At 36.3% G+C, this 72089-nt stretch overlaps 1 protein-coding gene, 2 long non-coding RNA genes and 1 pseudogene across 4 annotated transcripts; 1 reads left to right on the forward strand and 3 right to left on the reverse strand.

Moving 5' to 3' along the window:
• Positions 1–22528: 22528 nt before the first annotated feature.
• Positions 22529–23873, reverse strand: LOC127103077 (protein OCTOPUS-like; annotated as a pseudogene).
• Positions 22529–25603, reverse strand: LOC127105461 (heat stress transcription factor A-8). 2 transcript variants are annotated; one of them, XM_051042651.1, is made up of 4 exons: positions 25236–25603; positions 23913–24989; positions 22979–23819; positions 22529–22896 (listed from the first exon to the last, which is right to left on the reverse strand). In XM_051042651.1, exons 1-2 carry the CDS (start codon positions 25455–25457, stop codon positions 24132–24134), a joined length of 1080 nt encoding a protein of 359 aa, XP_050898608.1. In that variant the 5' UTR covers positions 25458–25603; the 3' UTR covers positions 22529–22896; positions 22979–23819; positions 23913–24131. The 2 variants fall into 2 exon arrangements, with proteins under 2 accessions (XP_050898608.1, XP_050898607.1); XM_051042650.1 differs by having other exon boundaries at positions 22979–23822.
• A 33472-nt stretch (positions 25604–59075) lies between these two features.
• On the reverse strand, positions 59076–60517 carry LOC127105462 (uncharacterized). The gene is made up of 2 exons (XR_007795010.1): positions 59844–60517; positions 59076–59281 (listed from the first exon to the last, which is right to left on the reverse strand). It is a non-coding gene; the product is annotated as an uncharacterized LOC127105462 (long non-coding RNA).
• Positions 60518–64168: 3651 nt separating this feature from the next.
• Positions 64169–70483, forward strand: LOC127105463 (uncharacterized). The gene is made up of 3 exons (XR_007795011.1): positions 64169–64507; positions 69112–69237; positions 69932–70483. It is a non-coding gene; the product is annotated as an uncharacterized LOC127105463 (long non-coding RNA).
• The last annotated feature ends 1606 nt before the right edge of the window (positions 70484–72089 follow it).

Genomic DNA, 72089 nt, shown 5'->3' on the forward strand with positions numbered 1-72089 from the left:
GCTTTGCATTGGTGTTAATCTCATTCATTTCTCTTCTGTTTTCAAATTGATATGATTTTTTGAAGTTGACCCATGCTTGTTGACTTTCATCATGCTTACTTGAATTTGGTTTGACTTCATGATTTTACTTGACTGCCTTCCTCTCATCCAAATGCCATGAAATTTTACATGTATACCATGCTAGATGTTAGGATTGAGTGTGATTTATTTCATGATTTTTGAAATTGTTTGGGTTGACTTTTGAATGAAGTCTTGCTGTTGACCTATTTGTGCTTCTTATTGCCATGCTTTGCATTCACTTGTGTATGAAATGACATTGATGTATGATTTAGTGGTGAATCCAATTGAGATTGCTTCTTAAATGTTTGAACATGAATTGGGTTGACTTTCCTTTGCTGTTTGACTTTTTTCTTTCACCTTTGACCCTAGGCTAGTCCTAGTGGTCTTGTAAGCTTACAATTGAGCTATTTGTTTCAGGTTAAGCCCCAATGCCTCAAAGACCATTCAAATTTGTTTGAGTTGAATTGTATATTGTGCTAACCTTTGTTTTGTAGGTGACTCATATGCTTGAGTCTTTGTGCCTTGCACAATTGATCCCTCTGTGGTTGACTTTTGTTTATCCATTTGCCTTTGATTTTGACTGTTGAACTGTTTGCTAATAAGTTTGACTTTTTCAGGTACTTTAGTTGCCTAAGTTCTTTGAACTTGCTTGCTTTGCTATTTAGCATTTGCTTTGAGGTATAACCTTTCTTCTTCATGTAGTCTGGAGACCCGGTCTGTTATTTGACCGGGCAAACTGTCTGAAGTCCTCCTTAAGAGGCAATGCCTGTGTTTGTTTAAATTTGTCCCAAGCAGGAAAAGTCCTTCAAGTAAGGCAATTGGTGGAAGGTAGGGATAAGCAATCTATCCCCCACTATTCAGTGTGTCCTCTCTTTGCTCCCATTACATGGTTGAAGCATTGAGATAAATACCCAAGATCTAATCGAGTCAATAAAGGGGAAAGAGTTCCATCTTTCTGAACTCCCCCACTTTCTATTATCTGATGCTCTCTCTGATCTGAGATAGAAGCAATGAGGCACACCCCTCATCTCCTTTTCATCTGCTTCACCTTAGCCTCTCAATGGCAAGGTTAAGAGCGACCTTTACCCATTACAGTGGACTTTCATAGTCAAACCCTCTTGTGTGAGCCCCCCATTGTTTGGCTATAGAGTGTGCTGTTTGATATTCATTGCTTGATTGATTGCTTCATGTGCACTTGTTTGCCTGTATGTTATGCATTTATCATCATCATCAATTGCCATTAGTGCATGATCATATCATTTGTCTGTGTGACTTTTATTGTGGTTTACCCATTGAGGACAATTGTAAGTCCATTGCTTTGGCATTTGCTCCTATGATATGGAAGGATAGAGTGTAAGACCTCATTGGTCACTCATATCTTCTGTTGCTTTGTTTGTATGTGAGGATACAGTTATAAGTCCCTGTAAGTTGGCATCTGTTGTCCTGTGATCATAATTTGATCTGTTTGGTTTGTATGTGAGGTTGCAGTTATAAGTCCCTGTAAGTTGGCATCTGCTTTCCTGTGATCATAGTTTGTTTATCTGTTTGTTTGTGAGGATACAGTTATAAGTCCCTGTAAGTTGGCATCTGTTGTCCTGTGATCATAATTTGTTCTGTCTGTTTATGTGAGGTTGCAATTATAAGTCCCTGTAAGTTGGCATTTGCATTCCTGTGATCATATTGTTGCTTTTGTTCTTGTATGTGAGGATCCATTATAAGTCCCAGTAATGTGGCATTGGATTTCCTAGGACCATACTGTGGAGTTAACCTAAGTCCAGATAGATTGGCAGTTGACTTCCATATTTCATCTTTGTTTTCTTTTGAGGAGATTAGTGTAAGACCATTGAGTGGCTTCTGATATCCTGTTCTGTTTTAGGAGACTGGTGTAAATCCATCTATTGGTATCCGGTATCCGCTTTTTATTTCTTTGCCTGTGGAGATTAGTGTAAGACCATTGAGTGGCCTCTGATATCCCATTTTGTTTTAGGAGATTGGTATAAGACCAGTGATTGGCATCCGATATCCGCTTTTGCTTGCTTTGCTTGTTTGTTATTATCCATTGCTATTCCAAAGGACACACTTGAATCATCCCCTATATGATTTCAAGAAGTGAACCTTCTAAGAAGTTTTACTTTCCATCCTCATCCATTCATCATCCATTATGTCCTAAACCTTTTCACACTTTACCTTTCAAACTTGACATAGATATTGTGCAAACATCTTCATGCTTTTCAAACTAAAAACCTGGACCCAAGTCCTTGACTTTTTTCAAAACTCCATTTCATAATACTTCTTTGAATCAATCTTAATCATACTTTGACTTCACTTTCATAATCACAATCAATTAACTTCACTCATTCACTTGTTTTGGCTTTGTCCATTAATCTTTTCACATTAGCCATAGGTTCCAATTATCTTTGTGGTTGATGTAAATCTTGCCTATCCTTAGTGAGTTGACAGTAAGACTTCCGTACTTAAAACAGGGCTAACCCCTCTAGTACGTCGAAGCTATCCTCGCATGGTGGATGTTGGTCTTGGTCGAGTGTTCTCCCATTGATAATGAAAAGCCTCAGTGCTTGTGTTTAAAACTGAATCCACCAACTTTTGGAAATCTTTTAGCTGAACTACGGCGTTTTGATCCTTACCTTTGATGGAAGGTACGTAGGCAGCGGGTTCATCCGTTCGAACACAAAAATAAATAAAACCCAATAACACAAAAATAACTAACTTGTATATTCTTTTCTCATCATCCCAATCATGTTTGCACAATATTTTTGTCATAACAAATAACAATTTAGCATAACAAGTGTGAAAAGGGCTCCCTAGGAGTACCTAGGACGTGGTGGGTGCCTAACACCTTCCCATTGCGTAATTTACCCCTTACCCAGAATCTCTGATCTTTTTATTAGTTTTCTACGTGTAAAACTTCTTAGGCTTTTGTTCGCTTTTTAGCCAATCCTTTGGATAAATAAAAGTGCGGTGGCGACTCGAAAATTTCAATGTATCTCATAGCTTATGATTTAATCGATAGATCATATAGCGACGAATACACCGCTACAGAAAAGTGGCGACTCTGCTGGGGAGATCTCACCAGAATCCTTGGTGGTATTGCCTACTTTTCACCCTTGTTGTGCTATATTATTATTCTTTATCTGACATATTTTTGTACAATTTGGGATGACTGTATTGATTGTAATGTGTGAATTGCTTGATATACATTTGCTGTTTGCTTTGGTGATCTGTGAGATGAGTTCTATACCCGAACTCGAGTGCACTCTAGGATAGGAGAATGGCATAGTCTTGTTGACTGGTGTGGAGTATTCCTTAGCCAGTTGACTTGCGAGCCCATTCACTTGGTGGAGGTCATGTTGAACTAATAATGTCACACAAGTTATTTGTGGTTAGGCATTATTCTTTCAATCATGTTCCGCAGAAGCCAAGGACCTTAGTTTACCAAACCCATCTTGGCCTATTTTTAGGACTGTAGTGCGGAGGTCGTTCAGATGTCAGTTCTGATACGATTGTCATGCGATACTACACTCATAAGAGTTTCTCTTGAGAATATTCTTGGAATACGAGTATTCGTTCCTCCGATAATATTCGAAAGATGGAACGATGACTATGGGAACCTCTGATAGAACATGTTCGGCAGGTTTAAACCCTAGTACACTCCCTTTGGGTGGTTCTTAACCGAGACTCCATGCTCGTGACTCTCAACAAACCCGTGATTCGTGGTTGAGTCGTTCAAACATTGTTAATATCAATGGATCCCGGATCAGGTGTAAAACCTAAGATCCATCAAAGCGGCTGGTTGATATTAAGAATGTTCGAACCGGTTCATGTACCGTTAATATCAATGGAACTTGGGTGTCGATAAGGTGAAAACCTAAATCCACCAAAATGGATGATTGATATTAGGGATACATAGAGCTTTCCCACGACCTTTGTTTGGTGTGCTTTGCCTGATCCTTGAGTGTGCTTGTTGCATTCATGCATTCATGCATTCATCCGCATTCATATCATCAAAAAAAAAAAAAAAATTTCAAGGAACTCAAAGGAGTTTATTTGCAAAAAATTTCAAAACATGAAAAAACCGGGAAATTTTTTTTTTCACCTGATATATCTGATGAGATATTCTCATATATGATCAAAATGCTTAAATCTTTCAAAGTTTGCAAATAAAACCTTCGAGTTTCTTTGAAATAAAAAACAAGCATATGCATAAACACTTCATGCATCACTTGCATAAGCAGGTGTTTTGTTCCGGTCTCCCGTCCTGTGGTCTGACCTTGCGATCTTCATTTATTTTGAGACGCACTTCGCCGGTATTATACAAGGGCCATCTCTGCCAGATTTATGGATCATCCTGAGCAAGAGAGCTGTGAATTCAGAGAGGATTTTGCCAGCCTTAGTGCTGTTGATGGATTTATTCCTGTTGATGGATTTATTCCTGGTTAATCGATCCCGGGCTAGCATTCGCTACTGTTCTGGGGCACTTAATGAGCAAGGTCTGTTCACCAGTGGAGGATTCATTCACGCCGATCAACCTGTAGAAGAGGAAGCTGCTGCTATCATTGAAGAAGAAGATGCAGAAGATTTGAACAATTTTGTCATTCCTGGTGGCGTCTGCCACAATTGGGTCGCTGTGGATGTTCCTACAGTTATCCATAGATCAGAGTAAATTGTTCACTTTTGTTTAAAACCCTTCTCCCATGCCAAAAGGAGAAGTGATGACATTGTTGGCAGCATTTAATACAATGATGTTTTCATTCAATTAATGCATTGTCAAACATTTGTTTTTCCATTTGTTTTCACTTTTTGCTTTTCTTTATGAAATCAGTGATCACAAAAAACCATGAAAAGCATTCAAAAACAGCTTTTTCATCTGCATAAATGATTTGCTTGTTTAAAATTCAAAAGCTTTTCATTATCCAGAATCATTATGCAGGGATTTCTAAACCCATTGAACATAATGATCCAACGCCATCTCCCAATCTTGAAGTCCTTGTATCTGAGGCAGAGGAAGATGATGTTGAAGGGGATTCCTGATAAGATTACCCGCCTTCTTGAGCACCAAAGAAGCTCATTCAGCTGTATCACGAGAATCAGCAAACTAGTCAAACTGGGGATTACAAAAAAAAAAAACAAAAAAAAACAAAAAAAAAAATCAAAAAAAATCAATCAAAAAGAAAAAGAGAAAGAAGAGGGTGAAAAAAGAATGAAAAATCAAAAACCAGGAAAATTTTTTCAAAATTTTTCCAAGGGGAAAAAAGAAAAATTATACCCTCAAGTCCCTAGTTGACTGATGCTGAATGGATTCAGAGTCGTTATGACCAGTTGAATTTAATTGAAGAGAAGCGTTTAACTGCCATGTGCCATGGTCAGTTATATCAGCAAAGAATGAAGAAAGCATTCGACAAGAAGGTCAAGCCCCGTGTGTTCCGAGAAGGTGACCTTGTGCTCAAGAAAGTTCTGTCTTTCGCGCCCGATTCTAGGGGCAAGTGGACTCCAAACTACGAGGGTCCATATGTTGTTAAGAGAGCCTTTTCAGGCGGTGCTTTGTTGCTTACAACAATGGATGGGGAGGATTTCACTCGTCCTGTGAATTCAGATGCAGTTAAGAGATACTTTGCCTAGAAAAAAAGTATATGCAAATGAAAAAAAAGAATGGAAAAAAACAGAATAGCTCGCTAAGTTGAAAACCCGAAAGGGCGGCTTAGGCAAAAATGAGCGTCTCGGTGGAGAACCCGCAAGGGTAATCCAGGCAAAAATTAGAGACTTGAAAAAAGGAATACATTTGCATCCCGCTAGATTGAGTACCTCACTCTGGGGCAATCTAGGCAAAAATTAGGGATTTGGCAAAGTAACTGCATCCTGACAAGACTTTCTGGGTCATCAGTCGTCATTCGTCAGAAGATTCTCGATTCGTCGTCAACTGAAGCTTCGGATACATCGAGATTCAAATTGGTAGAGAAAGGATCATTATGTTCAATGTAGCCCTCTTCCAATATATATCACTGATTTCAAATTTGTACAGATCTATGGAGTCTCGCCATTTGCAGACTACCATTCTATCAAATCAATTTGAGCTTTTTATCCATTTATTTGCACTCTTATTTGTTTCAATTCAACAAATGTTTTGCATGTTTTAAATTGATAAAATGTCATTGTTTTAAACAATCAAATTTTTCAAAATTTTTGTTTTAAACAAAGTGAACATTCACAAGATTGAAAGGATACTCAAGAACATCTCAGTGCTCTCCCGAGGGCGACATGATTCCCAACAGGTAAGACATTTGTTCATATTCCTGGTTTGGTGGTATCTTCTTTCTTCAGATCTTTGTTGAGGCTGTTCCTCAGACAGAGTTGTTGTTGGGGTTGTTCCCCAGTACAGTCGCAAGCAGAGCGTTGTTGAAGACTTCGTGCTCTCCAGCAGCAAGTTTCCCCTAGCATGGGTGTTTTCTTGTAGAAGTTTCGGCGGTTGATGTTTTGTCATCTTGGTGCCCCGTTATTTTCTCCAGTGGGTCGCATACCCCTAGACTTTATTTGTCTCCTCAGCACAGTCATGAGTATAACTGATTGATTGGTACTCCCCTCGGAGTCGCGAGTAGAGTTGTTATTGATATCCCCGCCAGGGTCGCGAGTAGAGATGTTTGTTAACATCCCCACCAGAGTTGCAAGTGGAGTTATTACCTCTTTTCCCCATGCAGTGTGCCAGCGGGATTTGTTTGTTTCCTCAGCATGATCTCTTTCTTTTTGAAGACTCGGTAAGTCAGTGGTTTGATACCCGGTACTTTACCTTCTCCCCGGCGAAGTCGTCTACGGAATTGTTGCTATCTCTCCACCAGAGTTTTTCTCTTCAGCAGAGCAGGATTTATTTTCCTATTCAGTTGGTTGATTTGGGTTGACATCCCAGTATTATAACCATCTTTTCCTCAGCATAGTCTGCAGAGTGTTTGTTGTGGCAGTTTCTCCTGTTGAATACCCCTTCAATCCCCGGTATGGTCGGATGATGGCTCTAGCCTCCAGTGAACGGATTTGATTTCCTGACTGTTTGTGATCCCTAGTAGAGTGGCTTGTATTGCAGAATCTACTTGTTGTGATCAGTTTGCTGTGTATTCTCCCCAAGTGGAGTGGTCCGTTGCAGAATATATTTGTTTGATCTGTCCTCCCTCAGTGGTTTGTGCCCAAGAGAGTAACCGACAATTTTCCCCAGTAGAGTTGCTTATACAGTTAGATTCTATCTGGACGATATCATTCTCCCTCAGCGGGTTGTTCCCCAGCGGAGTTATATGGATTTGCTTCTACAGCAGTTCGTGCTTATGCAACGCACTTTTTGTTTCTCAGTTGACAGTGGGATCCCCTGCAGATATCTTGGGTTTTCTCTTGTTCCCCTACAGATTCGTCTTGGTGGCTGTTGTGCCCGTTGTGACTTTCTGTACCCTGATTGGGTTGTTTCCTGATATTTCTGATTCTCTGTTTCTTCAGCAGTACCTGCAGATCTTTGCTTCTCAGCATGTAGATCTCCGCAGATTGGCTCTCCAGTTGGTTTTTCCCCTGGAAGTATAATACCGGACGCTTTGTTCCTGAACCTGTTTGTGTTAGAATTGTCTGTTTTGTCAGCATTCATCAAACATAGATCACGCATATTCATGCATATTCATGAAACATTCAGATATTCATGTCGCATTTCTTGCCATATATCTTTTGTTTGTCGTGTCTCCTGCTATGGTGATATAGATCTCTTTACAGATCTCCCTAAGCAGATGTCGGGTGTTATAAATCTCTCCATATAGAGTCAGCCCATAAGCAGAAAATGTTGTCTTTCCTTCTGCAGTTCCCCACTGAGATATATCCTCGTGGATGACGGTTTCTTCCGTTTCCTCCCAACACATATATTGGGATGGATTTTCCTATTTGAGTTATATCCTCATTAGGACGTGTCTTTATTCAGTCTGTCTCTTCGGATCATTCCCGAATCGACTATTTGTCAGATATCTTGTGCTTCCCAGTGGGTTGTTCCCCAGCGGAATATTTCGGGCCTCTACCCTCATAACCGGTAGTTATAAGTCCTACTTTTCCTGGCTTTCTTAACAGAATTTGTGGTTATACACCTTTTATTCTCCAGCCAGAGTTTTGGTTTTCTACCTAACACCCGGTAGTTGTAAATCCTATTTTCCTGCTCTTCAGCAGTTTGTGGTTTGTTATAAACCCTATTTTGGTTTCCCGTGCGGATTTGTGGTTTGTTCTATCCCCACGCGGAGTTTTTGGTCTTCTACCCCGTATTCGATAGATGTAAACCCTAATTTTGTGGTTATCTTCATCTAGTCTTTGATGTTGATTTTCCTTTGCTTGTATAAGTTGCTCAGATCAGCACTTATATCCCTAGCAAGTCTTTTGTGGATAATTGCCGTATGCTAGCAATTTTATCCCCAGTGGGTCTTTTCACCGTATGCTAGTGATTTGTTCCCCGGATCATTGGTTGTTTACCAGTGCATCCCCAGCTAGTCTTCTGTCGATAATTGCCGGATGCTTGCAACTTATCCTCAGCAGATCGCCTTTCATTTACCCTTTTGTTGGTAATGTCTGTTGCTCCCTTTTGATTGGTTATCATTATATACCTAGTTTGGTATCCCGATGCCTTTCTTTTCGGATTTTTATCCTTAAACAACCCAGTAACCGGTTGTGGATAATCTTCCATGCGAGTATATTATTCACGGTCTGCCGGTAATGAATGGTATATCTCATGCACTCTTCAGTCGAAGCCTTTTGTGTTTCCCCAGTCGAGTAAGATTCGTTTTTTCCCTTTGCGGAGTCGAATATTTCTTGTTGTTGGATAATTGTCGGATGCTTGCAATTTATCCCTTGAGTTGTCTTTCGTTTACCCGTATGCTTGGTATCGATTGTCTCTCTTTTTGGTTAGTCACCTATTATATACCCAGTAACCGGTATCTCTGGTGTCTTTTCCTTTCGAGTGTATTATTCACGGTCTGCCGGTAATGAATAATATATCTCATGCGCTCTTTAGTTGGAATCCTTGATTGATTTTCCCCAACTGAGCAAGATTCGTATTCTTTGTAGAATCGAATATCCATCCTTTAACCAGTTTGTGTTTTGGATGATGAGTGTTTTGGAAGTGAAAACCAATTCACGTTTTCGGTAGATCACCTATTATATACCCAGTAACCGGTATCCCTGGTGTTTCTTACCATGCGAGTATCTTATCCACGGTCTGCCGGTAATGGATATTATATCTCATGCACTCTTTGGGTTTGTGTCCCCAGTTGAGTAAGATTCGTTTTCCCGTTGTGGATTCGAATGCCCATCCTGTAAGTCGATTTGCTTTTTCAAGCCCTCCTTTCGGATGATGAGTGTTTTGGAAGTGAAATCCAATTCACGTTTTCGGTAGATCACCTATTATATACCCAGTAACCGGTATCTCTGGTGTTTCTTACCATGCGAGTTTTATTATCTACGTTCTGACGGTAATAGATAATATATCTCATGCGAGTATTCTTATCCACGGTCTGCCGGTAATGGATATTATATCTCATGCACTCTTTGGGTTTGTGTCCCCAGTCGAGTAAGATTCGCATTCCTTGTGGAATCGAATGTCCATCCTATAAACAAGTCTGCTGTTCTAGCTTTCTTCAGGGTGATGAGTGTTTTGGAAGTGAAAACCAATTCACGATTTCGGATCTTATCCTATAAACAACCCCGTAACCGGTTCAGGATAATTTTCCTTTCGAGTATATTATTCACGGTCTGCCGGTAATGAATAATATGTCTCATGCACTCTTGGATTAATCTTTTGATTGTTTTCCCCTCAGAGTAAGATTCGTATTCTTTGTAGAATCGAATATCCATCCTTTAAACAAGTTTGCTTTTCTAGCTCTCTTCAGGATGATGAGTGTTTTGGAAGTGAAATCCAATTCACGTCTTTGGTCGGTCACCTGTTACATACCTACAACCCGGTATCCTCGGTGTTCCCTCCTTTCTGCTCCCTGTTATGACCTCGGTCCCCCTGTGGAGTCAGATTTCCTGTTTTGTTACCCTTATGCCTGGTAACATCTCGTTTTCTTTGGTGCTTCCCCAGTGAAGTTTTCCTGTTGCTTCTCCCCAGGAGTCAGCTTGTATCTCTCCAATGGATTTATTTTCCATTTGGAATTCTTTTCCCAGTGTGAGTCCTTCACTCCCCAGTGAGTTTCTCCAGTCTGTTTTCTGTTTTTTCTAATCAGAGTCGTGTCTTGTCCACGTTATGTCAGTTTTATCTTCCCTAGTTTGGAGTCGTGTATTGTTCACACATTTCTTTTTCTTTTGTTTATCCCCATAGAGTCTTGTTAGAGTCTCTGTTCCTGGTGAGTGTACTACTCCGATGGATCGTCTTTTCTTCTGTGTGAATCATATTCCCCACAGAATTTGTGTCTTTTGCACGCATACATCTGCATCATGAGGTCTCTTAGGGACCAAAATTTGTCTCATTACTGTTATTTAAGCCCATTCTACCGCGTCGAGATGAAGATTTCTAAACTTCACTTCTCCGGCTAGAATGACCTTAAATAGGGGCATCTGTAAGACCCCAATTTTGGCCCTAAGATCCCTCATGGCCCATATCATTCATATCATAACCTCAAGGATCATTGCATGCCTTTGTCCCCTCCTAGTGGGTAGATTGCCTTGTGGGTTGATTTCTTGATCACCAAGCATATTTTGCATTTGTATATCTTTGCTCTTCATGTGTTTACTAACCAAAAAGTACAAAAATATTGTCATTCTAACCATGTTACTTGCAGATGAAGCAATTAGGTCAAAATCAGTCAAAGTCAGTCATTGCAGTGGATGGTGGCCATTCTTGCAGAATTTGGGCACCATGATCAATAATCAAGAGTTCATACATCTTGGGATATCATTTGAAGTCAAGTTCTCAAAGAATTAGGGTTTGGAATTCATCAGAAGTGGTCCAGTCACTCAAAACCCTAGAAAAGTCAAACTTGGTCAACTGTTGATTTAATCAAGGATTTGATGGATAGAATTGATTTGAAGGAGTTCATTCATGCTTATATAAGCCTCATCTATCATGTTCAACCTCATCATGGAAGAAAATCAAGTCAAACAGAAAATTTTCCAGAAATAGAAAGTGGACCTGTAATTTCAACTGCCAAAAATGGAAACTTCTTGATCTCAAACTTACATCATGATACAAGCTTCAAATGAATTTTTGCCCAACATGAAAGTTGAAGATCTTGTCTTCCCATTTTCAAAAAGTCCAAGAACTCTCAAATCCCATGTGTGGTTGTCAAGATATGATCAAATCATTTTCACCAATTTTTGAACTTCATAGAGCCATATCTCTCAAACCATAAGGCCAAATTTGGTGGGGTTTTTTCCTACAAACCACATTTTTCATCCTCTTTCCAAAAATATAAATTTCATTCATTAAAACCTTGCCAATCAAAATGGCATTTTTGGACCTATTCCTTTAAAAATCAAAGTTTGACTCACAGTTGACTTTTTGATTTATGGACTTTTTCTCATTTTTGCCAATTGGAAAATGTTTTAAATCACATTTGTGACTTGTCTCAAGCCTTAAATCATGTCCATACCATCATTCCACTACCATTTTGGATCAAAATGCAAATTTGGCAATTTTGCAAATGGGAGCATATAAGCAAAGCAAGGTACAGCCTTTCATGTACAACACAAAACAGCAATTGGAATAGTCTGTATGCAGCCTGTACCAGGCCCAGCTTGTGCAAACACACCTCCATTATCCACTTTGGTACAAATTAGCAAAGTTGCAAATCATGTCATAAAACAAAAACCAGCTTAACACATCATTAGCAGACCTTAAACAGCTGATATTTAAGTCTCATTTTCTGGATTGCAACCCTAGTTTTTCACAGCCACCAACCAGAAAACCTCTCACTCTCTCATTGTGCATTTTGCTAAAAAGTGAATTTCTGCATAAGCCACCAAAAACCCTCGAGTAACATTCATTCCTCCATCATCCAACCAACTTTTGGAAGCTTTTTGAACCTCCATTCCCCTACTGTAAAGCTTGTCTTCATTCTGTTTTCTCCAAAGCTACAGTCATGGCATTTCTTGCTTCAAGTGAAAATCGACTTGCTCAAGCTGCTTTTCATCACGTATATATCATCACCAACTAAGGGCCTGCATCTGTTTGCGCTTGTAACCATCAAAGCCGCCCTGTTTTCAATTTTCTTCAAAAACAAGTAAGTGATTCGATCTCTTCATTCTATATGCCATGCCTTGTTTTAGCTAGTTTGTGTTGTACTGATTCTCATGAACTTCAAATGGTTTGAAATGGTTGAATATGCTGTGAGAAAATCGAACTTCTTTGTTTATGCTCAAATGAGTTTTAGTTCGATTTGATTTGTTTAAGTTGATTTCATGAAATCCATTACTGAAATGTTGATGTACCTGACTTGATGATTCTATTGGTGTACTTGTTTGGGTGTTCTGGGCATTTCGAAATTTTGAACTTGTTGAAGATGATGAATGCTGTTGTGTTTAAACCCTAAACTCATGTCCAGAAAAATTCCCTTGGTTATGTTTGTTTTGCTGTTAGTTGATGAGGTTTCATGGCCACGATTATGTGTTAAATGTTGTTGTTCATGTTGATGATTGACTGATGAATGTTGGAGGATGATATGCTGCTGTTTAAACCCTAGTCTTCCAGAAGTTTACATGAATATAGTGGCTTACTATTGTTTTAGTTGTGTGAGAGCCAATACCATGCTGTGGTGTGATTTGCTGTTGTTCTTGTTGTTCGAAACTGGTTTTATGATGTTTAAACCCTGCTGCAGTTTTGAAACCTTATGAGCATTGTCCTGAAATCCATGTGAAACATTGTTGTATGCTGTTGTTTGGTTGCAGTAGGAACATTACCAATACCATGATGTTGTTTGTTTTGATTAGTTTGATGATGATAAACATTGAGTGATGAATGATGCTTGCTGTTATGATGAGTATGCACAGAATTTTCTCATGAATGTTTGGTCTATTGCTGTTGTGATAACAATGATGAATATACTCTGCTGCTGTTTTAAACTTGCTCATAAAATCCACATGTTGATGTTTGTTGTATTTGGTCATGGATGCTGGATTGTTGTATGATCGTTGTTACATGTTGCTGTTCATTTGTTGTTGGTTTTGATCGATTGATGAAGCTGAACCATGAACCTTGCTGTGTTAGAAACCCCTAGGGTTTTAGAAACTCAGAAAATTTAAGTTGGTTGGCTCATTACTGTTTTATTGGCTGAGAGCCAATCAAAACATTTCGTTTTGCAGGGCCAAAACGCACAGTTTGGTTTAGTGAGCCCAGAATTACACTTATGCCATCGGTTGACCACATGTTGACCATCTTGCCATGCTATTTTGTTCATCTTGCTTCAATTATTCACTCCATTTCCAAATTAATTTCTCTTTCAATTTTCATCCAAAAATCATGAAACTTTTTGCATCATGTCCATGAAGATGTCTAGTATTTTATTGTGATTTTTAATTAATTTTCCATTGGCTGGATTTTAATTGATAATTATTTTCTTGACATGTATGCATAAATGATACATTGTGCCATTCTCTTTGTGAAATTCTCATGTTGTATCCAATGAGCTTGAAATTTTTTGTGGTGAAACTAGACACATTGACCTTCATTTCCATATAAAGTTTGTGCATTTATCATTTGTGGATTGAGAGTTATGATTTTCTGAAGTTATGTGTTACATTTGGTGCTATATGAATGATATGCTTTTTCCCAATTTTTGTTCACATGCTTCCTTACATCCAAATGACCCCAAATTTTGCATGAATGATCTCTTACATGTCTAGTGTGTGTATGAATTTTCTTGGAATTAATCTTGCTGTTTTCCATTTGATTGAGAATTTTCTTCCATGCTTAGTCATTTGTTGACTTTTTGTGCTATACATTGCCAAATCTTTTGTGAAATTCTCAAATCTTATTGTATGACCATGAAATTTCATATGTGATGACTAGACATCTTGAGCTTTGCATTGGTGTTAATTTCATTCATTTCTCTTCTGTTTTCAAATTGATATGATTTTTTGAAGTTGACCCATGCTTGTTGACTTTCATCATGCTTACTTGAATTTGGTTTGACTTCATGATTTTACTTGACTGCCTTCCTCTCATCCAAATGCCATGAAATTTTACATGTATACCATGCTAGATGTTAGGATTGAGTGTGATTTATTTCATGATTTTTGAAATTGTTTGGGTTGACTTTTGAATGAAGTCTTGCTGTTGACCTATTTGTGCTTCTTATTGCCATGCTTTGCATTCACTTGTGTATGAAATGACATTGATGTATGATTTAGTGGTGAATCCAATTGAGATTGCTTCTTAAATGTTTGAACATGAATTGGGTTGACTTTCCTTTGCTGTTTGACTTTTTTCTTTCACCTTTGACCCTAGGCTAGTCCTAGTGGTCTTGTAAGCTTACAATTGAGCTGTTTGTTTCAGGTTAAGCCCCAATGCCTCAAAGACCATTCAAATTTGTTTGAGTTGAATTGTATATTGTGCTAACCTTTGTTTTGTAGGTGACTCATATGCTTGAGTCTTTGTGCCTTGCACAATTGATCCCTCTGTGGTTGACTTTTGTTTATCCATTTGCCTTTGATTTTGACTGTTGAACTGTTTGCTAATAAGTTTGACTTTTTCAGGTACTTTAGTTGCCTAAGTTCTTTGAACTTGCTTGCTTTGCTATTTAGCATTTGCTTTGAGGTATAACCTTTCTTCTTCATGTAGTCTGGAGACCCGGTCTGTTATTTGACCGGGCAAACTGTCTGAAGTCCTCCTTAAGAGGCAATGCCTGTGTTTGTTTAAATTTGTCCCAAGCAGGAAAAGTCCTTCAAGTAAGGCAATTGGTGGAAGGTAGGGATAAGCAATCTATCCCCCACTATTCAGTGTGTCCTCTCTTTGCTCCCATTACATGGTTGAAGCATTGAGATAAATACCCAAGATCTAATCGAGTCAATAAAGGGGAAAGAGTTCCATCTTTCTGAACTCCCCCACTTTCTATTATCTGATGCTCTCTCTGATCTGAGATAGAAGCAATGAGGCACACCCCTCATCTCCTTTTCATCTGCTTCACCTTAGCCTCTCAATGGCAAGGTTAAGAGCGACCTTTACCCATTACAGTGGACTTTCATAGTCAAACCCTCTTGTGTGAGCCCCCCATTGTTTGGCTATAGAGTGTGCTGTTTGATATTCATTGCTTGATTGATTGCTTCATGTGCACTTGTTTGCCTGTATGTTATGCATTTATCATCATCATCAATTGCCATTAGTGCATGATCATATCATTTGTCTGTGTGACTTTTATTGTGGTTTACCCATTGAGGACAATTGTAAGTCCATTGCTTTGGCATTTGCTCCTATGATATGGAAGGATAGAGTGTAAGACCTCATTGGTCACTCATATCTTCTGTTGCTTTGTTTGTATGTGAGGATACAGTTATAAGTCCCTGTAAGTTGGCATCTGTTGTCCTGTGATCATAATTTGATCTGTTTGGTTTGTATGTGAGGTTGCAGTTATAAGTCCCTGTAAGTTGGCATCTGCTTTCCTGTGATCATAGTTTGTTTATCTGTTTGTTTGTGAGGATACAGTTATAAGTCCCTGTAAGTTGGCATCTGTTGTCCTGTGATCATAATTTGTTCTGTCTGTTTATGTGAGGTTGCAATTATAAGTCCCTGTAAGTTGGCATTTGCATTCCTGTGATCATATTGTTGCTTTTGTTCTTGTATGTGAGGATCCATTATAAGTCCCAGTAATGTGGCATTGGATTTCCTAGGACCATACTGTGGAGTTAACCTAAGTCCAGATAGATTGGCAGTTGACTTCCATATTTCATCTTTGTTTTCTTTTGAGGAGATTAGTGTAAGACCATTGAGTGGCTTCTGATATCCTGTTCTGTTTTAGGAGACTGGTGTAAATCCATCTATTGGTATCCGGTATCCGCTTTTTATTTCTTTGCCTGTGGAGATTAGTGTAAGACCATTGAGTGGCCTCTGATATCCCATTTTGTTTTAGGAGATTGGTATAAGACCAGTGATTGGCATCCGATATCCGCTTTTGCTTGCTTTGCTTGTTTGTTATTATCCATTGCTATTCCAAAGGACACACTTGAATCATCCCCTATATGATTTCAAGAAGTGAACCTTCTAAGAAGTTTTACTTTCCATCCTCATCCATTCATCATCCATTATGTCCTAAACCTTTTCACACTTTACCTTTCAAACTTGACATAGATATTGTGCAAACATCTTCATGCTTTTCAAACTAAAAACCTGGACCCAAGTCCTTGACTTTTTTCAAAACTCCATTTCATAATACTTCTTTGAATCAATCTTAATCATACTTTGACTTCACTTTCATAATCACAATCAATTAACTTCACTCATTCACTTGTTTTGGCTTTGTCCATTAATCTTTTCACATTAGCCATAGGTTTCAATTATCTTTGTGGTTGATGTAAATCTTGCCTATCCTTAGTGAGTTGACAGTAAGACTTCCGTACTTAAAACAGGGCTAACCCCTCTAGTACGTCGAAGCTATCCTCGCATGGTGGATGTTGGTCTTGGTCGAGTGTTCTCCCATTGATAATGAAAAGCCTCAGTGCTTGTGTTTAAAACTGAATCCACCAACTTTTGGAAATCTTTTAGCCGAACTACGGCGTTTTGATCCTTACCTTTGATGGAAGGTACGTAGGCAGCGGGTTCATCCGTTCGAACACAAAAATAAATAAAACCCAATAACACAAAAATAACTAACTTGTATATTCTTTTCTCATCATCCCAATCATGTTTGCACAATATTTTTGTCATAACAAATAACAATTTAGCATAACAAGTGTGAAAAGGGCTCCCTAGGAGTACCTAGGACGTGGTGGGTGCCTAACACCTTCCCATTGCGTAATTTACCCCTTACCCAGAATCTCTGATCTTTTTATTAGTTTTCTACGTGTAAAACTTCTTAGGCTTTTGTTCGCTTTTTAGCCAATCCTTTGGATAAATAAAAGTGCGGTGGCGACTCGAAAATTTCAATGTATCTCATAGCTTATGATTTAATCGATAGATCATATAGCGACGAATACACCGCTACAACCATGTTCTTCATTGAGGGCTTTATGTTGACAAACCAATCTTTCCTTCCAGACATGTGTGATGAGCATCCTGAGTCCAAGTACCACTGGTCCTTGAATCTCTCTTCATCTCTTATTGTAACCATCAGCAACGTCTCTTCTTCTTCATGTTTCGACAGCTTTGCATAAGTTTCTTGATTCTTCTACTTTTCTGGACAATCACTAGAATAGTGACCATACTTTTGACAATTGTAACACTGAATGTGACTATTGTCTGGCTATTGACCACCACCTTTTCCTCTACCTGCAACACCACCTCTTTGGTTGCCTTGGTTCCAAGGTTTTCTCTGATTCGACCAGTTTCCTTCTTGCTAATTTTGACTGGTCGAACTGTTGTAGCCTCATCTACCTTTGTTTCCATTCCATCTTCCTTTGCCTTTTCTTTCTTTTGCTGATTATGCCTGCAAAACCATATCACTATTCAACTTTCCTGCATCTCTTTCAGTCATTCTTTGTTCATGAGATTCAAGCGTCCCTTGAAGCTCTTCCTTTGTCAGTTTTGACAAATCTTTCGACTCTTCTATGACTACTACCACGTGGTCAAACTTTGGAGCCAACGACCTCAAGATCTTTCCAACAACAGATCTTGATGTCAACACTTCTCCACATACCTTCATTTGATTCACCAGTTTCGTAACCTTGGTGAAGAAATCATTTATGCTTTCATTGTCTTCCATCTGAAGCAATTCATATGTTCTTTTGTGAGTTTGTAACCTCACCTCTTTCACCTTCTCTGCGCCTCTAAACGATTTCTCCATAATTTCCCATGCTTCTTTCGCTGACTCTGCATCACTAATATTTTCAAAGTTATCTGCATCAACACATTGATGGATTATAATGAGAGCTTTATAATCTTTCTTCTTCAATTCTTTATGTGCATCATTTTCTTGATCTTTCGCTTCTTCTACAAGCGTTGCTACTCCTTCCTTCACAAGATCCCAAAGATCTTGATAACAAAATACAATTTTTATCTGCTTGCACCAATTCTCATAATTGTTGTTCTTGAGAATCAGAAGATTTGCTGGAAAATGTACGTTTAGATGATTCGTTGCCATGGTGATTTTCTTCCCACTAATCGATTAAACTGGAGCTCTTGATACCAGATGTTAGAAATCCCCCAAAATCTATGGGGAATTTCAATCAATCTTGATGAACAAGATTGTTATCACCCACACAATGACAATAACAAAAAAGAACAATGGAGAAAGAAAGAAAGTAAAGAACGATGAAGGAGAAGAAAAATTCAATTTTGCAAAGTTTCTCTCTACCCACAAACTGTGAAAAACTTCTTATTCATTTTGCAACTGCAAAATACTATGAATTACAATGTTATGAATACTCTATTCACTTCATTATAAAAATAAGGGTTACTCCCTCTATTTATAGATTTAGGTTAACTTGGACCCTAAGCCAAAACCCAAAACTATAAAAGCCCAAAATAGCTAACACTACTAAAATAGGCCTAAGTTGAAATCATGTGTGAAGCAACATGCTTCAACACACTAACACAACTCAACATATTAGGTGGTTCGACATTTCCTTGTTCTGTCAAACAACCTGCTTCGACACAAGGAATTACAATTCAACAATTAGAAGATTTTTTTTGTAGTTTTTCTAAAACTGCTTCTTTCTGCTTCACTCAACTCTAACTCTGTAAGTATTACTACTCTTTTGTTTTTATTAGTTGAGAATGGAACTTCATTATCTCATCATCACGTGGTGGGGGAAACTTAACAACAACAAAAAAAATTCCATTATTTAAAAAGTGGGTTGAATCATGACATTTTTTTATTTTTTTATTGATTCACATGATACTTTATTTAATATTGGTTTTCAAAGAGTTGAAAATACATGACTTTGGTTAATGGCAGAAAAGATAAAGAGAATCAGAAAAATAACAAAGCAATGTTTCTACTCAAACGTTGAGACTTGAGTTTGTTATAGTAAGACAGAGAGTGGGGGTAAATATGATAATGCATGCTCCACATTTTCTAGTTACCAATTCTATCAAATTATAAAATAATATTTATTTTAAAATTTAATTAGTGTGAGATAAACTTATGGTGAAAAAAATTAATTTGGAATGAGTTGATTCTAACTAAAAAAGAGTTGAAGATAAAGTAATTTATTTTTAGAATAAATTCTTTCAAAAGTGAGTTTAACCGTAAATTTTAGTGTAAGAATCACTTTTAAATTCAAAAGCAATCAAACATGTGAGAACCATTTCTACATGTCTAAAATAATTTCTGAATGTTTCAAACACGAAGTCAAACATTCACTTAGCCTATGTTTGACTTTTGAGAAAAACCACGACGTTATCACACGTTTCTTAGAAGCTACATATAGTTGTTTCTCTAAATCACTATGGAAACGGACGTGGACATTACAAAGAAAAATAATTTTGTTAAAATTGATTATCACTAAAAGTGAAATGAAGATGAAGTAATTTTTGTTTGAATAATTTTTTATTGTAAATTTCAATGTAAAAATCATATTTAACTTCAAAATCTATATATCTTAACTTCAAGTATAATCAATTTTACGAAACAATCGATCTTAACATCTTTATTTATTTAGTCATTATAAATTTTTAATTTTCAACATTATCGTTCGACTCATTGCATTAATTTTGCTTAAAATTTTATACTACTAAAAATACATAGGTAAAACCGCAGGTAAGGATCTAGGTAAATCCGCATGAAAAGCTAATACGTAGATAAATCCGCGGTATCTTCGCAACTAATATATTATAAAATTAAAATAAATTATATTTATTTGTTTCAATAAATCAACAAATTACACATAAAACATATTCCTACAATAGACAAGTCATCCAAATCTAGAGGAGCCTTAAATTACAGTAGCAAAGCCTAATCAGTATAATCAGCTTTCAGAAAGGTACAAGATGAACATGATATAAAGAACAGTACATAAATTTTGTCCCTTATAGATATCCTCATAGAAGTTTACAAGTCATGTTAAAGCTAACAACATTTTCCTTTTCTTATTTTCGTTGTGCTTCAAGTCAAAATACTATCATCTACATCATAAACACTAACACAAACTTAACTTGTACACTCACATATTCTCATATAAGCCACTGGACAACACCCTAGTCCCACTACAACATTTTATGAACTCTCATAATGGTGCATATACCTCACATAGTTTGTACATGTATCTACTCAATTTTGCAATATCTTACTCAGGTTTCATTCGACTTGCAGTTCTTTGTTAGTTGTATAATACTTTTCCTAAAAGAAATATGGAAAATAGGAAAAGCTATCTCAAACGATTGAACATGTTAACTAACCCAAATTTAGGGGTAAGTGTACAAATATTCGTGTCTACTAGTTTTCAGTTTGATCCAAAGAAGTGAATTACTTCTACACAAGTTCTTGAATTTTGATTTAAGATGAACTTTGATTTATGTTGAATCTAAGTTCTAGTAATTTGTAGCTCAAAATGTGTCATTGAGCTAAAGAAAAAATCAGCCCAATAAGTCGATTAAACCGTTTGTATTAACCCGCGGCCCGTCATAACCCAACCGACTAAACCGATTAAAAAAATGGGCGGAAATGGGTTTATATTGTTCAACCGTGGGTTCAGTTGGGTGAGGTTTTTGGGCCCGAAACCGCCCAACCCGGCCTGTTGTCCAGCCCTACCTATAGTATCCCAATAGTATTGATAAAAGAACACCGGGATCCCATCAGGCTCGTGGCAGCATTACCTATTGAGAAATAGCTATTATGACCTCATTAGCTGTAAAATCCTTCTGAAAATCTTCTTTCATGTTGATATCAACTCTATTAGCCACTGAGTTGTGAATATCCTGATAGTTTTGGTCGTTGGTGATTCTAAATAACTTGGAGAAATGGTTTAGGAAGACCTTGAACATGTCCTTTCATTATTGTAGATGCATTCATCCTCATCCTGTATTTGACTAATGTGATTAATCTTTTTTCTTTGGTTTGCACTTTGGATGTGATTATTGTCTAGCTGATTGTTAGTCCACGTAAATATATTTCCAATGAAGCCAATATCATTGAGGTTGCAATAATTTATGGTATCATTAAACATGTTAATAATATTCATGTCAATAGGGTCTCCACCCTGTTTGTTAAAATCATCAAATAGAATACATTCATCAATGTTATTGATTTTATGAAGATCTTTAATAATAGAATAAGTAAGATGCGTATTTTTGTGATTAGGATAGCCATATATACAAGTAAACATGCACGTATCAGTTTGATCAAAATAGTAGATTCACACAATTGGTCCACATGAGGATAACACCTCCTGCTTTTCCTCCACCAGAGGTGGTACAGTCAATGACATAGTGATCAGATATGAAAATTTCAAAATTGTAGTAAACTTTTCTAAAATATATAGAGGAAAATGATATTCGACCGATGAGTAGTGATAATTTTTCAATGAGCACAAAGTGTTCGAGGGTTTTGACAATTCCAACTGATGATTTTCATGTCTCTGGGCTAGTACTTGGAGAGGTGTTCGGCATTTGTTTGATAATGATTATGGATGCTTCTGAGTTCTCTTTGATGTCTTTCCTTTTGTTTTCCTGAGTTTCTGATGTGTTTTTTCTTATCGGTTGTTGTTGGTTCCTAATACCTGGTTTGTTTTTGTTGCTTGCTGGTCTTGATCTTCTGAGATAGAGATTCAACCTATTTTTCTTAGGAGTGGGGTTACCGGTGTACCAAGATTGATATTATTGGGGACACCCCATAGTTGAACCAAGATTGAGACAGTGTGGAAAGACATGTCTTTGACAGCAGAATTCTGATCCCATGGTTTCAGAGACAGCCACATTTTTTTGAAAATCCATGGATTATCCTCATTTATTATAGTACCCGAAAGACTCTTCTATTAAGCAACAAAACCTCAATATCAGTCAATTTTTGGGCAGGATCCAATCACTTTATGATTCTAGTATGAAAACCAAACTGTTTTTCATTAAAACAAAACAGTGAGAAAATATGAAATGGTTCCAATCCGGTTCAATACGGTTTACACAAGTTACCAACAAAATCAGTGGACAATGAAGATATATCCAGAAGTAGCAGGGACATTACCAACAGAGATATAAAGAGTACATGACTAAATCCAAATATTCACTTTTTTAACTGTCAGAATATGTAAAATAACCCAGATTCAACAAATATAAGCGAAATTTTAGTCATTATTTGATGCTACCTGAACAAATTTTGAAAACCTAACCTGCATCTTGCCCAAATTAATAAGTATTCTGCATTAAAAACTAGCATTGTTGAAATCAGAAATTTATTATGCCAATAATATTGTGGTATCAATGTTCTATTCTGCTACAAACATATAGTGTGAACAATTGCAACCAAAATTTAACAGGGTGAAGAACTTTATCTAATGGAGAGAAACAACAACACTATATATAATTTTTCCTACCAAAAGTTACAGCTTTACAAGAAACTTCTAGCTGATGGATTCAAATCCTGCTACTCTTTCCTGACCTGCTTCGCCGATGGCTTTTCAATGGTGTCAAATAGAATCTTAATAGACCGATGTCAACATTACTCGACGAATACCTAACACTTCGATTCCTTTGAAGCGTAAGCTCTTGTCTTCCATTCAAAACATTGCCTTTGGTTTCAGGACCTGCAAGGTCATTGACAAAATCAGGCATTCTACTATGATTTCTACAACTAACACTATAGCTACGAATAAGCTTCTCACTAACCGATTCACTCCCTTGTCCATTAACAACCCTCCTAAGCTTCTGCCAAGACTCGGCAATCGGCTTATTAACAGCATTACCAGAAACACATTCTACCTCTCCCAACTTATCTTCCTTTCTCCTCTGTATTAATCCCAATTTATTCCACAACATGCCCCATTTGTGAAACTTGTTCGGCCCCTTTTGATCAACTCCAATTTCAACATCACAAGCCTCCTTAGAAGAAGACCCTGTAGTACAATCAGAATGAACAATACCATTGTTCTTAGGATTCAGATTAGCACCCCTCAAATCTTTCCTCAGTGATCAAGACTTTTGCACCATAGAATAACTCGGTTGTGGCCGGTGAAACCTTGGCATTAGATATCACTCTCAATTGATCAACATCTCCAATCACCATTGAATTCCTACGACAATTTGACCTATCAGAACTTCTCCTTCTCCGATCCGAATAATAATGCTTGGTCTGATCTGAACCACCAGGATAATGCTCTCCACCACCACCACTTTCCAAATTCACCACCTCTTCTTGTCCTTCTTCTTCTTCCTCAACCAAAACCCTATCACCATTAATAGCAACCATAGGGGAAAACCTCGGACACGCTTTTCCAATCAAATAACCATCCCAAGAAGCCTGAGGTGCATCGAATGAAAACCTCAAATCATCCACAGATAACCTAGGATCAGTATCACATGATCTTCTTCCCAATGATAAATCATACTCTCCAACCTCCGATTGCGTCTCTCTAAAATTCCTTGTCCTACGCTTCTCAACCTCCCTGCTCGTCAAACCAACACAATTGCCGATGACAGAACCGTTGCAAGCACCACCGCTTCTCTTCAACTTCTGTTTCCACAAGCATTCAAACAATGAACACAGAAAATAATGCGTATTCATTTTGCATGTAAACAGATGAAAAATAGAGAGAATACTTACACTGAATCGAGATGAGGATCAAACAACTGCTGGAGGAAGATGGAAGAAAAAATAGTTAAAAGGTGACTTGATAACGCTATGACTTAGCCGCAAGGAAAATTGCTTCCTTCTCTCTCTAAATTTTGCTACTTTTTAAAGCTGAAGTTCAATTTTCTCAGTTTGAGAATCCAAACCCTGTGACCGACCCAATATCCTCCCTCAGCAGCATATAATTCACACTCATGCTTGAGTTTTCTCCATTTCTACAATCATTGCTTCAAAAGCAGATCTTTCATTTGGAGTTTCCGTGATAGGTTCCATCTCCATTTCACTAACATTGTGCCTCTCATTTTCATGATCAGTATCTTCAACATTTTCGGGGAAAGGACAGCCCAAAAAAAGTTTTTCCCACGAACCATCATCAGGTAAATCCGGTACGAGAAACGGAGAATGGTTATCTAATGGAGATAACTTTTCATCTAAGAGCAATTTCAAGAACTCAGAACTGATGCACAAGTCTTTCATCCCGTCTGCAGAAAGTTCAGGTTCTGGTTCAAAGGCAGAAGATAGCGGAACTACAGGCTTTAGTGTTTCACTTACAGGTGGCTTATACTTCACAATGATTCCATCTGAAGGAACTGGTTCGTCATCTTGGCTACTGTGGTCCCACATATTCCCTTCTTCTGCAAAACGCCAGTTATTTTCCTTAGGGTGAAGCAGCTGAGCCAGGAATCCAGGGCATTGTACGACCATGACCAAGAACGATAGCATCTGCTGTTGATGCTTCTCCATTCCATCCAGACGATCACTCAATAGAAGCAACTTACTCTCAGAGGATTCAAGGTGCTGCTTATGTTTAACCAACTCCTGTGTCAGGGTTTTTCTATCCGATTTGAGATTCTCGACTTGTTTCCACAGGCTAGAATTAATTGCTTCTAGCGACGGTTCATCAGAATTGTTTTTCTGCGGCAATGCTTTTTGCTGATCTGTAACATGTGGATGTTTCCTTCTACGTATATTCTTCAACAAATGCTTTTGACCCCTAATGAAGTTTTCATTGGCAAATTCCCAATTATCCGTATCAATTTTCCTGAAACCCTGGTAAATTCAACCGTCATCAATTGCTTAATTTTAAAAGAGAATCACTTCAAACAAATAGAGGCAGGAAAAAACTGGACATAACCAAACCCTAAGTAATAACAGATTTTAACTCACAAACTATAACTAATCAAGAAATTATAATTATCCAAAATTGATAGAAAACATAAACACAATTCTACGATTAAAGTACAAGAATCAAGAAAATCATGACCTAAAAAACAGAGAGAGAAGGGAGTAACGTACATAGATATTGAGTTGTCTGACGAAGCTGGAGAAATTGTTGTGTTTGAAGTAATTAGGAAGAAGAGTGAGAGAGAATTGAGAGACGTTATCGATGATGAAACTGTTATCGGATTGAGACCAAAAGATGATGGAGTCGGTGGAAGGATCTTCAACCATATCGTAACATTTGGTCAAGAAAGGTGCCACGGAACAAGAGCCATTCTCGCTCGCTGCTTTCACCATAATCGGATACAACGCAAAACAGAGGAATCAAGAAATGAATGACTTCTAACAGAGTCGAACCAGAAACAAAGACTTATGAACCTTCGTTTCACCTTCCCCCTGGACGCGTTCTTCTACCAAAACTTTTCGTGTGAAGGGGTTTTCGAACCCCCTTGTATATACTTTTCTTTTATACTAACTCCACTATTATATTATAATATTTTGAAATATTAAAATAATATATATCTTAAATATTAAGTTTTAGTATTCTTTTAAAATTTTAAAAGAAATAATGAATTATAAGTTTCATGTCGAACATGTTTCATAGAAAGTATGTGAAGAAGTTTTTGTTGTTGTTTCTCTAATGAGGTGGCAATCGAGTTCAATATATTTTGTGTGTTCGTAGAAAGAGAAATTGATATCAATATGTTTTGTGGACTAGTTATCCAAATATAGCCTTGTTGTTTGTGAATAAATAGTTTAAAGCCAATAATAAAATAGATAAGTCATCGAAGCTCACATGCACTTGATGTCATTGTTTTGTATTCAAAACGACGATGATGAGCTTCTCAATATAGTGTTGAAGAGTAATTCAGTATTTTAGTATTAGTTTTTGTTAAGCTTGATCTAGCTAATATAGGTTAGCATTTTTGCCTACGTGGCATTATTGTTTGCATATATAAATAGTGTAACTATCCACAGTTAGTAGTACAAAACTGAGTGTGTGTGTTGTATACCGTGTGTGTGCAACCATTTATTGTAATCATTTTGTAAGAGTAGTGAAAGTTTGTTATTCTCTCTCTTTTTTCTCTTTTTTTCCATCTCCGTCTTTTTTACCTTGTGCACCAACAATTGGTTTATAGAGCTCTAGTTCAGATCCACATGGAAACGCAGGTAAACACGGGTGAACGATGAGGAGTTGTGTGATTGATTTCGTTTCTCGAATTCGTGTTGAATTTCTGATCGGCATCGTAACAAAATCATATTCTTGATTCTACGGGATTGGGAAACTCTAGTGTTTGGTGAGATCTGAGTGATTTGCACAAGATCGAAGATGAACATAAATAAGAAATGGATGGTTGATTTTGATCCTAGAAAGATGACAAAAATCAGATGTGCTGATGATAAATACCTCAATGTTGAAGGTATGGGGAATGTCAGAGTAGTTCTAAATAATGGTAAAAAAAAATATTGATTCAGAATGTGCGGTATGTTCCTGGCATGAAAAGCATTTTGATGAGTGTAGGTCAATTAATTGAGAAAGGTTTTCCAGTTATCATGAAGGATAATCTTTTGAAGTTGTATGATTGCAATCAAAAGCTGATTATGAAGTCAAAACATGGAAGGAATAGAACATTCAAAGAGAATATTAAAACTGCAGACTCTGAATGCCTTAGTGCAACAAGTGTTGTGAAGGAAAATGAGTTGTGGCACAAAAGATTTGGTCATCTGAATTTCAGAAGCTTAGGGCATCTGAATTCAAAGAAGTTAGTACATAGAATTCCTGCAATTAAGAAGGAAGAGAAGTCATGCAATGTGTGCATGAGAGGGAAGCAATCAAGACTGCCAATTGAATATGAAAATGCCTCAAAGAGCAAAGCATGCTCTGGGTGTGGTGCATTCTAATGTGTGTGGACCATTTCCAGTACCTTCACTTGGAAGGAATAAACATTTTGTGTCATTTGATGAGTTCACAAGAATGACATGTGTATCTCTTATAAAGTTCAAACACAAGGTGATTACTGAATTTAATTAAGGTTGAGAATCAGAGTGATCAGAACTTGAAAATTCTTAGAACCAATGGTGGAGGTGAGTATAACTCTACAGAGTTCAAGAATTTATGTGAGGAGAATGAAATTGAGGATGAGGTGATTGCTCCATACATTCCTCAACATAATGGTCTTGATGAAAGAAGAAACCGAACTTTGCATGATATGACAAGGAGCATGCTAAAGGAGAAGAAGCCACCTCACATCTTGTGGAGACAAATTATTGCCACTGCAGCATATGTGCTCAGCAGGTGTCCAACCAAGAAGATGAAGGAAATTATTCCTTTAGAGAAATGGACTGGAGATAAGCAAAGTGTGAGTCATCTGAAGGTGTTTGATTCTGTTTGTTACAAACATGTACTAGATGCTAAGAGAAGGAAGTTGGGTGATAGAAGCAGAGTTATGTTGCGTGTAGGGTACCACAGTACAAGTGCTTATAAGCTCTATTGTCCTATAACTAACAAGGTTGAATTTAGCAGAGATATCATTGTGAAGGAATTAGAAGCGTGGGATTGGAGTAAATCTCAACCCAACTCCGGTGTAGAGTTAACCTTTGAAGATGCTTTAGAATATGAAGGTTCTAAATATGAGTCAAAATCAGAAAATGATTCTGAAGGTGACTCTAAAGGTGAGTTTGACTCTAAAGGCGAGTCTGACTCTGGAGGTGAATCTGATTCTGATCTAGATTTTGATGGTGATTCATTTACTGGTGGAGATCCAAACTCTAGGAATATTCTAGACTCTAAAGGTGATGCCTATGAATGTGGTACTTCTGAGGTTCCAGCATCTGATACTATTCCAACATCCGAAGGAGATTCTGAACAACTTCAGAGGCCACAAAGAATCAGAATCATACTAATAAGGTTTGCAGAGTTTGACATGTTGCAAGATACTTAAGTAGACTCTAAAGAAGAAGTCATTCAGTGTGACATGTTAGTAGACTCTGAACTAGTGAGTACTGAAGAAACACTCAAGAAGAAAGTGTGGCTGAAGGCCATGAAAGAAGAACTTAAGATTATAGAAAGAAATACGACTTGGAAGTTGGCTGAGCTTCCAAAGAACAAGAAAGCCATCAATGTCAGATGTGTTTTTAAGGTGAAACTAAAGCCAAATAGATCAATTGGCAAACATAAAGCAAGGTTAGTAGCAAGAGGTTTCCTATAGAAACTTGAGTTAAATTACTTTGAAGTGTTTTCTCCTGTAGCGAGACATGAGAGTTAGACTAGTAATTGCGATAACTGCTAACAGGAATTGGCCTCTGATGCATCTGGATGTGAAATCTGCATTTTTGAATGGTCCATTGCAAGAAGATGTATATGTGTCACAACCTTCTGGATTTGTGAAAAAGAATCGAGAAGGGATGGTGTACAGGCTACATAAATCATTGTATAGACTGAAATAAGCTCATAGAACTTGGAATCTGAAAATTGATTCATTTTTCAAGCTCCAAGCATTCATAAAGTGTGAGATGGAGTATGGTGTCTATGTTTAGCATACTTCTGAAGGCAATATTATTCTGGTATGCCTATATGTTGATGACATATTGCTAACATGAAGTCGTGAACATGAGATAACTAAGTTCAAGAACGTGCTGATGAATGAGTTTGAAATAATTGATCTAGGAAATATGATATATTTTATAGGGATGGAGACTATGTACTCTGAGAAGGGTATCATCTTGCATCACCTGATGTATGAACTTGAGCTTCTGAAGAGATTTAATTTATTGAATTTTAAGGCTATAGTCCCACCTTCAAAAATAAATCATAAATTGGATTATGATCCTAAAGGTGATGATGTAGATGCTACAACTTTCAAGTAGTTGGTTGGCTCTATGAGGTATTTGTGTAATATCAGACATGTCATTTGCTATGTAGTTGGAATGGTTAGTAGGTTCATGAGTAAACCGAAGTGGTCTTATTACCAAGTTGCTGTCAGGATTCTGAGGTATATTAAGGAGACTATGAAGTATGGAGTTTTGTTCCCTTCTGGATAAAAGGCTAGTTCAAAGCTGATGTACTACTCAGACTCTGATTGGTGTGGAAATAGAGTTGACAGAAGAAGTACTTATGGATATTCATTTAAGTATATGGGAAGTCCTATTTCTTGGTGTTCTAAGAAGCAACCACTTGTTGCTTTGTCAACCTGTGAAGTTGAATATATTGCAGGTGTTGTGGTTGCATGTCAAGTTATTTAGCTTCTGAATTTACTACAGGATCTAAAGATCAAGGTAAACAAGCCTCTGAAGCTGATGATTGATAACAAGTCTGCAATCAATCTTGCCAAGAAGCCAGTGTTGCATGGGAGAACCAAACACATTGAGACTAAGTATCATTTTCTGAGAAGACAAATTCAGAATAGAGCGCTAGAAGTTAAGCACTGTAGCACCGAGAAGCAGCTGACATATGTTCTGACAAAAGCAATCAGGACTGATCAATTTCTCCATTTGAGGGATGGAATTTGTGTTATTAGTTTTGATTAGTTAAATCCAGAATTAAGGGATAGTGTTAAAGGGTAATTCAGTATTTTAGTATTAGTTTATTTTAAGCTTAACCTAGCTAGTGTAGGTTAGTACTTTTGCCTACGTGAGATTATTATTTTTATATATAAACAGTGTAGCTGTCAATAGTTAGTAATGCAATACTGAGTCTGTGTGTTGTATACACTATGTGTGCAACCATTTGTTGTAACCGTTTTGTAAGAGTAGTGGAAGTTTGTTATTTTCTCTCTCTTCTTCCATCTTCACCCTTTTCACCTTGTGCACCAACATATGAGTTTCTAGCTTTTGGATTTTTGAAAAATTAGTGAGTTGTCTAGAAAAATACAAATATTATTGCCATACTTTCTTGTGTTAGAGAAGGATGCCCAATCGTAATCACATAATGTCTTAAGATAAGTAGAAGAATGGAGGAAGAAACAATCGGTGTGCAAAAGAAGATTTTGAGTATCTAAGGACAAGGATATGAGCTTCAATATGAAGGTTGGTTGGTGAAATCATATGACGACTAAGTTGTTATACTGAGTAGGATATATCAGGTCGATAGTTAGTGAGATAAGTTTTCCAGTAAGTTTTACGTATAATGAAGGATCAGACAAAGGCATGTCTTAATTTTGGAGCACTTTTGTGCCTTTGATCATAGGAGTTGAGGCAATCTTCTAGTTCACTAAACCAGTTTCTAACAATAAGTCTGAAACACCTATTGTAGGTATAAGTACCAACCCTTTAAGGTGTGTGTGCAATCGATTAAAGGGTTTCCTAATCGATTTCTTAGTAAATTCGATCAAAAGGTCTAATTAATTAGACAACAATTTTAGCTTTCTTAGTTACTCATAATCGCTTCTTAATTGATTAAGTACTTGATAGAATTAGTTTAAAGAAGTTATGAGAAAAAAGAAGAGTTTGAAATAATTTTACAAGATAAAACACTAAGCACAATTAGTGGTGGAGCCAGGAACTTAGATCAGGGGATACAAGATTATTTTAACTTTTATATATATATATATATATATATATATATATATATATATATATATATATATATATATATATATATATATATATATATAATTTTCTACGATCTTTAAGCATTAAATTTCATTGATCAAAACACAAAAATTAAGAAAAATATTAACTTTATTACAAATAATGTTGTTTAATAAATTGACCTGCATATGAGTATCTTTTATCATATTTTAATGAAAAAAATATAGCATAATTAAGAGAGATGCATTGATAAAAAGAATATTAATGCTATTATTTTTTTAATTATAAATAAAATAAAATATAAATTATTAGAATTCTATAAGAAAATAATGTGCTTTAGATAAGACTTTCATAACTTTTGCTCATCTTCCGCCACACTTTTGAGGATATTTTCAATCCTATAATTTCTTTTCTCAATTTAGTTTATGTAGTATTTTGAATCGAATTCTAGTCTTGACAGAGATAGCTTCATATTTCGACATAAGTTGTGCATGTTTTAGTTAAAGTTTGTTTAAGCATGCAGGAGTCGAAGATGTGCGTGATGTAGTCGAAATATATTCTAGCATGCAGTTATATAAGTTAGTTTGGGGTTTAAGTTATCTTGTAGTCTATAAGTAGGTTTCTCTCTCAGGTAGTTGAGAGAGGATTCAGGTTGGTTGATATTTTCTTGTAAATAATTTGTTCTAATTGTGAAAGTAAATAGTAAAGTGATTTTAACTAATTATTGTTCTTTTTCTTCCCTTTTCTCTCTCTTGCGTAAATCTAAAAAGGTTTTTTGTGATTGTTCAAGAAACTCAATATTTCTCATATTTTTATTTGTTTCTAGTACGGTGATTGTCATAAGAAACTGGTAAGGTGAGCGTGGACAAGATGCCATCAATGAAGTATGAGATTGAAAAATTCACTAGTGTTAAAAATTTCGGTTTCTAGCGCTTGAAGATGCAAGCCATACTTGTTCAACAAGATTTGTTAGTGTATACGTGCGTTTTCGACGCCATGAGATTTGGTGTACAGAGTGACTGTTTCGACAAATGATGACATGGGATAAAACGATTTGGTTGATAAGTGTGGTTCGACACTTCGACAAAATGGAAGCTTTGATATTTCGACATGATATTTGCAGCTAGAAAAGTACTCTTGACAAGACATGGAAGATATTACAGTATATTGATAATTCGACAAAAAGCCTGAAGGAAGGTGTCATTTCGACTTAAAGTGTAAATTTGAATTTAAAGAGTTGTGACGTTTGACAGAAGACGCGTGGAAGCATCTGGCGAAAAGATGAAAGCCGTTCGTCACAGTTTTAGGATTTAACCGTTAGTAACAGTTATGTTATTTGTATATAAATAGGGTAGTTGTTATCAGAAAAGTGTGTGAAGAATTACTTATACAAAATTCCTGAAAACACTCAAAGTACCCGTGTGAGAGAAAAGAGTCATATTTGGAAAATGTATGTGTAAACAAACACCAATTCCTTCAAAGTTTATTTTATAAAGTTTAAAGTTCTTTACGAATCTCTTTTATGTTTTCCAGTAGTTTATCTTTCTGCACTTTCTCTTTTTCGACACTTTACATTTCGTCAGTTATTTTCCGCCATTTACTTTATCTTGTTAAATTTACATCCACTTAACGTTTTTATCAACATATTTCGACGTAAAACACTTAGAGAACAAAAATGAAATATATGAAAGTGATTCTAGACATCTTCAAGACCATCTAGATCTGCACATGTCCTAGGATTTGTGTGGTTGATCCTGCAAGTAACCCAATTCTACAAGTTTTGGTAAACCAGAGGTTGTTCGCCAAAATTCACAGCGAACAACCCTTTGGAATGCCAACTTCGGTGATGGCAAATTTACACAATTCCCCGTTAGTATATTCGGATTCAATGGCCAACGTATCTTCACCCTTACAAGGGTCAGGATATGGTTGAAACATGAGTTGACTGAATCAACAACCACTTTACGTGCCGCCGATAACAAATAATTCGGCGCAAGTAATTAGACAGCAGATGGACGAGAGTAATCATGATATGGTCCAAATGTTGACGCAACAAATGGGAGCGGTGTTTAACCCCCTAATACAAAACACCACCCAAACAAACCAATTGTTGGCGGCGCAGATGACGCGCCTTGCTGATTTCTTTGGAGTCCCTCAAACTTGACACAAAGAACGAATGGTTCATAACCCAGTGGTAGCAGTCCAGGAAGAGCCCACGATAAACCAGATGTCGTTGGATAATCCTCAAACAGACGTGAGAAACCAAGAGGATGTAGTCGAATAGCCTCGTGTCGAAACCCCTATTCCACAAGAGCCTAGAAGGATAGTAATCCAGAGAGGCCAAGACGCGGATGCTGTACTGCAACAACGGATACGGTATAATAATCCGCCTGTCGAAAACAATTTGGCAACCATGGTCGAAACGATAATGGCACAAAATGGGATGAACATGGGTTTACAAAGGCCTAGTTACGCATCCCCACTATCGGAATACATTCTGCAAGAAGAACTGCCACCAAGGTGGAAAGTCCCTAAGTTCACAAAGTTCTCAGGGGACACTAGCGAATCCACTATAGAACATGTGGCACGTTATCTGATCGAGGCAGGGGAAATAGCCCGTAATGAAAGTTTGAAAATAAAATACTTCCCTAGTTCCCTAACAAAAAACGCGTTTACTTGGTTTACATCTTTGCCTGCAAACTCAGTATACACGTGGACCCAATTAGAAAGGCTGTTCCATGAACAATTCTACATGGGACAAACAAAAATAAGTCTGAAAGAATTAGCCAGTGTCAAGAGAAAACACTCCGAACCAATAGATGATTATTTAAATAGGTTCAGATTGCTAAAGGCTAGATGTTTCACCCCAGTGCCAGAACATGAGTTGGTCGAAATGGCCGCAGGGGGACTAGACTATTCTATAAGGAAGAAACTAGATACCCAGTATTTGAGGGATATGGCACAATTAGCGGATAGAGTGAGACAGGTCGAAAGGTTAAGGGACGAAAAATTCAGGGCAAATAAGAATAAAAAAGAGAGGGTAGCCTACGTAGGGGTTCGCCAAGATGATGAGTTCGACGAAAACGAACCAAGTAGCTTCGACGAACAAGAGATTGACCTAGCAGAACTAAAGCAAGGGCCACCGTATTCGTGCAAAGTACTGACTCCGTCGAACGGAAACCCAGTCGAAACCAACGATAAGTTCCCCAAAAGGACTTATACGTTCGACATCACCAAATGTGACGAAATCTTCGATCTGTTGGTTAAAGATGGCCAATTAATAAAACCACCAGGCGCTAAAGAACCGCCTATGGAACAACAGAAAAAGAGAGGTTTTTGTAAATACCATAATTTTCTGGGCCATAAGACGTCTCGTTGTTTCCTTTTCAGGGATCTCGTTCAAAATGCTATCTGTGACGGAAGGCTGAAGTTTGGTGACAAACCAAAACAACAAATGAAGATCGATTCGAATCCTATGCAAGCAGTCGAAGCCCACTACGCTGAACCATCCGTCGTGAACATGGTGGAGGCCGAAGTTGCCCCTGATGGCAATTTGGAAATGGTGGAAGCCCCTGGAAGTTTCGACGCAAAGGTCAACATGGTCGAGATTGCTGATGATCTCGCAAGCCAGAAAAGGATAGAAACTACTGAAGGTTTCGACAAGAAGAACGGTGACGATGCTGTCGAGAATGTGGAGTTTCGACAAGAGGAGAATTGGGACCGCTTGGGTCAGCCAAGTGGGAAATACGATTATCTTGTGAAGTACGACGCGCCGGCAAGCTCCCAGATCGACATCAACACAATCCGACCAAGCGGTTGGGGAGATGCTTCTTCAGACAACGATGAAGAAACAGTCGACGAAATTAAGCATTCCCCTAATACGAAAGAGAGGGTTACTGAAGACCTCGTGATTGAAAACAAGGCTGCTGGAGGCCTTGATTCTAACAAAAAGAAGAAAGGTGATATCGCCACCTGCGTCAACACTATGGGGCCTTTCAGTAAAGAAGTCACAAAAATCAAAGCGGAAGCCGCTAACGGTCCTTCGAAGCCCGTGATCAGTGGGATTCTGCGTAGGACAATGGAAGACCCCAGAAGAAATTGGAACAAATGCTGTTGCAAACTGTAGCACCTCAAATTTGCACCTACCATTGTACATACATTTTCATATTAGGACATAGCATATCATGGTCCATTGCATAGCATTGCGTTGCCTCTTTTGCCTCAAGTGCAAGCCAATCAAGAAATTAGGTCAAACTGATCAGGAGATCAGTCAACCAATCAAGCAAGGGTGATTTTCAAGGAGCCAAAGCCTTGGGGTTGGTCCAACAAGTTCACATGACTTGGAGGTCCATTTGAAGTGTTCAGGTCAAGGGTTGAAGGCTTGGAGATCATCAGTTCATACACAGACAGTCAAAAGTCAAAGAAAGTCAACTGTCAGTCAAAGCAGTGGATGGTGGCCATTCTTGTGGAATTTGGGCACCATGATCAATAATCAAGAGTTCATACAACTTGGGACATCATTTGAAGTCAAGTCCTCAAGGAATTAGGGTTTGGAAGTCATCAGTCAATGCATAATCAGTCAGAAACCCTAAAAGTCAACTGTTGGTCAACTGTCCATTTAATCAGTGATTGGATGATTGGAATTGGTTTGTGAGAGTTCATTCATGTCCAAATAGTCATCATACATCATGCCAAACACCATCATGGAAGAATTTGAAGCCAGATCAAAATTTCCCAAAATGGAAACTGGGCCTGTAACTGAAACCTGCCATAAATGGAAAGTCTTGATCCTCAAACTTACATCATGATACAAGCCTCAAATGAATTTTTGCCCAACATGAAAGTTGAAGATCTTGTTCTCCCATTTCCAAAAAGTCCTAGAACTCTCAATTCCCATGTGTGGTTGGCAAGTTATGATCGAATCGATTTCAGAAAATCTTGAACTTCAAAGGGCCATATCTCCCAAACCGTTTGGCCAATTTTGGTGGGGTTTTTTCCTACAAGTCACATTTGATCCCCCCTTTCCAAAAATATAAATTTCATGAGCCAAAACTTCACCAATCAAAATGGCATATTTTGACTTTTCTCATTTAAACGCAAGTTTGACCAAGGGTTGACTTTTTGATATAAACATTTTTCTAACATTTGGCCAATTGGAACAGCTCAAAAATATCATTTTAAGTGTGTTTGCAAGCTCAAATTATGCAGTACATGAGGCCATTGCTTGATTGCTTGAATTGTAAGAAAAGGACAATTTCACTCATTCTATCCATACTCTCTACCATGCCATGCTTTGTACTTCATCAAGACAGAACTTTAGAAGTACATTTGCTGTCATTTTGAACACATTTTAGCAGCCTAAACCAACAGAAGAGCCATCCCTTGCTTGCTTGGATTGAGGGAAGGAGGTACATGTTCTCACCAAATGCATCTCATGAACCATACTTGTACTGTCCCATAGCAGAATTTTTTCCATCATTTTCTGTCTTGGACAACCACATTGGACAGCACAAAAACCAATAGAGAATCACTCATCAAAAATTCATTCACCTTGCTTTGGCCATTTTGCCAAAAAGCTGTCAAGACTCCAACAGAATAGCCATGCCTTGTACTGTCCAGTAGACATTATGCATCATTCTTCTGTCCTTTTGAAATTCAATGGCAGCCACACAAACCTTTTTTTTGGGGGCCAAGGCAGAAGGAGGATGGGGCACTCTTTCTGAAAACTGACTTTGCTTTGCATTTTTCTAAGAAAAGTTGTCCAAAACACTAAGGAACCAAACCTGGCCCTGCTTGAGACACCATGTTCTCCATCATTTTTCTGTCACTATGAACCAGTTTTTGCAGCCATCACACAGCAACAAGGCCTTGGCACTCACTCTCCAAAAGACTCCACTTTAGCATTTATTAAACTTTCTGTAAAACACCAAAGAACCAAGACATTGCCTGGCCACCAAAACAACACATCAGGACATGATTTCCTGCCACAGGAGTAACAGACCAACCAAAACCCCTCTCACTTGCATTTTCCAAAACTCACAATGAACCAAACCAAAGCCAACATCCAACAGCAGGGCATGGCATTTTTCTGTCATGAGTAGCAACAGCAGGTCCTTTTCATCACATTTTTTCTGCCACTTAGCATGATTATCTGCAACCAACATAACACAGCAGCAAAAGGCCATTGTTCACACTCTCTCAAACCTGACCCTGCTATTGGCATTTCATCTGTTCTGTCCAAAACACAAAAGCATATAACATTGCAACACAGAAAAAGATCACGAATCCTGACTGCATTCGTTTTGCTTTGCATTTCTAAATCCTGTCCAAAACATTAAAATGACCAAGCCTTGCACTGTACTTTCATGATCCATTCATCATATTGAAACATAACTGACAGCCAAACCAGTAGAACTTCATTGACTCACACTCACTCTAAAAATCCTTCTCACTTGCATTTACCAAACAAAAACTGTCAAAGCCCACAATGAATAAAACTTGAGCCTTGCATTGTGCTTTCAAACTCTGCCTTGCCAACCAACAGCAGCCACCATTTCATCATTTGGAAACCCTGCCACAAGCTACAAGAGACCACAAACCAACAGAAGTCCTTACTCCCTCTCATTAGGCACTCTTTTCTCCAAATGGCAAATGCTGTCCAAAAACAAAAAGAAACCAAACAGAAAATCAAAGCCTCATTTTCTGTTATGGAGTAGCAGTAGCAGCCCACACTGCAGACCAAAATCACTAGTTCACCTTGCTATTTGCATTTCAGACTTGCTGTCAAAACTCCAAAATCACCAAGCCTGGCCTTGCCCTGAAGACAATCCAAGCATCCTTTTGAACCACTAGAGGCAGCCACAAGCCAGCATAAACCATGGTGTTCCCAATCTCATTTTCACATTTCATTCAAAAAGCCACCAAATAGCCAAAACATGACAGCTCTTGTTCTGAGCACTTGTTGATCAAAAGAGCATTGCAAACACATCTCAAATATCACATAGCAAGTGTCCAAAGCCTCAAAACCTGCAGAAAACATCAAGAACTCAAAATCACTTTTCAACTTGTCACATTGTATCAAATTTGCATTTTCAAAGCCACTTTCACTCTCAGGCCATTCCAAGCTTAGCAAATTAGTTTGTCATGATCCATAGGGTATATTGAAGCTGTCTCAAACCTCCATTGCTCACTGTTTGAAAATCAAAAACATCACCTTTCTCAAAATCAAGCAAAAACCAGTTCAGTGGCCATCTTCATTTCCAGCTTGATTCAAGTTCAAGTAAGGTGTCAAAGAGCTTGCCTTGGACCCTTTGAAGCTATTTGGATACCTGTCAAGCATTGAAAGCATCTCCAGCATCACATTCAACATTGCCCTGTTCAGTTTGGTAAATTTTCGAGCTCCATTATTCTTCAAATTACTACATGCTTTGGATAGGTCCTTTTATGCTGAGCATCATGATGTTTTTTATTTTTGAAAATGGTTGTGTGTTCATGAAGTTATGTTGAAAACAAGTTTGATGTTGATTTATGTTTGTGCTCGATTCATGATATATACAAGGTTTTAATGAAAATGGTTGATAGACTCTTGTTTGCCATGATCAGATGAACATTTGTGTGCATCCAATTTTAATTTCTGGAGAAAAATTGTGAAACTCAAATTAGGGATGAATGCTACAGTAGAAACCCTAGGTTCCCATTGCCTTGCCCAGATTTTCTTTCGTTTCTACGTGCATGGCTTGGCTTTCCTCAACAACCAATCAAAACATTTCATTACCTGGCCAAAACGACCGTGTTTAATTAAGTGAATCATGGAATTACAACTTTGCCATTCTTGCTTCATTTATTCCATTTTAATTTCACATTTTATAACCAATCTTCCAAAAATCATAAATGCTCCAACTTTAATCCAATTTGAATGGGATTTTTTTGTGTTGTGTTCATTATGATCTCTACTTTTTTATCATTATTTTTCCAGAATTTTTGGATGAGTGGTTTTTAAATGTTGCTAGGGTTTGTGACATGTGACCAAATTTTGTACACTTTGCCAAATCAATTGTGAAATGATGAGAATGTATCCAATGGCTCCCAAATTTTTTGTGCTCAAACTAGACACACTCATGGTGATTTTGGTGTAGAGTTTGTGAATTTATCATTTGTGGTTTGTGAGTTATGATTTTTTGAATTAGGGTGTGACAATTTGTGTCACACCATTGATGTCCAACTTCATGATTTTCATTACCATGCTTCCTTACATCCAAATGACCCCAAATTTTGCATGAACCTACTCTTGTATGTCTAGTTTACATGTGAATTTTCTTGGAATTATTTGTGGCATTTCCTAATTGTTTGAGATTTTCTACCCTGGTTGGTCAAATGTTGACTTTGTGTGACACATGTTCCCATTTCATTTGTGAAATTCTCATACTTTATTAGATGGACATGAAATTTTACATGAGATAACTAGACATCCTCATCTTTGCCATGGTTTTGATCCCATTCATTTATCATACACCATTCTTGACTTATGATTTTTCTAAGTTGATGCATGTTTGGTTGACTTCATTGAGCATGTTCAAAATTGCTTTGAATTTATGATTTTCATTGACTGCCTTCCACTTGTCCAAATGGGATGAAATTTGACATGCTTACCATGCTATGGGTTGTGATTGATCATGATTTATTTGGTGATTTTTGGAAATGTTTAAGATTGCTTTTGAGTTAAGTCTTGCTGTTGACTTCTATGAGCTTCTGTTTGCCATACTTTGACCTAAATGGTTCATGAAATGATGATGATGATTGATATGAATGTGAACCCAATTGGTTTTGTTTCCTAATTGTTTGAACATGATTTTGGATACTTACCCCTTGCTGTTTTGACTTTCTTAATCTCTTTTGACCCTAGGCTTGCCCTAGTGGTCCTGTTACTCACCTTTGAGTTTGTGTTTTCAGGTTGCCCATCAAATGGCCATTGAGACCAATCCTTTTGATTGAGCTTGTTTAAATACCATGACTAACTTGTTTGTTTTGTAGGTGGCTTGGCTCACATGCCTAAAGCCTTGTACCTTGCACATCCATGTGCCTCTAATTGACTGTTGGTGTCTGTTTCTGTTTGTTTTGTTTGAAGTTGCATACTAACATCTGCTTGACTGTTTCAGGTGCTTTAGTTGCTTAGTTCCTTGTGAACTTTTTGCTTTGCTTTGCTTGTATAAGCAATTTGCATTGAGGTATGTCTCTTTTACTTCATGTAGTCTGGAAGACCTGGCCTGTTACTTGGTCAGGCAACTGTCTGAAGTCCTCCTTAAGAGGCAATGTTTGTGACTGTTTACTTTTGTCCTTGCATAGAGTCAAAGTCCTCCTAAGTGAAGAGGCAATTGGTGGAAGGTAGGGATATGCAATCTATCCCCCACTATTCAGTGTGTCATCTGCTTTTGCTCACACCACTGTGTTGATGCATTGCAGATACAAACCCAAGATCTTGTACAATTGTACAGTTGAGTCAGTTTTAAATGTGTAGAAGGGTTCCCACTTTCTGAACCCACACATTCTTGTCTTGAGCTCTCCCAGGCCAGGGATAAGAGCTGTGAAGTCTTACCTTCACTTACCTTTCATCTGCTTCACCTTAGCCCCTCAATGGCAAGGTTAAGAGCACACTCACCCAGTTCCAGAGGTTTGTTTGTCGAGGTTGATATGACCCCTTGACTAAAACCTAACCCTTGTTTGAGCCACTTGTTTGTGTATAGTGTGTGCTATCTGTGCTTGTAGGATTGTTTGACTTGCTTCCTGTGCAAGTTAGGATTGTTTGACTTGCTTCCTGTGCAAGTTAGGATTGTTTGACTTGCTTCCTGTGCAAGTTAGGATTAGTTTATACTTGCTTCCTGTGCAAGTTAGGTTTTGCTTGGCTTGCTTCCTGTGCAAGTTAAGTGTGTGTGGCTTGCTTCCTGTGTGAGCCATGCTTAGGATAGGTTGGCCCTTGTGCCATTTAGCTAGAAACCTTAACTTAGGGATGATTTGCATGATAACATCTAGGCTCGAGTCGTAGTCTCCCTAGTGTTGTGTCTCCCTCTGTTATCTGGTTAGGCTAGTCCTTTATCCCTGCGTAGGGGAACTACATCGCCCTGATCTTCATACCAGATGAAGTATGTAGGCAGGAGATTGAGCTGATCTCTCCGGGTGCCCTTTTTTTTCTTCTTTTTGTGTGTGTTGTTTGACAGTTGCTAGGCTCGAGTGCCTGACTCCTTAGCATTTGCTGTCTGTCTGTTTGTGTGTGTTTGACGGTTATAGGCTCGAGTCCCCGACTCCCTATTAACTTGTTGTGTTGTTGTGTGCTTGGAAGCTGATGTAAGTCCATCGAGTGGCATTTGGGTTCCAGTGTGCGTGTGTTTAGGTTCGGATATCAATGTAAGTCCAGTGATTGGCATTTGGGCTCCACGTTTGCCTCTTTGTGTGCGTTTTGGTTCGGATGCTGATGTAAGTCCAGTGATTGGCATTCGGGCTCCACGTTTGCCTTTGCTTTTGTTTGTTTGTGTGCGTGCCAGCCGAGCTACGAATGCTCTGATTCTTCTCTCGTCCGAGAAGATACGTATGCATAGGATGCGATATCCTAGCGAGCATGTGTCGTTTCCCCAGTCCGAACTACTTCGACTCTGATGTCTATGCCTGATAGACTAAGTAGGCCCAGGATGCGACATCCTGCCGAGTCAGTTTCAGTCTGTTTTCTTGTGTCTCTTTCAGCCAGCGTGTGTGTGTGAGCAGTGTTATAGCAACCATTTTCCTTCCTTTTGTGCGTGGATCCCGTAGAGTACTACGGATGCGTAGGGGTGCTAATACCTTCCCTTCGCATAACCGACTCCCGAACCCATTCTCTTTGGTCGCGAGACCATGTTCTTTCCTAGGTTTACTCTGAGCGTTTCCTTTCCCTCTTTTGGGATAAATAACGCACGGTGGCGGCTCTGTTGTTCTTTCTTTTCCCGCCGGTTTTTCGCGCGATGCGACACAAACATGGTCCCAGGACCATATCTTGGTGCTGCTGCCCAGAGAAAGAGTTCGACCAGACACCAAAAGGCTTCGAAGGCGAAGAAGAGAGGCTCATTAGAAAGATGAACGAATTAAGCATCGCCGACGAACGAAATGTTGGGGTAAATATGGTGGAAATATCTCAGAAGGACCAGGTCGAAGAGGGCGAAGATCGTCGTCGGAAAGAGCACCAAAGGCTGGCGTATCCTAGAGAGGAGGAAAACTTAATGGAATTCATCAAGAGATGCCAAAGGATGAAAACCGAGGTGATGTTGTGCCCACGCTGCAGCGCAGTCTTCAATAGGAAGGCAGCAACCAACCTGGAAGCGATGAATAAGACCAAGAGGAAAGAGAATTGGGGAACAGTGAGATATGACCCAAGGAGAAGTGATCACCACCAGTGGAGGCACGGAGAGAGACGCCAGAACACCTATAAACCATCTGACAAAGCAACGGACGACAAATGGGTTCAACCCATTAGGGACGCCCAGGGGCAGAAGAAATGGGGAAGGTTTGAGGTTCAGAGAGGCGCGTCGATGGAGGGCAAGAAGGAAATGGAAAAACACAGGCCAAGACCATACCCTTCAAAGAATTACAAAGGCAAGAATCCCATGTCCAGATCCCAATGGAGGAGGTTCCAAAGGCAGAAGAGGGCAGAAATAGAGATGGCAAAAAAGAACATGAACGGTCCAGACGAAGCAGAATCTAGCAACAATCGTCAGACAAGGAGCAGGAAAGAGACTCCCCTCCAGATCAATCCTAGCAGAGTTGTCGAATCGGTGGCGTCGAAGGAGAAGATGCAGGAAGATGATGAAGTAACCGACAATTTTAACTCTGACTCAGAAGCATCCTTCAACGTAATTTACAACGTGGTCTCTGTGCTCCCTAGAGACTATGATAGAGTCATGGAGATCGAGGATGAAGGAGACGAAATGGAAGAAGAAACAATGGCACACAAGCCCGTCTGCTACTACGTGATGAACAACGGATGCGTCGAAGAGCAGAACGCTTTCTTCGAAAGACCAGACGACTCCATGAAAGCGCATTTGAAACCTCTGTTTATAAAAGGAAAGGTGGAAAATGTCGGTGTGAATAAGATACTGGTGGATGGGGGAGCGGCAGTGAACTTGATGCCCCACTACATGCTGAAGAAGATTGGAAAAGACGATTCGGACGCGAAGCCTCACAACATGGTGCTGTCGAATTACGAAGGGAAGATAGGAACAACTATGGGAGTCATCCAAGTGAACTTAACTGTAGGAACCATAACAAGGCCTACAATGTTCATAGTCATCGCTTCAAAAGCCAACTACAACCTACTGCTTGGTAGGGAGTGGATTCACGGCGTGGGAGCCGTACCCTCTTCGATGCACCAGCGGATAGCCATATGGAGGCCAGATGGAATCGTCGAAAACATCGAGGCTGACCAAAGCTACTTCATGACCGAGGTGAACACTGTCAACAGCCAAAGCTTCGACAAAAACCTGGCTCATATACCTCCCTGCAGCCCGGCAAAATTCGACTTGAAGACGACAGACAATGTCTATTGCTCCATGTACCTGCATCCAACGCATGGTTTCTAGTGGGATAAAGAAGTGATTGGCGAAACTTACATATGGGGAACCACTCATATAGCGCCGACGGGATGGGGTAGTGAATTCGACGATGACGAGTGAACAATCAGCGATCGAAAAGATTACGGCTTACATAGCCGAAAACAAACTAAAAGAGGCCCTTGAGGCTGAAGCAAAAAATATGGCTGTCGAAGCCAACCAAGAGAACTCCAACAAGCAATGTCCCCAAGAAGACGTTGCGGAAGATCATGTCACCAACCAAATGGGCGAATGGCAACACCAAAAGCTTGACGCCATTTACGACGACGGACCCCTGGGGTTCGAAAAAGATCCAGTGTCAACTAACGAGAAGATGGTAGCGCAGGATCCTTTAGAAGAAATAAACTTGGGGGTGGGGATAGAGAATAGACCAACCTACATAAGTGCGAAAATGGACCCCCAGTTTAAGGTCGAAATAGTCCAGTTGCTGAAAGAGTTCAAAGACTGCTTCACATGGGATTATGACGAAATGCCTGGTCTTGACAAAAGTCTGGTCGAAATGCAGTTGCCAATAATGGAAGGAAAGAAGCCAGTGAAGCAGACTCCGAGACGCTTCGCACCAGAAATCCTGTCGAAAATAAAAGAAGAGGTCGAAAGACTTCTAAGATGCAAGTTCATTTAAGACAGTAGGGTCGAAATCTATACCATTGGGATGAAGACCAACAATGGCTGATGCGTCAAAAAGGGTAGGCGTAACCATCCCACAAGGAAGGTGAAAGGTGTTGTAAGTACTATCCCAAAAGTAGAGAGAAGCCAAAAGCATATTTGGGCAGATATTGGGTCCTACTCTCGACAACTGGATAAGGTCGAAAATGCCTACCTCTTTCCAAAAAGCCCCTTTAACTTTTTCGATTTTATCTAACCAAGATACGTAATCAGACGGATCTTTCGACCATGGACAAGTTCTAAAAATCCTGGGATAGTTCAAATAGGTTAAGCCCAACTCTCCAATATCCGTCGAACTCGATGAATCTTTTTGTTCTACAACTTTCTCTTTAGGCTGAGGTTTTCTTCCAGCGCCTATGGGTTTTGTGTGAAAGTAAGAGGGAAAAAATTCTCTTAAGCGCTCTGGTTTGATCTCTGGATTCGGAAGGGGACCTAACATAGCATGACAATTTCCAGAAATAAGAACAGGGATTAGTACCTGAGATTTATAGATGCAGTCTTTCTCTTTCTCATTTGGAGGTTCTGGAACATACTGTTGATTTCCAATGGTCATTGGCACCTTCGGATCATGTACAGGAGGGAAAGCTGGATTTTGTTTCTTCTTGGAATGTTGGCTGCTTGAAGGTTTGTTAGTAGCCATTGTTAAGAAGAGCTTGGGAGTTTTCCTCAGGAAAATGTGAAAGCTTAAGAAATGGGTATGAGGAAAGGAAATCTGAAACGGAAAAGGGTTTAAAGAAAAGGTTTATGGGTATTTATAGGAAGAAGATGTTGAAACGTTTTAGGATGGTAATGATGTTAGTGGGACACATGGCCATTTCTGATGGGAATGATAAAGAGGTGGAAGTTGAAAAGAGACCATGATGTGAGGAAATGATGGAAGTAGGCTGCGAACGTGGGCTAGACGTGACATTGTGAAGAAAGTGTAATGATGAACCTGCATTGGAAATTGAGATTATCAGACTTGCATTTAATGAAGATTAAAAGACATGGCATCAAAACACTGGTTGATAACAAATGACTGTTTCTCCAGAACAACAGTCGAAACGTCTTTGCTGGGGGGCAATTTGTATACGTGCGTTTTCGACGCCATGAGATTTGGTGTACAGAGTGACTGTTTCGACAAATGATGACATGGGATAAAACGATTTGGTTGATAAGTGTGGTTCGACACTTCGACAAAATGGAAGCTTTGATATTTCGACATGATATTTGCAGCTAGAAAAGTACTCTTGACAAGACATGGAAGATATTGCAGTATATTGATAGTTCGACAAAAAGCCTGAAGGAAGGTGTCATTTCGACTTAAAGTGTAAATTTGAATTTAAAGAGTTGTGACGTTTGACAGAAGACGCGTGGAAGCATCTGGCGAAAAGATGAAAGCCGTTCGTCACAGTTTTAGGATTTAACCGTTAGTAACAGTTATGTTATTTATATATAAATAGGGTAGTTGTTATCAAAAAAGTGTGTGAAGAATTACTTATACAAAATTCCTGAAAACACTCAAAGTACCCGTGTGAGAGAAAAGAGTCATATTTGGAAAATGTATGTGTAAACAAACACCAATTCCTTCAAAGTTTATTTTATAAAGTTTAAAGTTCTTTACGAATCTCTTTTATGTTTTCCAGTAGTTTATCTTTCTGCACTTTCTCTTTTTCGACACTTTACATTTCGTCAGTTATTTTCCGCCATTTACTTTATCTTGTTAAATTTACATCCACTTAACGTTTTTATCAACATATTTCGACGTAAAACACTTAGAGAACAAAAATGAAATATATGAAAGTGATTCTAGACATCTTCAAGACCATCTAGATCTGCACATGTCCTAGGATTTGTGTGGTTGATCCTGCAAGTAACCCAATTCTACAAGTTTTGGTAAACCAGAGGTTGTTCGCCAAAATTCACAGCGAACAGTTAGATACTTTAAAAGGATCAAAGAAGATGGATGTTTTCCTAATAGAGAAGGAGAAGAAAATAATGATTGACAAAGCCCACATTGCAATCATCTTGAGCCTCGGAGATAAGGTTCTAAGGCAGGTTTCAAAGGAGAAAACTACAGCTGGTGTATGGAGAAAACTCGAGGGTTTATATATGACCAAATCTTTGGTCAATCGTCTCTACCTGAATCAAGCTTTATATTCATTCAAGATGAGTGAAGACAAAGTCTTGGCTAAGCAGATGGATATGTTCAACAAGTTCATTCTTGATCTTGAGAATATCGAGGTCAAGATTGATGAAGAATATCAAGTGTTACTACCAATATCTCATGCTCACTTCAAAGAAACCCTCTTGCATGGAAGAGATTCCCTGACCTTTGAAGAAGTTCAATCAACCTTGTACTTGAAGGACTTGAACGAAAGAAAAGAGCAAAAGCCATCATCTATTGGGGAAGGTTTGTCTGTTAAAGAAAAGTTCTCAAAGAAAGATGATAAGTATGAGAGGAATATGGGTAAGGTTTTACATAATTCTTATGGTGGTAATACTCATGCTATTAGGTGTTATCATTGTAAGAAGGAGGGTCATATAAGAAATATGTGCCATGGGCGTCTAAATAATCATGGTGGAAAGGATAATGGTAATGTAGGCATTGTGCAAGATGATTATGAATCATCTGATGTCCTGGTGGTTTCAAGTAGCAACTTTAGCAATGAGTGGATTATGGATCCAGGTTGTACTTGATACATGACTCCAAACAAGGACCTGTCTGAGGAATTATGTGATCAAGATGGTGGATCAGTGCTTTTGGGAAACAATAGAGCCTACAAGATTGCATGAATTGGATATGTCATATTCAAACTCCATGATGAGTCAATAAGGCTATTGACTGGTGTCGAGTATGTATCTGACCTTAAGAGAATTTTTATTTCTCTTGGTGAATTCGAGAAGAAATGATATGTGTTCAAGGGAAAGCAATGTATCATGAAAGTCATGAAGGGGTCAAAGGAAGTCTTGAGAGGCATGAACAAACAAGGCTTGTATAGCCTTGAGGTTGTGGTTGTAAGTGGATCAATAGATTTTTTCCTCCACAAAACTTGTGTCGAAAACAAAATTGTGGCACATGAGATTGGGCCATGTAAATGAAAGAGATCTTGTCAAACCGGGGAAACAGAATCTGCTGGGTGGTGACAAAGTCGAAAAACATGAATTTTGTGAACCTTGTCTCTTTGGTAAATCCTGCAGACGGAAGTTTAACAAAGGAAAACAAAGAACACATGGCTCCCTTGATTACAGCCATGCTGATTTTTGGTGGCCTGCAAGGAGTCCTTCACACTCAGGTGCAAAATATTTTCTATCCATAGTTGATGATTATTCCAGAAAGTTATGGTATTCATCCAAATGACTAAGGATGAAACGTTTGAAAATTTCAAAAGTTGGAAGACTCTAGTCTAAATTCATACTAGAAGGAAGGTCAAAAGGTTGAGAATTGATAATGGCATTGAGTTTTGCAATGAAGCTTCCGACAGTTGCTATAGTATGTCTGTTATTTTAAGGCACAAGACTATTGCGAGTACTCCTCGGCAAAATGGTCTGGCTAAGAGATTCAATCAAATAATCCTAGAAAAGGCAAGATGCATGTTGTTTAGTGCTGGATTGAAGAAACTAGTTTGGGTTGAGGCAGTTGTGACTGCAACATACCTGATAAATAGGTGTCCATAGACTGCCTTGGGTATGGAGACACCTGAAGAAATCAAGTCGGGACATCCACCTAATCTCGACAGACTTAGAGTATTTGGTTGTTTAGAATATGCTCACATTAGGCAAGACAAGGTCTCGAGCTCTATGATGTATGTTCCTTGGATACCATGAATGAGTCAAACCTTATAGGTTGTGGTTCCTAGAGCCAAGTCACAGGAGGTGTATTACAAGTCGAGATGTAGTTTCAATGAAGTTGAGATGAATTTCAAGAAAACTAATGATGTTGGTCAAAGTAATAAGATCTTTGTAGATGAGGTGGAACAGAAAGAGATTCATGTTGAGGTGGGGCATAATGATGTTGAATTGCATAATCCTTATGAATTCGAAGAAGAAGCACAAGTTGCTAATGAAGTGAGGAGACTGATAATGACTACATGCTGGCAAGAGACAAGTCGAGAATAGTCATCAAGCCACCTCAGAGACTTGGTTATGCAGATCTTATAACTTTTGCCTTAATCTCTGCAAGTGAGGTTCTTGATGAAGAACCTAAAGATTACAAGGAAGTTGTGAAGAGTCGAAATAAGACTGAATGAATGAAAGTCATAGATGATGAGATGGAATCTCTTCATGATAATAACACTTGGGAGCTTATTGAGAAACCTGCAGGGGTTAAATTAGTCAGTTGTAAGTGGATTTTCAAGGTTAATGAATGAATTGAAGGAGTGATACCAAAACGATTTAAGAAAAGATTGGTTGCTAGAGGGTTCACCGAAAAAGAAAGTGTTGACTTCAATGATGTATTCTCATCCGTTGTAAAATACATATCTCCGTTAACTTATTCAATGAATAATTAATATAAAAGTAATAATATAGGTTACTTGATGTAATGAGGTGTTTGTTTACCAAGATGTTCTTATGCGAAGAAAGAAGGGATGTGCCTAAAAGATGTTTGTTCCGCTGATTAATTAGTTTAGAGCCTTTATTTTGTTTATATTCACACCAACACAACTCTTTGATTAATATTAGATTTAGATGTTTATTAAGCTTTCTTATTTATGTGGTGTTCACTGCAGACGGAGGGAGTAAATCAATCCATTCTCAAAAAATCATAGCACAATATATTAAAGACGGTTTTCTATTTATGTGGTGATGTAGATGGAATGGAGTAAATCAATCTATATCATAAAGTCATAATTCAATATATTAAAGGCTCTTTTGTATTTTGCTGCATTTTATTAGGATAAATGTATTATTTTTAGTTAAGACAGTTTTATTGTATCTATTTTTTTTTTATAAATATTGAGAAATATTTATATTGTTAAATTGTTAGGTGAGTATTTACTAAAATTTAATATACTTTGCTATATTGTGTTCTTTTGTACCTTGCTTTATTTAGTATATTTATACCTTGTTATTCGTTTAAGAGGTGACCACTATTTAATAAATTTAATAAAATCAATGAAAATAAGAAACTTTCATCATATAAGCTAGGGGTGTTCAAATCCAATCCAATCCAAAAAAAAATCGAAAATCGAATCGAAAAAACCGAAAACAAAAAAAAATCGATTTTTTTTGGATATGTTTGGACCACCTTGTAGAATAACCGACCGGTTCGGTTCGGTTTTCGGTTGGCTGCATGAAAACCGAACCAATCCAAACCGAACGGATATTTATTCATATAGTATTCTGATTAACTCTAATTAATTAAATACAATGCACCGTTACAAATTAAATACAATGCACCTTTACAGCACATCATGCACTAATTAATAATATTATTTAAATATTATAATTTAAATACAATTAAATACTAATAAATACAATTGTTTAAACACATACTATTACTAGAATGCATACTAGTTAATAGTTATAGTTAAATATGATTTCCTACCCCTAAAAAACGTTTCGGTCATGCTTTAAAAAATATGATTTTCTACAAATAAATACTATTAAATTTACTAAAATGCATACTAATTAAATATTATATGATAATGAAAAGCCAAACGTTTCGGTGATGATTTCCTACCCCTAAAAAATAGTATTATATTAAATATTTTGTGGGATTCCGCCGCCAAACATTGTCTTTTTAGTCCATAAAACTCAGAACTCAATCGTCCATAATCTCTCCTCAATCTCAATCTCAGATTTTCAATAATATCTACCCAATCTCAATCATCCCCAAAATTAAAAACAATAAATATAATTATTTCTTGGAAAAGCACGTTTAGCTTTAGACAATTCCTCAAGTTTCAATTTAAGCTCTCTCCTATTTCAATTCATCTCCCACAAACCATTATAATTTTTATTATTCACAATTCTCTCGCTCATTTCATCTCAATCTATTTTCCTATTCGAAACTCTCATTCACTATTAAGTAAGTTTGTATCTTTTATATGTTCTAATTTATAATTTTTCTGTTTTTGAATTTAGATTGTATTTTCTAATTTTTCCCGTTTTAATAAAAAAAATATTGTTTGTTTTAAAGGAATGAGCCAAGCAAAATCCTCTGATCCTATTGCTTCATCTAGTCAATCTGATCTTATTAGCAGCACCAGCCAGGTATAAAAATTTAATTCGAATTAGTTTGTTTTACCTTAGGAAATGTTGGTTAATGTTCTACAATGGTGTAATGTTGAAACAGTTGATGTTTTACAATTTATTTTTCATCTGTTTCCTATTTTGCATATTTTGCAGGATGAAACAGTTCAACCTCCACCTCCATTGGTACAAAGTAATGAAGTAAACAATGATGAAGAAAATGCTAATAAGAAAAGGAAAGTTGGAGAGGCTTCAACATTAACCACATCCAACGATCCTAATGTTGCATCTGGAGACTCAGGTAATAGAAAACCTATTAAACCTAGATCTTGGACTTGGGAACATTTTACAAAAATAGGATCAAGAGCTAAGTGTAAATGGTGTGATGTATCATATGCTGCTGATTCACAAAAAAATGGCACAAGTAATTTGAAACACCATTTGTTGCACCAATGTAAGAAGTTTCCCAAAGAGTCTCTTGATCCCACTCAAAAGACTCTTGTTCTTCAACAATTGAAAAAAGAAGATGGAAACGGATATGGTAGTGTTCTCACTAGTGTCCATTTTGATGCCGAGACATGTAAGAAAGCTTTAGCTAGGATGATAATTATTGATGAGTTGCCTTTTAAGTTTGTTGAGGGAGAGGGATTTCTTCATTTTATGAGTGTTGTGCAACCTAAACTCTCAATTCCTTCAAGGATTACAATTGCTAGAGATTGTTGGGATTTGTACACGAGTGAGAAACATAAGTTAAAAACTGTGTTAAGTAAATCAAATCAATGTGTCTGTCTTACAACTGATTGTTGGACATATGTGCAAAATTTGAGTTATCTTTGTCTTACTGCACATTTCATTGATCATGATTGGAAAATCCATAAAAGGATTCTTAATTTCTGTCCAATTCTAAATCACAAAGGAGTGACCATAGAAAAAAAAAATTGAAAAATGTTTGGAGGAATGGCTAATAGGTAAAGTTTTCACCATTACGGTTGATAATGCTAGTTCCAATGATGTTGCTATCACTTACTTGAAAAATACAATGGATGATTGGAATTCACATCCATTGAAAGGGGAATATATGCATGTTCGTTGTTATGCACATATTTTGAACCTTGTGGTCCAAGATGGATAAAAAGACTATCATTCTTCAATTAGTAAGATTAGGAATGCTGTTAGATATGTTCGTGCCTCTCCGGGTCGTTTGGATAGGTTTACAACTTGTATTAAGGAAGCTAGGTTACAAGAAAAGTTGATTGTTCAGTTGGATGTTTCCACTAGATGGAACTCCACATATATTATGCTTGAAAGTGCGTTGAAGTTTCAGAAGGCGTTTAAGAGATTGAGTGAGAAGTGTGCTGATTTTGTGTTGATTCAAGGTGGTATTCCAAATAATGAGGATTGGGATAATGCAAAATGTTTTGTTAATTTTTTGAAAATATTTTTTGATATCACAAAGAAGGTTTCAGGTTCTACTTTTGTAACCTCTTTTCAATATTTCAATGAACACATTATGATCTTGACTACATTCAAGGGGTGAATAGGATTAACAAGTTCAGACAACTTGCTTGGAAAGATGGCTGAAAATATGAAAGCTAAATATGAGAACTATTGGGGTGATGTTAAAAAAATGAACATTCTGCTCTTTGTTTCTGTTGTGCTTGATCCTCGACATAAGATGCAGTTTGTTAGGTGGGGCTTGAACAAGGTATATGAGAAGAATGTTGCTGAATCTTTGTATAAGAAAACAGAGGAGACATTATACAAAATATTTGATAGTTATAGGATTTTTGTTGGTCAAGGTCAATCTGAAGTTCCTACACATTCCTCTCATGAAGTAGAATTGGTAGAACTTAAAGCACCAGAGGATGCATTTGCTTTGGAAGTTGAGATGGACATGAATCTAAATGAGAGCATGTAGAAAAATGAGGTGGATTTGTATCTCATGGAGAAATTAGAGAAGAAAAGTCCTGGTTTTGATATCTTGAATTGGTGGAAGGTGAATTCTAACAAGTATCCTATTCTTGGTCAAATGGCTAGAGATGTATTGGCAATGCCTATGTCAACTGTTGCTTCGGAGTCCGCTTTCTCTACCGGAGGTAGAGTGCTTACTTGTTATAGAAGCTCTCTTACACCAAAGACAGTTGAAGCATTAATTTGCACACAAAATTGGTGTAAAGCATCCCCAGTGTCAGTTGATATTGAAGAGCTTGTGGATGAATTAGAAAATCTGGAATTAGGTAAATTAATTATAACTTGTATTATTTTTTTGTTTAACATTCTTATCCATTCATATTAATATTTATCTTGTTTTTATCTTGAATATGGTTTACTTTTGTAGAACTTGTTCCAATTCCATAATTGAATGAAGATATATCTGATATTGATTCTGATTAGCTATGGTACTTTGAGCTAGTCTTGATATGATATGACTGTATTGCTTATACTAAATTACTAATATGATCATATTGTTTGTTTAGTTGCTGCAAATGATTCACTCTATTGATATGTTTGTTTTTTTGTTTTTGTTTTTGCAGACCAGACCAATTAGAAAGAATGGATATTCTTATTAACAAGCTGGAATTGTTGTAGGCTAATTAGAAAGAATGGTGATTTTGATTATCAGGAAATACACATGCTTTTATTATGATTTTCTACAGTTATGTTATTGTTCTGTTGATTCCTGTAATAATTTTCTGAAAACTGTTGTTGTTCCTGCAATGTTGTTGATTTTTGTTCTGTTGCAGAAAAATTAAATTTCTACTGAAAAATTGAATTGTTCTTGAATTTGCAATTCAATAATTGTTCTTGATTTGTTTTTCTACAATGATGATGATTGTTGTTCTGTTACATACAGGAAAATTGAATTGTTGCAAGATTCTAAAGTATATTAAATTCAATTAAATTAAATTCTTTATTGCAATTCTATTGAAATTATATTAAATTTATTGTTGTTCTTTTGTTCAAATCCAATTGTTGATGGAAAATTAAATTGAATTGTTTTCCTATCATGCAAATTGATTGTTCAAAAAATTCACCAAGGCATGTAAAAAATATTAAATTGTTGCAGGAAAATTCAATTTAATATTTGAAGTGTCATATTGGAAAATTCACCATCCACGGATTCCACGGGCATGTAAAAATTAAATTGGTTATATATATATATATATATATATATATATATATATATATATATATATATATATATATATATATATATATATATATATATATATATATATATATATATATATATATATATATATATATATATATATATATATATATATATATATATATATATATATATATATATATATATATATATATATATATATATATATATATATATATATATATATATATATATATATATATATATAATGTCATATAGAAAATATTTTTGTCAGAATTTAAAAAAAAATCAAAATTAAAATTATTTTAGATTTAGAAGTAGTGTTTGTTTAAAAACCGAATAAAACCGAACCGAAGTAAACCGTATAAATTGGATCGGATCGGATTGAATTTTTTTTATTGTCATCCAATAACCGAACCAAACCGTATGCTCTTTGTATCTTTAAATCGGATGATTTTTTGTCTCAAAACCGATCCAAACCAAACCGCGAACACCCCTATAAGCTTTACGATGGGATGAGGTGACTACAAAATATTTTTAATATATATAAAAAATCTAATGTATTTTTTTACATTGAAATGTAATGTATTAATTTTATTTTAATTCATATGAACTATTTTAAAAATAATTAGATTTTTTTAATTCATACAAATTATTTAAAAAATATATTTTCATGTTTATAGATATTTAAAACAATTTAAAACCAACTTTGTAACCAAAAAATAATAAAAACTTATTTTGCATTCGCCACTAAATAAAGAATTGTCATAATATCTGTGTCGAATTTGGTTGATTTCGACACTATAGATTATTTGTTAGCATTTTTCCAAACAATGGTAGTTGCATTATTTGTCGCTAAATTGTATAGTGATCGGTTTTTTAATTTTTCAAACATTAGAAACAAAGTTTTTAGTAATGTGGGGATGCATAAACTAGGGGTGGACAAGAAACTCCGACCCGTCCGAAATCCGGTCTAACCGATTGCAAATATAATTACACGGATGGGTATATTCAAACCGTGGATTATTCGGGTGAATTTTTTCGGTTTATAATGGATATAAACGGACGAGTGCGGATGCTGTAAATTGATCCATCAGTATCCATTATCGACCGACTGTAACAATAGTGTTACACTATTTCATAAACTAATTTCTAAACGACACGTGGAAAAGGTAATCTTATCCCAACTCTTTTTTTATAGTAATATTTCACTCATCTTTATCTCTCTAAAATACAACCTGATCCCATTTCTCTCAAGATTTTACCACTGCAATGTCTCTCAATGTCTTCACTTTCCCATCTTTCTTTCCGTTCTAACCTAGATCAACTTCTTGCAAGTGTGATATATACCATCTATATATTTCCTCTTCACTTCCTCTAGGGCTATTGCTGTTCTTATTTATTTTCTTGTAGAATTGGATCTTCTTCATCATTCTTCATCTATATGTTATTCTTTCATAAATATTGTTTTTGTTAAAAAAAAATCACAATTTTTTCTCTTGTTATTCTTAAATGCTTTGATATGCTTTGGAGTTTGTTCATCTGGGTTAAGAGTGAGAAAAATTTTAGATTTTGTTCTCTTGTTGTAACTAAAATTGTAAATCATATTTAATGTTTTAATTTGATTTTTAACCGATTAAACTCACCCGATCCATCCGACAAACCGGCAAAACCGCTAAAACAAAAACCGATGGCACAAAACGGACGGTAGTGGATGGGATATTAGCATCCGTGGGTTTCTTCGGGTTGAGGTATTTTCATCCGAATCCGTCCGAAACCGACCGATGTCCACCGCTAGCATAAACTATCATCTCTCGTGTTTTGACGAATTCAAGACAAAGTATTGCTAATCTATATCATAGTTACTTCTGATTGAAACCTATCACGTTCTTTCTATTCCATCCTTTGACAAAACGATATATAAAATGACTACACTCAAATGTTTCAATTGCTTAATTAATGTGAAAATATTAATCATTAGAAACCCTTTAAAAAGTCAATATTACATTCTTAATTTTAATTACTAATCAAGAAATATATTATAATATATTTGTTGTATTTGTTGGACATATATAAACTCTTTTCTCGGTGATTTTAACATTCAAGAAATATATTATAATATATCTGTTGTATTTGTTGGACATATATAAACTCTTTTCTCAGTGATTTTAACAGATAAATTACATTTGTTTCTTGTGGTTGAAACCTTTTGAAACCTGGGATATTTTGTCCATTCCATGGTAACAAAAGTATTAACCATATCAATATCAGCTTAATATCAAGTTTCTTGATCAATTGCATACCTTCATTGTGATATGTACATTTAACAAAATGTGAATCATACCTTTCAAAAGCACTTTACCTATCAGACCATATCAATGATGCACTTTAACAACACAATTGTGTTACTGATTTATATATGATATTAAACTTTTAATACTTAATATTAATAAAAAAACATTAACATTACACCATTTATAGATCACTTCAACATCTAGATTTTACAATACAAAAGAGACTTAATTAACAACCATAAATTGTCCAACAAAATACTACCTAATTGAGATACACTTCCTTCAACATGAAATACTTCATTTCAGTTACTATGTATTTTTGCAACAATATTAACATTACATAGCGCTAACATTCTAAAATTTTACAAACTAATTAAACTTCAAAATACTAATCATCACTCCATCTGAATTTCCGAAATATCCTTCACCGCTTTCCATTTTTGCTTAACCTTCCACCTTCCCACCACCTTCGACACGCATGTTATCCAACTCAACGGTTTAACAAGGAAATAAACAGTCTTTCAAAGAAACGCATGACAAACCCCAAAATGTCTCATTTTCTTAATTTCTTCGCCCTCGCATAGTCATACCACTCATTCCCTGTATAACTTTCCATCTCTCCATTATCAACATCGACAATCTCAATCAACATTTGATTTATATACATCACAATCTTTGAAACAACCCTAGAAATATGCTGCATAAAAATAAGACAACTATATAATAACATTCTTTTACAATACAAGTTTCTTTATATATAAAATTTGCGCAATTACTAGAACATTTCTTCGAGCTGAAAATCCATATTTGATTTCTCTTTCCCAATAAAATTCCTCATCTTCAGCAAGTGGTTCTTCAACACCATATGATTCTTCTTCTGCATATGGTTCATCAACACCATGTGGTGATTCTTCTACATGTTATTCTTCTTCTACATGTAGTTCATCGATTTTTGAATCCAGTTGAGTGTTATCCATCTCCATCTTCCCAGCATCCAAAACAACCACAAGTAAATCAAACGTTTGCTAGATCCATTCAGTCTCTTACCATCTGTCATTAATAAACACTTGAAGATAAGTACGACTACATGATCTAAAGAAGTTTCCCTAGACAAGATAGCCAAGGTAATCATTGCAGGACATGTTCAGAATTGGCCTAAGCCATGGTTACTTCCAAGTAAGAAGCTGAGTGTAAAATATGTTATGTTAAATAGAATTGGCGCTCTTAACTGGGCACTTATAAATCACAGGTCCAATGTCTCAACTACCTTGGCCAAACTGGTCTATCTTGTGGGAACCAAGGCAAAGCTAAAGTTTGGAGAATATGTTTTCAATCAGACCTTAAAACATGCTGACTGATACGTTGTGAAGTTACCCATAGAATTCCCTTGCTTGTTGACTAACATTATCTTAAGTCAATATCTAGAGATAATGGATTCTCAAGAAGCTCCAAGTAAAAGGGTTGATCCTATGATCTTTGATAAGAAACTATTTATGGGGACACATTTCTTGGACATTGAGTTATCAAGGCACTAAAGAAATGTTACTGGGGGGAATTCTTCTCCATTATCTAAATCCACCAGAAAAGAGATTATTAAAGAGCTAGAAGAGATATCCAAGGATCTTCAAGTCTCAATTGTAGCTAGTACATCCAGGAAGAAGAAGGTGGATGATCTACTCAGCAAGCTGAGAAAGAAAGAGGAATCTGATGAAGAAGAAGCTGAAAAGGATGAGACATTTGGGAGTGAGTGTCGTAGTGCGAAAAATATCCGATCGCACCGTACACTCGAAGATACAATAGAATCGACACTGAATTTTATTTATTCCCGAAGAAAAGGGAAAATATCAATAAAACCCTTTGGGAAGAGAAACGGGTAAGGGAGTTGGTTATGCGAGGGGAAGACATTATCATCCCTTACATATGTTGTACTCAATAAGAACCATTTTGATTGTTCTTTGTGCGGATGGATGTTATTATCTAAAGGTTACTTGCGATTGGTTTTAATTAAAAGGAAAAAAATAAGTTTTTAATTAATGTGCTAGCCTATGATTTATACCCTCGTGCCTACATATTCTCATAGTGCAAGGATAAAAACTAAGTATTTGTTGGTTGATTTTAGGGAATAGTTATAATCGTATCCTAGAAGTGCTTTGACGTTACCTGATTCTGATCCTCGTTCGGATAATCTAAGCTTTTAGTCTGACTGCTAAGGAACGAATTATAACTGTTCTTTTTATGAAAAGAAAGAAATTTGTTTTGAAAAGGTTTATGATTGAATTGAATTGAAAAAGAGTTTGTGGCTTGAATTGGAAAAAAGATTTGTGAAATGGTGAAATTGTTGTCAAGGTGTTATGAAAGTATGGTGAAAGTATTGTTTAGACCAAGATTGTATTGCTTGAACCTAAAAGGAGGTGTCGGAACCAGGAGTGTGGTGTTTAACCAATAAATGGTGATTTTCCAATACAGAGTTGTAGGGTTTTGTCTAGATCCAGGGGATCAAGACCTACAAAACGAGGTGTTTGCCTAAGCATGGGACTAACAAGGCAAACATGCATGAATGGACTTTCCTAAGCATGTGACTAACAAGACAAACATGCATGATGGGGGTTGCCTAAGCATGAAGCTTACATGGAATGCATGATATGGTATGTCTAAGCATGGGACTAACAAGACAGACATGCATGAAAAATGGTTTGCCTAAACACGAAGTTCACAGGGAAAACATAAAAGGAAAAACGAGTTTGTCTAAGCATGAGACTAACAAGGCAGACATGCATGATAATGTGGGTGTCATACCCTAAATTTTGCTCCACCTAAAGTCACTCATTTGTATGTCAGTCACCTGCATTTGTTCGTTTATATCTATTCATTTGCATAAATTTATGATTCACCCGTATCTCGTTTGCATCATATCTCATGATCATTTCATCCGGTCATAAGATCTCAGCATAAGTCGGGACTAATTGGTCCAGTTCATACATTCATCCATTCATGCATCACATGTCTATACTCAAGCGTTGATTTTATTTCTCACTTAACCTTCGTTAGGTTGATTTTTTAAGATTTATTTTTAGGAATTTTCATTAGGATCTCTTTGGTCAATATTAATCAATTAGAATCACATTACTATTCATTCATACATTTGTTATTTCTAACATGCATTTGATATTTGTTTTGCATCATTCAAAGATTGGTAACCTGGATGTATAGATATTTTCCTCAAGGGTTTAGTTTTAATTAAGTTAGGACCATACCTTTGCATTCTATAAAAAGTAGGTTAAGTGTTGTTTGGTTTCGTATTTTGTTGTTCTTATTATTATTAGATTCTATCAAGTTTGTCTTTGACAGAAAATAATAATAACAATAGGACTTGTTTATAAAAAGTCAAGAATTCAAAAAAAGATGATTAATCATGAACCTTTGTCTAAATAATAAATTTCTCGTTTGTTTATTCTTTTTTACATCAAGCATCCTATTCTACCACAAAATTGAGTAATCCAAAAAGAGGAATAAATTCACATTTTTGTTTTACACTTTTTGTCCCAAGAATTCTACATTTTTGAATACATTAAGGAATTGAAAAAATTACAAAAAAATAATATCCTAGGAATGTGGTTTCCTCATAGTTGCCAAGTGTGTTTTGTCTTTTTCTTCTTGTATTCATATGTAGAAACAACTTGGCTTTGTACATACCTTGTCCTACATATAGATTTCATAGCAAATTAACAATATTGGGGAAACAAGTACAAAGACCCAAAAGTCAAACCATAAAGTAGTATAACATAACTTGATACTTTGAGGCATACCAGGAAGTTTGTATCAAATGGCAAGACAACATATATCATCTTAGAAAGTTCTTCATTATTATTTCCATGGATAATATCTCAACAACAACACATATCAGTTTGAAACCCTAATATTTGATTATAAATTAGAGGAAGAATGAAAAGTTCAGGAGAGGGAACCTAGCATCAAAATTTCCAACATGACTTATAAAAAAAACAAGAGAGATCTTAACAGCCCTCACAACTACACATTGAAACTAAAGGAAAACTGACACATACGACAAAATACAAAACAACATTCACAAATATTGGATTCTAGTTTTGAACAAAACAATCAAGAACTTTTGCTTCCATTTTCATTCTCTCTGGAAAGCGGTGATACAAATAGGTACGTAAATAAGAAGAAATGATAATCATAGAAAAACAGAGCAAGGAGCAGATAAGCAATTTTGAAGTGAAAGGAAATATTCGGCTACCTGGAACACCTGTGCAGGCTTGGTATCTTCTCTGTAGGTAAAACTTCTTTACTTTTATTCTAATCTTACCACTCCCTTTTTTACCGATGCCACAAATCCTTATAACTGATGCCGCGAATCCTTGTAATCATGACAACCTGTGAACAAATGAACCAGTATGAAATCATCATTGTCTTTAATGTTGTTGTTTCATCGATGATATTGTTACGTCTCTGATGCGTAGTGTTCCCCCATGACTTCTTGACTTGCCTAACAAAATATGATATTGTTACTGTCGATTCCTTTGTGCGATTAGAGAGGACGAAGTCCAAATTTTTTTGATTTGCTAATGGTAGAATAAAAGGGGTTTCCGAGTTTCACTTGGGTGAGGTTCGACTTACACTTTCGGTTCCTATCTCACGCGGGATTTCTGAGTTTCTCTTGGGCGAGGAGGCGCCATCACAGGTGTATTGTGTTGGTCGGCCAAAATCACGGTGAGAAGTCAAATGGAATCCGGGAAGGAGTCCGAAATCGATATGAAGAGGAAGAAGTTTTTCGTTTGGTTACACGTTGTTTCCAAACTCTGTTGAGCGGCCATGATTCTGGCTTAGGGTTTCCGAGTTTGTTTGTTGTTAGTAACAAATAAACCGGGTCGGATCTGACCCGGTCCGCCCTGGACCTAACCCCCCGTTTGATTTTTTAAGAGGCTCATTCGGCCACTCCTTGGCCCATTCAATTTAAAAAAAAATAAAAAAATCAGGTAAATTAATACTTGTCTTGATGGACGCGTTAGACTTCCAGCCAACCGCTCTTGGCCTGGTGGTTGAGACTTCTCCTGTCTCCCACCAGGTCCTTAGTTTGATTCCTGCCTTGATCAATTTCTCTTGCCCTCATCTAATTTTATTTTCTTGTAGAGTCATCTTTCTTTATTTTTTTTCTTTTGTGATTATTTAATTTAGGTTAGTCATTTTTGTATCTCCATTTAATTCAAATTATTCCAAAACTCTATTTTTATTTTATTATTTTTCTATTTTCGTTTTTTTCTTATGCGTCAAAATGAAACTTATTTTTTTATTCATGTATTTATTTATTATTTACAATCAACATATTTTGGTCTTCTCCACATCAAGCCTTTGTGAAAATATCCATTCAATTTCTTTGTTTAAACTCATGCTTTGGTTATTTGAATCTCAAACCTTCACCTTAACCCTTTTTTTTTCAATCTCTTTCGCAATGAAAGGTGAAGAAAAAGATTACCTGGATGAAATATCCAGTCGTAATCCCGAATATTAGTCCCAAGTTGTAAGAGCTTGCAAGCCATAAGTATTCGCCTTCTCTTCAAGACACTCTAGTATTCAAACCATTTTCATAAGTAAAATATGAAGAAAAAGATTACCCTGGATGGAATATCCAGTCGTAATTCCGAATATTAGGCCTAAGTTGTAAGAGCTTGTAAGCCTTAAGTATTCGTCTTCCCTTTAAAACACTTGTAAATATTCAAACTTCTTATCTCAATAAAATTGAAAGAAAAAGATTACCTGGGTGAAAGGTCCAGAAGTAATCCCGAGTATTAGACCCAAGTTATAAGAGCTTGCAAGTCATAAATACTCGTCTTTCGAGCCCAAAAATACACCCAACCAATCAAACTCTTTTTTCTCGCCGCCGTGCGATTGATCAGAAAAACCTTTTCATAAACGAAAGACATCTTATCTTAAGATGATGTAAAGCAATGCTTCACCCACAATTGTTGAGTTGAGATAAATGACGTTTTTCCGAATGTTGATTTATAAATTTCGATGTGTGGTATACGTCTGCTCCTCATCTGTTTTGGGTAAAACAATGCTTTTCGTCGATTAATACATATAGCTTTCGCTAAAATCGACCAACAAACAAACATTTTTTACCCAGAACTACGTATGCCTTGAGTTCTCTATTGGGATACGTAGGAGCAGGATTGCAAAATCTTGTCAGACCCATTAATAAAAAACTTAGGTTTAGTCCCCTTCGTTGCAAAAAATCCAAAAATATATTCTCTTTTCTTTTGATCCTATTATTTTTTCCCTCACAATAACTCGAGAAAGCATAACATTTCCAAGCTAACACTAACGCGCACAACTAACCTAATGGTTCCCGTTGAGTACAACGGACGTGAGGGGTGCTAATACCTTCCCATTGCATAATTGACTCAACCCTGATTTGGTTGCGACGACCATAACCATTGTTGTTCTTTCTTGGGTTTTATCGATATTTCCCATTTCCTTTTTAGGAATAAATAAAGTTCGGTGGCAACTCTGTTCAGTTCATCATACGAGTGTACGATTGCACTTCGCTAAGTCGCATTCTCATTTTTTGAGGTACGATAGTGGGGTTTTCCTAAGCATGAGACTAACAAGGCAAACATGCATCGAGGGGTTTTCCTAAACATGAGACTAACAAGGCAAACATGCATGAAGAGGGATTTAACCATGAGAAGGTGATTATCCCAAAGAGAGGGGTATGGTTTAGAGATGAGTGTTTAACCATGAAAATATGATTAACGTATGTGGGAGGTGATTAACCAGGAGAAGGTGATTAACCTCAAGAGTCGTATATGTATCAAAAGAGTATAGTGTTTTAGTCCAAAGAGAATGGTGTGGTTGATGTGGATTGTTTGAAGTATTGTCTGAGGATGAATGAAAGTTGAAGGTTATTTTGATTTGAATTGCACTAAAGTCTATGAACGGAGACAAATACTTTGAATATTTGAGGCTTACGTTTCGTATTCAAAGGTATTCAAAACAAGGGTAGGAGTGATCATTCTCATTCTTCTCCGTTTCTTAAGGTTTGTGACGCACAATTCACATCATAATTAAATAGCGTTTTGAAATTAAAAAAAAAAGAGTTTTTGTTTTGAAGAGGATGAGACAAAGTGTGCTTGAATGGACAAAGCGCAGCATGACCAAGTCTTGATGTATTCCTATCTCCAAGGTCTTGAATGTGAGTCTTGACTTGATATTGGCTTGATGGATCAAGTGGAAGTGCAAGTTTAAAGGTTTAATTCAATCAAGTGATCAAGGGACTTATGATCACTTGAACGAATATGTATCATAAGGGGAGCATGCAATTGTTCATGAAAAGTCATACAAAAGTCTAGTATCACAAATGTAATTAATTGATCAAGATAAACTAATTAATTAATGATATGATCAAGGTAAAGGTCATACACCAAGCACATGAAAATATGAAGAAGAAATAAGGATATTATTATTTGAAATTAATCATGTTAAAAACCTAATTTCTAATGTCTACCTCTAAATTCAATGATCCTAACCTAATTAAAACCTAATCTAAAAAATGTACTACTTGTAATGACTATTTAAAGTGTATTCTTATGTATATTTTTATGATGTGTCTTTAATGTGCTACAAGAAAAAGAAAAAAAATCACACAAAAATTAAATAATTAACACTCTGTATAGGGTATGCGAAGCTGAAAAAGAGAGTTTGGCCAGCAATGGGGCGTTGAGCCCAGTCTGATGAAGCCCAAGCCAATGGTCTTGTTAGAGTTCAGCATGAGAGGGCGTGTGTTAGCAAAAATGGGGTGTTGTCAGTAAGTCCCTTTGGGCTTAATGATTGGAGGTCCATGGGCGTGTGAGGGCAAAGTGTGGAACATGGTTTTCAGATTCACCTCATTTCACTTCTCATCCTACCAGACATCTTCTCCCTTTCTCTTAAGTTTTTATTCCATGAAAATCGCTCCACCGCGCCGGAGGATACAGAGCAACCCAGAAATGCCACCTACCACCACCAATGGAACCCTCTCGTCACCCTCTCTCTATTTCTCACCTTTAAATCACCTAATTTCCACTAGATTCTTCAAACCACATAACTACTCTCAAGAACCCTAATTCACTCCAACCAAAATTAAATCACATAGGAGGGGAATCAAAGCAAAAGATCTTGGGGGCTTTGATTTCCCCCAACAATCTCTACATGCCAATAGGGATGGCAATGGGCATGGTTTAGGCACGGTACTATAGTACCCATCCCCATACCCGCGATTTGAAAAATTCCCTGTGTCCGAGCCCATACCCGTTTGGATGCCAAAGTTAGCACCTGTACGCGTGTCTTATTGGTATATAAGTACCCATACCCTTATCCGTGATCCGCGTTCCTATTAAAAATAAATAGATCAATTATAAAATATCATATAATTTTAAGTTTTTAAAAATATTAAAAAAATTTCAAACAATTTATTGTTGAAATAAACAAAAACTTATATTAAATATGTAATGATTTAACATTGATATACGTTTTATAATTGATATACATACATTTTTATGTAATAATATAAACTAAAATATATAAATAAAAATAAAATTACATAAATATATAGTGTGCGGGTATGAGGTGGGGTGGATACCAAGGTGCCCATACCCGTATCTGTACCCGCTTATTTTTATAGGTAATTACCCGAGTCCATGCCCGCATCCATTTTTGCGGGTTTTTACTCTGTCCGTTGTGGATAAATTTGCGGATGACCATTGAGGATAAGTCAAATTGTCATCCATACATATCATTAACAAGTTTGAAGCGAAATAAAATGGAGAATTGGAAGATCCTACCTATAGGGTGGAGGCTTACCCTGAGAGTTGTTGAAGGTTGAAGAAGATGATGGAAATAAGAAGATCAAAGATGTATAGCCAGGTACGCTTCTAACTTTTACTTGTTGCAATTGCTCATTCTTCTTCTTCTTCTGCTCCAAGTAATCTGTAGGAATTATATGTTGTTATTGCTGTTGAGTGGAGAGAGCAGAGAGTCTTAAGCTCTATTGTAGCAAAACTTCAAGGTGAGTCTTAAGCTCTGTTAAGTGAGAATGTTAAGTAGTTAGAAGAAGTTAGTTGATTAGTTAATTGTTATGTGATGTTAGGCTTGAACTGTGATTGTTTTTGTGTTAATTAGTTAGGATTAGAGTTAGGAGATGTCATAGGTTAGTAGAAACAATTAGGCTAAATAATTAGGAATTAGTAAAATTAGTTATGTCAAAATTTGAAAAACAGTTAGATTAGTGAACTGTTATTGAAAAATGTAAAATTAATTAGTTGGTTAATTTGGACTGTTAGATATTGTTATGAGTGAGGAGAAATCAATTAGTTAAGTTTACTGATGTTAATTGAACTGCTATGCTAAATGGTTAATGTTAGTGAATGTTTGTAGGAGTTAGAGGAAAATTAGTTAGCCATTTTGTTGATATTTGACAGTTATTATGGATGTTCGTTAACTGTTAGGGTTAGTATTAGCATTGCTTAACTATTAGTTAGTTGTAGAAGTTAATTTCAATCTGAGAGTTATAAATTATAACGGTTAGTTATGGTTGATGAATTGTGACATTGGGTTAGTTACGGTTAGTTATGGTTGATAAATTTTAACTCCCACTAACACTTATTTTTTTAATGGGTAAAATTCATATGGATATCACCATTTTAAATGACCCTGTTTGTAAAACGTGAGCTTCATATAAATTAATAGAATAACATAATCATGTTAAATAAAATATGAAAATGAAAATATTCATAGCGCCTGTTTATATATTTATACTACTTATCATTCTTTATTTGTTATTGAAGGATTTTTGAGATCAAAGAAGTTGGAAGTTTTAGAACTTTAACCTTTTTCATGTTTCAAATGCTCTTGCTTAGATTTTATCTCTTTTTTTAATATATTTTTTACTTCTTCTTTGACGAAATTGCTTTTAATTTTATTGTGTTTTATTTATTACTATTTTGTATGAATTAACTATAATTTGTAAATTATCTGAAAAAGTAGAACATATAATAAATGAAAAACTTTATACGAAATGCATTATTTAAAAGAACTTTTTCGATTTATTATCGAGTTTTTGAAAAATATATATATGAAGTGAAAAGAGAAACCCCATATTTTTCGGACATGCTATTTTGGAATTTTTTAAAAAAATAATCAAGTTTTTAAATTAAATATCTAAAATAATCATTATTTCAAGTTATTTATTAATATAATCACTTTTCATTGCACTCCTCTAAAGCATGCGTCAATTGGACTGACGCATGCATATTGACATTGAACTAAAGCACAAATTTAAATGATGCATGCATGCAGATGGAGCCAATGCAATTGGTGCATGCGTCATTGCATGTGGCGCATGCTTTGAATATATTTTTTTAAATCTTTTATATGTTATACTTATATAAAATTGAAATAAATAAAATAAATAGGTAAATGAAAAAATACATAACAATTGACAAGAAAATCAATGACCCGTCCGATTGAAACGTCCCCCTATTCCACATCCCGATGCGTTAGCATGCCTTCGAGGTGTCCCACGATTTTCCTGAGGTGTTTGGGGTATTTGAGTGCTGACATGATGCAATGGTGTCTAGTGTGAAGGTACGGTGGAAGGTCCAGCGGTATTTGACAAATTTGTCATCATTTCTTCCCAATAGTTGGGGGTTACCGTCAACGGTGCTACCGTAATTGAGTTCGGTACCCATGTTATCGTAGTTGGATCGTTGTGGTTGGGTGGTTTGTGGACGGTGTGGTTGCCCGAATTTGGACATTGAATTGTCTTGGAAACGAAGCAATGGTTCATGTGGTGTAATAAAGTCAAACAATGGTTGAGTGTTGTGGCGATGAGATGTTTGGGTGTTTATAAGTAGGTGTTGTGGCGATGCGAAGACATCAGATTGTCAAACGCATATGCAGTAAGATGGATCGATAATATTCTATTGGAGAAGTGAACTATGGCATACGACAACGGTCAACGATGGAGACACATGACAATAAATCTTATGAAATCAATGAACTCTGTCTTTAAAGGCATCCAAAACCTACCAATAACCGCTTTAGTGCAAGCAACCTATTTTAGGCTAGGGGCGTTTTGAGATCAGACGTTCCAAATGGGGTTCAGTGTTACAATTTGGGCAGCTGTTCAGTGATGCTTCAATGAAATTCATTAAAGAAGAAGCTGCCAAAGCTAACACACATGTGGTCACAGTTTTTGACCGTACTAAAGGTTGATACAGTATTGCTGAGTCAATGGATCACAATGAAGGCATGCCGATGGGACATTATCGAGTGGAACTAGATAGAGGTTGGTGCGACTGCGGAAAGTTCCAAGTCTTTCGTATGCCTTGCTCCCATGTCATAGCAACATGTTCAAAGGTTCGACATGAGCCTTCTAACTTACTATCCTCCGTTTACAAAGTCATAAACCTATGCAACATTTACAAAGTTAGCTTTTTGGTGGTAGCAAAAGAGGATTATTGACCTACATATCAAGGGGACATACTCTAACACAATAAAATAATACGAAGAAAGAAAAATGGCCGCCCAAACAACACCCATATTCGAACCGAAATGGATACGACGAACAAAATTGTTAGATTATGTAGTTCATGTTGCCAACCCTATCATAATCGTATAAACTGTCTCAGTGTTGGACCAAACACAACAACATAATTTTAATTGTAACCCTTTTGCTTTATATTTAAAACAATATTCATTTAATAAATATCATAAGATTCAGTTACAAAAACTTGAAAACAACAATTAAACAGCAATTTAAACAACAGTTAAACAATCATATAAATAACAATTAAACAATAATTAAACAACAACACAAACAACTACAACAAATAAAATAACATCACAAACAAATACCAAAAATAAACAACATATATGAATATGAAGACACATATATGAATATAAGGACAAAATTAAATCGGCATTTATCTTGTGAATATAAAGACACATATATGAATATGAAGACATTTTAAAGAAAAATGGAAAGAGAATGAAGAAAATTTGATGGAGATAGTAAGAAGATATGTGAAAAATTATGGGAAGGTGATGTTGTATTTATAGATGGAGTGTAGAGCAGTAGCCATATGCATTGACGCATCCACAAAATGGACTATGCATGCGCCATTGCATGTGGCACTACACATACATGCGTCACTTCTAGTTGCGTCATAAACATGGATGAGTCAATGCATGTGGCGCTTAGGTTCAATATTTTTATTGGATGCACCAATGCACTTGACGCCTTTGTTACATGTGTTTTAGAAAAATGATTACTTTGGAAATATTTTCAAACAATAGTTATTTTAGAAATTTAATTAAAAAACTTGGTTATTAAAATTTTTGTGTGTGACTATTTTGTGTCATTTGGATTCACTTACATTTTGCTTTATCACCTTATTTGTCTCTTAATTTTTTTATTTTTTTGTACTCATTGGGCTTTTAATTATCCTTTTATCTATGGATTTATGTTTGTAAAAAAAACAATTCTTATTGAAAGTTGTGTTTCTGACCGTGTATAGGGGTGTTCATGGGTGCGGGTAGACCCACAAACTCGCTTATCCAAACCGAACCAACCCACTAATTACTCGGACCCATTCATTTACGGGTGTACCCGACCCGACCCGTAATAATTCCTATAGATTTGATTCGGGTATTGGATTTTAGTTTCTAAACCCGTGAACCTGTTTACCCAATCCATTGACGTGGCATAATTATTATTATTATTATTATTATTATTATTATTATTATTATTATTATATTATTATTATTATTATTAAATAATTCATAAAGGTACTGTAAGTTGTAAGTTGTAACGTAACATACGAGTTTATAATTTAATAGAGTATATATTATATTAAAAAATAAAAGTAGAGTATATATATTATTTAACGTTAAAAATTCTATTTTTGTAGCTAATATAGCACTTTTGAAGGACTAATATAGATACTCTATAAGTATCCTAATTAAGTAGAGTATATATATTATTTAACCTTAAAATTCTACTTTTGAAGCTAATTATATATACCCTAATTAAGTACTTTTAAAACTAAAAATTCTACTTTTAAAGCTAATTAAGTAGAGTATATATATTATATTAAAATGGGCAAAATTCTATTTTTTATATTTATTTTTTAATTAAAATTTGAAAACTAATTAAGTATATATTATAAACTAAACTAAAGATCATAACACTTCACCCTAATTTTTTATTACGGTAAATCTCAAACCCTCGCCACTTCTTTCTCTCACGGTATATTCTTCATTTTAGTCTCTCACATTCCATCTCTCTTTCGAAAATTTATAGTCTGTACTTCGACTCTCTCATAGTTTCATCTCCCTCTTCTTGAATAAGGTTTTATTCTTTTTATTGTTCTACAATATTTTTATTTCAAGTTGATATATATATAATAATAATAATAATAATTTATGTTGTTTTAATAACAATTTATGTTAAAAATTGTTTTTTATAGAAAATGGAAGTGGAACAATCATAAATTATTAATGAAGATGTTGCTCATCCACTTGAACAAGGGCAAGAAGTTCAACAAATACAAGGAGAAGGGTTATCATCATTGCCATCAAATGCACTAATAGAGGTAAGCAAAAGAAAGTCCTCTAGAAAACCTTCTAAAGTTTGGATAGATTTTAAAAGGGTTAATGATAAGGCTAAATGCAAGTATTATGGGAAACAATATGCAGCTAATAATGGTAGTCATGACACTACTAACATGCATAAACATTTGAAAGTGTGCCCTAAAAATCCAAATAGGGTAGTTAATAAGAAACAAAAGACTATAGCTATTGAAAAAGAAAGTGAGGATGATCCTAATAGTGTTAGCTTGAAACTTATTGATTTTAATCAAGAGAGGACTAGATTAGCTTTTGCAAAGATGATAATCATTGATGAGCTCCCTTTTAAATATGTTTAAAATGAAGGGTTTAATATGTTCATGAAAAAGGCTCAACCAAGATTCAAAATTCCATCTCGTGTCACCATTGCTAGAGATTGTTTAAGATTGTACTTTGATGAGAAAGAGAAATTGAAATTTATGTTGTCTGCTAATAATCAAATGGCGTCTCTTACCACTGATACTTGGACATCAATTCTGAATATGAATTATATGTGTGTAACAACTCACTATATTGATGACGAATGGAATTTAAAGAAGAGGATATTAAGCTTTGGTTTAATTGCTGACCATAAAGATGAAACTACAGGGATACCATTAGAAAATTGCATGAAAGAATGGGGTATTAAGTTTATTTGTTGTGTGACTGTTGATAATGCAGGTGCTAACAATTTGGCGACTGATTATTTAAATCGAGGCATGAGTTTTTGGAATGATCGTACTTTATTTAATGGGGAATACTAAATATGAGATGTAGTGCTCATATATTGAACTTGATTGTCAAAGAAGGAATAAAGGATATTGATTAAACTTTTGAAAACTTTTTATGATGTCACATTTTCTTTTTCTGGGTCATTGTATGTTACTGCTAACTCTTTTTTCAAGCGGTTGATGGATATTCAAAAAACGTTGAATAAATGGAGGCACAATATTAGTGATCCAATTTTGAAAACCATGACTGCAAATATGCAAGTGAAGTATAACAAGTATTGGGAAAGCAGTGCAATAAATTATCTTCTCTTTGTTGCTATTTATCTTGATCCTCGTTATAAGCTTGACTATATTGAATTTTATTTTACACGGATGTACGGTGTTGAAATGTCTGAGGATATGTTAAAGAAATTGAAAAATCTCATTGCTAAATTGTTTGAGCACTATTTAATTTTGTATCCTATTTCTCATGATGGTGGTTCCAATGCCTCGTCTTCAAACGTTGCCTCTCATTCTAGAATTGAAAATGGTGAAGATGATGAAGATTGGGACAATTTGTTTAGAATGAATATGAAGAAAAAACAATGTGAAGTGCAAACAAATGAGTTGGAAAGGTATTTGGAGGATGGTGTTGAAGATGATTCTCCTACATTTAACATTCTCACTTGGTGGAAAGGAAAAACAAATAAATTTCATGTACTTTCTCGCATAGCTAGAGATATATTGGCTATCCCAGTATCCACTGTATCTTCTGAATCCGCTTTTAGTACAGGAGGTCGTGTCCTTGATTCATTTCGTAGCTCCTTAAATCCCTCTACCGTTGAAGTTTTTATTTGTACTCAAAATTGGATCAAATCTCCTAAGGTCATTGATTTAGAAAAAGAGTTGGTGGAATTGGAAAAAATTGAGTTAGATATGAATTATTTGTTTCAATTTTAAAATCTATTTAATTTTAGTATTAAATTACATTGTTCTTATTAGTTGTCTGTGTTTACATATATAATTAGCTGGATTAGTTTCTATTGATGTTGACATTACTGCGGTTGAGCTCAATACAACTGTTACTACTAGATTTTAAGGTATTTGCTAGTGTTACTTTTGTTTTATATTATTTGCTAATAAATTTTTGGATGTTGCTGTCCCTAAACTTTCTACTGCTGTTGCTTGAACCTTTTATAGCTGTTGTTGTTGGATCCTTTTATTGCTTCCGTTGCTGGGACCTTTTACAATTGTTATTGCTGGATTTTCTGTTGTTGCTAAACCTTTCACTGCTATTGCTGAAACCTTTTAAAACTGCCGTTGTTGGATTTCTGTTGTTGTTAAATCTTTCACTGTTGTTGCTAAAACCTTTTACAACGACTTTTGCTGGATCTTTTTATTATTGCTGTTGCTGAAACCTTTTATAACTATTGTTGCTGGATCTTTTTATTATTATTGTTGCTGAAACCTTTAACTGATGTTGCTGGATTTTCTGTTGTTGCTATTGTTGGCCATTTCTATTATTCTTGTTGCCTTTTGAATTTTATATTTTGGTACTATTATATCAATATTTGACCAATATATTTATGTCATTTTAAGACAAAGTGATGATGTTTATTTGCTTTTGAATCATATAGAATAGAATTTATAAATTTTATGGAAATTGTATTTTATGAAATTTTATATATTATTAAGTGTTAATATATATGAATCAATTTTTATTAAATATTATTTGATGGTTTTAATAATTTAATTGTTAGAAATATGCAAAATTATATTGAATTGTGTTATAGGTTTTTTAAATTGAAAAAAATATTTATTTTATACACAATCCATGAATCCAATCCAATCCATGAATGATCGGATTGGTTTTGGTCGAGTTTTATAATAAAATTACGGATTTGATGATGAACCCAACACATTGAAAGTTGAACGGGTTGGGTAACGGGTTAAGGAAAACTCAATCCAACCCAAACTGCGTACACCCCTAACCGTGTATGCCATTTTCTTTCTTTTTTTTTTCTTCTTCTTCAGATGCTCATAATTTGAGAAATTTGAAAATGTTAAGTTTAAGCATAAATCTCATCAACGGCTCAATTGAAGGTATTGTTTTTTTTTAAGTTTAATTG

This window comes from Lathyrus oleraceus, chromosome 7, assembly GCF_024323335.1.
Source record: "Lathyrus oleraceus cultivar Zhongwan6 chromosome 7, CAAS_Psat_ZW6_1.0, whole genome shotgun sequence".
NCBI lineage: Eukaryota > Viridiplantae > Streptophyta > Magnoliopsida > Fabales > Fabaceae > Lathyrus > Lathyrus oleraceus.

Excerpts from the sequence above, each read along its gene's own strand:
- LOC127105461 (XM_051042651.1), bottom strand. The coding sequence starts at position 25,457 with ATGGTGAAAGCAGCGAGCGAGAATGGCTCTTGTTCCGTGGCACCTTTC. Across the intron at positions 24,990-25,235 it reads TCAGACAACTCAATATCTAT|GGTTTCAGGAAAATTGATAC; the intron begins GTACGTTACTCC and ends TGAATTTACCAG.